We start from the raw sequence: 71,872 nt of genomic DNA, 5'->3' as shown, positions 1-71,872 counted from the left end.
GCTGTACCTTCAATTTGACTCCCTAGCCTGGGAACCTCCATATGCTGCGAGTGAGGCCCTAGAAAGAAAAAAAAAAAAAAAAAAAAAATTATAGTTTTATAACATACATTTTAGGTCCTATGTTTATAAAATTCATCAATTTCTATCAATTTTACCTTAAGAATTTTGAATAACCTTGTGAGATAATATCATGAGATATTGTAAAATCAATATTAAAGAGGAATTCCCTGGTGGCTCAGTGGGTTAAGGATCTAGTGTGGTAACTCCTATGGCTTGGGTCACTATTGTGGCACAAACCTGTGGCCCAATCTTTGGCCTGGGAATTTTTTTTCTTTTTATGGCTGCATCTGTGGCATATGGAAGTTCCTGGGCTAGGAGTTGAATCGGAGCTGCAGCTGCCAGCCTACACTGCAGTCACAGCAACACTAGATCTGAGCTGCCATCAGCAACCTACACCACAGCTTGTGACAACACTGGATCCTTAACTCACTGAGCAAGGCAGTGATCAAACCTGCATCCTTACAGACGCTATGTCAGGTCCTTTTTTTTAGGGCTGCATTCGCAGCATGTGAAAGTTCCCAGGCCAGGGGTTGAATCTGGCCTATACCACAGCCACAACAACACAGGATCTGAGCTGCATCTGTGACCTACACCACAGCTCAAAGCAACACTGGATCCTTAACCCACTGAGGGGGCCAGGGATCAAACCTGCATCCTCATGGATCACAGTCAAGATCCCTTCCACTAAGCTACAACAGGAACTCCACTATGTCAGGTTCTTAACCTGCTATACTATGCGAAGGGAACTCTAAGGCCCAGGAATTCATACACACACGCACACACACATACACACACACTATATATATAATTATATCTCTATATACAAAAAAATTAGTAAATTATATCTCTATATACAAAAAAAATCAGTATTAGAAATGCCCCACTCTATAATGTTCACAGTCTTTCAACAGTAATTTTGCTTTTGGTGATCCCCACTAATGAATTAAGGCAAAAATTCGAAGTTTTTTTTCATTTTTGAAAGAGTTTATTGAAATATAGTTGATTTACAATGTTGGGCTAATTCCTGTTGTAAAGCAAAGTGATTCAGTTATACATATACACCTGTCAAATTCTTTTTCTGATTATTTTCCCATATAGATTATCAAGAATATTGAGGAGAATTCCAGTGCTATACGGCTGGTCCCCACTGGCCAGTAGGTTCATACACCATGGTGTGCATAAAGTTTTTCTTTCTTCCTTCCTTCCTTTCTTTTTCTTTTTTTTTTTTTTTTTTTTTTTTTTTTTTTTTTTTTTTTTTTGTCTTTTTAGGGCTGCACCTGCAGCATATGGAGGTTCCCAGGCTAGGGGTCAAATCAGAGCTGAAGCTACCAGCCTACACCACAGTTCACAGCAACGCCAAATCCTTAACCCACTGAGCAAGGCTAAGGATCGAAACTGCATCCTCATGGATATTAGTTAGATTCATTTCCTCTGAGCCACGATGGGAACTACAAAATTATATTTACAAAGAATCCACAGTAATTTAGAAAACTGCTTACCTTGCTAAAGAAAAGTATAGGTAGAGGGAGTGGGATGGACTGGGAGTTGGGGGTTAGTAGATGCAAACTATTGCATTTAGAGCAAATAAGCAATGAGATCCTGCTCTATGGATGGAACATTGTATATGTGTGTGTGGGTGGGTGTGTGAGACTGGGTCACTTTGCTGTATGGTAGAAATTGACAGAACACTGTAAATCAACTATAATGGAAAAGATAAAAATCATTAAAAAATTAAAAAAAAAACTATTGCATTTGGACTGGATAGGCAATGAGATCCTCCTGTATAGCACAGGGAACTATATACAACCATAAGTGGTGGAACATGGTGGAAGATTATGTAAGAAAAAGAAAAAAATATATAAAACTGGGTCACTTTGGTGTATAGCAGAAACTGACAGAACATTGTAAATCAACTGTAATAAACATTTTTTAAAATACAGGGGTATAAACTTGCAGTAAGTTACAACTGTTGTTAGACATAGAAAAACAAACAAACAAAAACAAAACAAAAGATACGCATTAAAATCCAAACACCCATGGCCTTTTGGTTAATAAGAATTTTAATGACTATTTTTCCTACATTCTTTTCTTTCCAATTTTTCTTACTATTACATTTATTATATAGAAATTAAAAATAAATCCTATTTTTTAGTCTCTCTAGGTATCTATATTCTACTCATCTCACAGAGCTCAGTTTGATCCTCCTTCCTATACAAAAGCTTTTCCTGGGAGTTCCAGTCACAGCTCAGTGGTTAACGAATCTGAGCAGCATCCATGAGGACACGGGTTTGATCCCTGGCCTCGCTCAGTGGGTTAAGGATCCTGCATTGCGCTGAGCTGTGGTGTAGGTCCAGACACAGCTCAGATCCCGAGTTCCCCTGGCATAGGCTGGCTGCTACAGCTCCCATTAGACCCCTAGCCTGGAAACTTCCATATGCCAGGAGTGTGGCCCTAAAAAGACAAAAGGCAAAAGCTTCTCCTGACTACTTCCTCTCTCTTTTGCATCACTGTTAATACTACTAACAATGGAAAGTCAACTTTTTCTGACTTGCCACCATCAAGAGGGATCTTCTGCTTGGAGGAGGCTTGGGGTTTAAAGGGGTCTAGACTTTCCCTCTCCCTGCTCCTTGGAGATCATAGTCCTATGACCCAGGCACACTAATCAGACGAAATTAAGCATGGGATATGCTCTAAAATAGTCCATTTCAGGAGATGGAGGATAGAAGAGGTGAAACAAGTTTGTTCATGAATTGATGATTGTTGAAACAAAGAGATAGGAACGTAGCGGTTCATTACACTATCATTTATACTTTATTATTTGTTTGAAATTTTCCACAGTGTAATTTTTAAAAATAAGGTATCTAGGATTTACTCCAGTTTCTGAAACTGGCTAACTCTGCAACGTCAACAATTCATTTAATTAGGCATTAAAGACTACAAAGAAAGCAGTTAGTAAATTTTAAAACAGGAGATTAATCGAATCACTTGCGTTATTTAGGGATGTTTCAGTGGCAAGTGAAGGCAAATCTAACTCAAAATGGCTTAAGCAATTTATTGGATTCCATAAAAGAAAAGTTAAAAAAATACTTCTCTTTTCAGCTCATTAGTCTGAAACAATAAACGGCTATTTTTATCAGCAAAACAAGTTTATCTGGGAGTGGCAAAGAATTCCAATTTGGTACATGCAACTTTCGTAAACCACATGCAAGCCCAGGCAAAGCAAAGGAGAGGAAATTCTTTTAAAGAGAAGGGGAATTTGAGAGGAGGTATTACAAACAAAAGTCCATTGGAGGAAAACTGGAAGTTTGAAGTATAGTGGCTTTTCATTGGCTGAGTTGTGGCAGACTCTCATTGGCTGAGCTGTTGCCAGGCAAGGAGAATCTTTTTCTTCCTTCTGGCAGTGGTAAAGCAGTATCACTTCCTGCTGGAGATGCAAGGTCCATGTCTTTCTGTTGGGATCCAAATTGCATATGTACAATATCTCCCCATTCTGGCCTCCTGACTCCCTTTTGGTAGGGTTTTCCTTTTTAACGATCACAAGGTAGTGATTGATCTAAGGCTCAAACATTCCACTGCACTGGGACTCTATGTCTCTCTCCTTCGGCTCTGCCTACGGCCAAGTTTGCTTCATCCTCAGGCTTTATGAGGTGCTTCCTCACGTTCATACTTGCCCTGGTTCATGTCCAGCAAAAACAAGACAGTAGCTGTTAGAGTTCCTGTCATGGCGCAGTGGTTAACGAATCCTACTAGGAACCATGAGGTTGAGGGTTTGATCCCTGGCCTTGCTCAGCGGGTTAAGGATCTGACGTTGCCGTGAGCTGTGGTATAGGTTGCAGATGCGGCTCGGGTCCTGCGTTGCTGTGGTTCTGGCGTAGCTGGTGGCTACAGCTCCGTTTGGACCCCTAGCTTGGGAATCTCCATATGCTGCGAGAGCAGCCCAAGAAATGGCAAAAAGACAAAAAAAAAAAAAAAAAAAAAAAAAGACAGTAGCTGTTGCTCTTGCATCCCGCCCCCCACCGCCAACATGCATGCATTCACACAGACACACAGACACACACACACATTATATTACATTCATCTTTGTTTCCCACCATCATCCAACACAATCCTTTTGAGGCAGAATAATAACTCAGGTAGTCAGTGTAGGAGCATGGGCTTCGATGCATTCTTTGATATGGCCATTGATTAACATTTGTGGCTTAAGGTTCTAGGGAGTAACATCCCCACAGGGATGTTTACTACAGGGATTGTACCTACGCCCAGATGGGCATTAATCCCTAACTCCCTGTGACTCAGTTTATGGGAAGAAAAGGGCAAAGAAACCATGAGACTTATGGGACATTTCCACCCCTAAGACCCTATTGGACGAGGACTGATACAGGTAATTGGGCAAGGCCAACAGGAGAAAACCACATCTTTCTGGACCCAACGTTTGTACCCCCATCTTTTTTTTTTTTTTTTTTTTTTTGCCTTTTCTTGGGCCGCACTACGGCATGTGGAGATTCCCAGGCTAGGGGTTGAATCAGAGCTGTCGCTGCCAGGCTATGCCACAGCCACAGCAACGTGGGATCCGAGCTACGTCTGCGACCTACACCACAGCTCACAGCAACGCCAGATCCTTAACCCACTGAGCGAGGTCAGGGATCGAACTCGCCACCTCATGGTTCCTGGTTGGATTCGTTAACCACTGCGCCACGATGGGAACGCCTATCCCTTTTATTGGGATAAAAACCCCTATAAGACAATGGGGGGGGCTCTTCTCCCCCCTCCCAGCTGTTTTGGGAGCTATTTGCTTTCCTGTAATAAAGACTTTGCTTGCTCACTGCCTGTGTGTTCGTTCAGTTCATTCTTTGGCTGTGTGAACAACAACCAGGATTCTGGCAACATCTTTCCGGCATCACTTGCACTTGAAAGGGGTTCAACAGATGCTTCTAAACGCTTCATTGAATGGAAAACCTGTTGCCAGGGCACAGCTACAGAACCAGCCCAGCTGACTGGGGAAAGGAATTTTGCCACAACATAGAAATTTCATCAGACTTATCTGATGACTAAAGTCTGATAATCCCCTGGAGGATAATACTATTTGCCAGGCTTCTCTAGAGATTAACCTTTATTAATTAAAAAAAGAATGTTTTTGTCTTTTTAGGGCCGCACCCGCAGCATATGGAGGTTCCCAGGCTCGGGGTCCAATCGGAGCTGTAGCTGCCAGCCTACACCACAGCCACAGCAACTCGGGATCTGAGCCACGTCTGTGAACTACACCATAGCTCATAGCAATGCCAGATCCTTAATCCACTGAGTGAGATCAGGGATCAAACCCATGTCCTCATGGATGCTAGTTGGGTTTGTTAACCATTGAGCCCTGATGGGAACTCTTTTTTTTTTTTTTTTTTTAATCCACACAAAGTACAGGTCATTTATCTCCCTTCTAATCTTGGGCTCAGTCCATTGATGGCTTCTCCCCCCACGTTGAGCTGACAATTTACTCCAGGTTGCTGCTGATAATATGGTCAAGTTCAGCATAGAAGGTCCTCAGGTTCAGCACCATGGCCCTGAGCTCCTCATAGGCTGCCTCGTCTCGCTCGGGCACCAGGGCCCAGTGATCCACTACGTTGGTCTCCTTAGGGGCCTTGGCCGCAGCATCCCTGCTTTCTGAGAAGTACTTGGAAATGGTGTCTAGAAGGGCTTCTACTTTGGTCTTGACTTCATTTACCCCCTCCAGCACGTTTTCCTGGACTGCCACCCCAAAGTCATTTCCATCCTCAATTTTGGGGGTCAGGTGCTGGGTCCCTGTGCTCACCAGAATGCATTTTTCTTTGAGAGTCCAGACTTCTGGCTGAACCGGGGCAAGCCAGGCCAGGACCTTCTCATTCCCAGGGAGAAAGCCACACTTAGGGACTTCTTTCTTCTCCTGCTTCTCTGTTTCCATCTCATCATCCTTGGGTGGGGTCTGGGATGGGGAGGTCCAGAGGGGCCCCGAGAGAAGTGAGGTCAGTCACATTGAGGGAGTCCTCTTGCAAGAGCTGATTCAGGTACATGATTTTCTTTTTTCTTTATGGCTGGACCCAAGGCATATGGAAGTTCCTAGGATAGAGGGTCAAATTTGAGCTGTAGCTACTAGCCTATGCCAGAGCCACAGCAACGCGGGATCCGAGCTGTGTCTGCGACCTACACCACAGCTCATGACAATGCCAGACCCTTAATCCACTGAGAGAGCCTGGGGATCGAACCCCTGTTCTCACGGATGTTAGTTGGATTCGTTACTGCTAAGCCACACGGGGAACTCCAGGTGTATGATTTTCTAAGGCAAAAATCTGTAGAGGAATTCCTCCGCCTCCTGGAAAAGATTTTACCCGGAGCCATCCATCTGTTTGGGGGCTTCCTTGATCAGACACACCCCATGAGGCTTGGCCATGCTCTTCCAGTTGCTGCTAGATCTCTGGTCTCCAATTATATCTCAGCTGAAAAAAAGAAAAAAAATTATATTGGGGAAGCACCATGTATGTACCACTGACCCCAAACTTGTAATTCTATCTCAGACACCTGCACTAATTGAAGTTGAGTTCAGTTTTGCTCTTCCCTCTCTTCCCTGTTGCAATAGTATTACTGAATAAAATCTATGCCCAGGAGTTCCCGTTGTGGCGCAGTGGTTAACGAATCCGACTAGGAACCATGAGGTTGCGGGTTCGATCCCTGCCCTTGCTCAGTGGGTTGACGATCCGGCGTTGCCATGAGCTGTGGTGTAGGTTGCAGACGCGGCTCGGATCCCGCCTTGCTGTGGCTCTGGCATAGGCGGCTACAGCTCCGATTCGACCCCTAGCCTGGGAACCTCCATATGCCGCAGGAGCGGCCCAAGAAATAGCTAAAAAGACAAAATAAAGAAATAAATAAAAATTAAAAAAAAAAAATCTATGCCCAGCAGTTTAGCTAGTGTTCAGCTTTGCTTATCTTTCTTTCTCTTCCTTTCTCTCTCTCTTTCTTTCCTTCTTTTTTTCTTTCTTTCCTCTTTTTGAAGCCACACTCACGTGCATGGACGTTCCTAGGCGAGGGGTCGAATCAGAGCTGTAGCTGCTGGCCTAAGCCACAGCCACAGCAATGAAGGATGCAAGCCACAGCCTGAGACCTACACCGCAGCTTGCGGCAATGCTGGATTGTCGGGAGACATGTTTCTACCGTCTTTTCTTAGTCTCTCTGCTTCTGTTTTCTATGCTGAAAACACCATCTTGTCCTGATTTACTTTACCCTATATTCCTGCTGAAAGATAGTCGCAGTGCTGGTAAATAACTTAAGCTTAAGAACAAAGACCAAAAGGCATGTTATTCATGTGGTCAGCTGAACATGACATAATGCGTTGGTCTAGGCAAGCAGGACCTGGGCAGATGCGTTGGTCTAGGCACACAGGACCTGGGCAGATAGGCATGCCGTTTGCACAGCATAATATGTCCTGTTAAAATAAGAGAAAGAGGAGCCTCGAGGCCCCAGAGGGTTTATGAGGGGTCATTAGTGGGATATGCATCAGCAAGGAGAATGAGGTGCAAACCTAGGCACACTCAGGTTGCTACAGATAGGCACCCGTCTGTGGAAGCACAATGGTGATTCTCTAGATGCCATGCATAGACAGCTGATGCCAAGCTTCCCCAATGCTAATGATTGTTAAATGCCTAAAGGTCAGAGTAAAAGCTTAGCCAGCTACCAGCTATGTGACTTTTAAAATAATAAAAAAGCTATATCCTGCACCTGTAGCCCCCTCCTCACTTGACGTCATCTTATAGAGCACAATAACAACTTCGTGGTTTCTTGAGGCAATGCTCTTGGTCCCTGAGACCTTGGGTCCCCCGTTTCCCCCATTTGGTTAAGGTAAATGTCTCTGTGTCTTGTTTTATGTTCACCTTTTTTTTTTTGTCTTTTGTCTTTTTTGTTGTTGTTGTTGTTGCTATTTCTTGGGCCGCTCCCGCGGCATATGGAGGTTCCCAGGCTAGGGGTTGAATCGGAGCTGTAGCCACCGGCCTACGCCAGAGCCACAGCAACGCAGGATCCGAGCCGCGTCTGCAACCTACACCACAGCTCACGGCAACGCCGGATCGTTAACCCACTGAGCAAGGGCAGGGATCGAACCCGCAACCTCATGGTTCCTAGTCGGATTCGTTAACCACTGCGCCACGACGGGAACTCCTGTTCACCTTTTCTTAAGTTTCACAGCACCCCTTCTTCAGCCCTCACCTGCTGAGCTGGTCTGGGCACTGGATCTTTAACCCACTGAGTGAGGCCAGGGGTCAAACCTGCATCCTCATGGATAGTAGTCAGGTTTGTTACCGCTGAACCACAGCAGGAACTCCCCACCTTTGTTTAACTTTGATACCATCTACTGTTCAGGCACATATTCTCTGCCCTTTTCTTTTTTTTTTTTTTTTTTTTTTTTTTTTGTCTTTTTGCCATTTCTTGGGCCGCTCCCACGGCGTATGGAGGTTCCCAGGCTAGGGGTACAATCGGAGCTATAGCTGCCAGCCTACGCCAGAGCCACAGCAACGCCGGATCTGAGCCGCGTCTGCGACCTACACCACAGCTCACGGCAACGCTGGATCGTTAACCCAATGAGCAAGGGCAGGGATCGAACCCGCAACCTCATGGTTCCTAGTCGGATTGGTTAACCACTGCGCCACAACGGGAACTCCTTCTCTGCCCTTTTCTTACAGGATCTTTTTGATCCTCAAGTGTCCTTTTCTTTACTTCCTTTCTTTTTTTTTTATAGCTCAGCTTTTTATTATTGAATGTGTTATAGAAGTTTAGTCAAAAAGACCAAAGCCCATATCATCATCAGACTCCTCAGATTTTTCTTTCTTTACGTCTACTTATTTCTCCTCAACTGGGGCAGGACCTCCTGCTGAAGCAGCACCAGCTGCTGGGGCAGGTCCACCAGTCCCCACATGGCAGATGAAGCTCCCGATGTTGACATTGGCCAGAGCCTTTGCAAACAAGCCTGGCCAGAATGGCTCAACATTTACACCTGCTGCTTTTTTTTTTTTTTTTTTTTTTTTGTCTTTTTGTCATTTCTTGGGCCCCTTCTGTGGTATATGGAGGTTCCCAGGCTAGGTAGAGGTCGAATTGGAGCTGTAGCTGCTGGCCTACACCACAGCTCACGGCAACGCTGGATCCTTAACCCACTGAGCAAAGCCAGGGATGGAACCCACAACCTCATGGTTCCTAGTAGGATTCATTAACCACTGAGCCATGACGGAAACTCCTACACCTGCTGCATTAATGAGGGCATTGATCTTATCCTCCGTGACCATCACCTCATCGTTGTTATGCAGGATGGGGGCAGAGTAGAGGCAGGCGAGCTCCAAGACAGAGGCCATGGTGCAGACAAATGTTAGATGGGGGCTGCCGGGTTTGGTGCTAGTCGCCGGATGAAGTGAGGGCCTCACCCCAACTTGGCCTTAGCTTCCTTGGAAGGACCGAGCACATTAGCGGCAGCTGAGAAAAGGTCAAGTGTCCTTTTCTATTGTAAAATCAAAAGTTGTGGTTTCCCAATGTGTCTTAGGTACACTTCTGGAGCTTAAGTTGGGAAGTCAAAAGCTAACTATTTCTTTCTGTTTACATTCCTTTCTTTTTCTTTTTTTTTTTTTTTTTTTTTTTTTTTTTTTTTTTTTTTTTTTGCTTTTTAGGGCTAAACCCATGGCATATGGAGGTTCCCAGGCTAGCAGTCCAGTTGGAACTGTAGCTGCCGGCCTACACCACAGCCACAGCAATGCCAGATCCAAGCTGTGTCTGCAACCTACACCACAGCTCACGGCAATGCCGGATCCTTAACCCACTAAGCAAAGCCAGGGATCGAACCCGCAACCTCATGGTTCCTAGTCGGATTCATTCCCGCTGCACCACGACGGGAACTCCTACATTCCTATTTTAATAAATCCAATTCTTCCCAAGCCATTTAAGATGTCTCTGGATGATTAGCTGAGGATCGCATACTCAATAGAATAGAGAAGAAAACCACAAAGATTAATATTTCAAAATATTATCTTGCTGTAGCTATAGAATGATTGTGGCAAACAATATAAAGAGAAGCTCACAATGGATGGATGACATAAATCATTATGCATCAATTTCATGGAATTACTATGAGTCAGTAAATTACAGGAGTTCCCTCATGGCTCAGTGGGTCAAGGATCCAGCATTGAAATGTCATTGCTCTGGTTACACCAGTGGCACAGGGTCAATCCCTGGACTGGGAATTTCCCAAGCCTTGGGCTTGGCAAAAATAAACAAATAAATAAATTACAGAAATTACATAGATAACTAGAAACATGGTTGTGGTTTTACTATTATTGGTTTATTATAAAGGCTACAAGCAGGAGCAGCCAGATAGAAGAGATGCACAGGGTAAAGCATGGAGCGAGGGGCACAGAGCTTTCGACCTGCTCTGGAGGTGTTGCCCTCCCAACACCTTCATGTGTTCATCAGTCTCGAAGCTCTCAGAATCCTCTTGTTTCTGAGGGTTTTTTTTTGTCTTTTTTTTTTTTTTTTTTGTCTTTTTGCCATTTCTTGGGCTGCTCCTGCAGCATATGGAGGTTCCCAGGCTAGGGGTCTAATCGGAGCTGTAGCTGCCGGCCTACACCAGAACCACTTCAACAGGGAATCTGAACCGTGTCTGCAACCTGCACCACAGCTCACAGCAACGCTGGATCCTTAACCCACTGAGCAAGGCCAGGGATCAAACCCGCAACCTCATGGTTTCTAGTTGGATTTGTTAACCACTGAGCCACAACGGGAACTCCTGATGTTTCTGAGTTTTGCAGAGGAATCATTACACAGGCGTAGGTCTTCGCCCATGAGTAGGTAGAACTGGAAACACAGGGGCTTTTTATCATTGTTCAGTTCTTCCATCGCTGCTAGGAAATCAGCATGCAAGTGAGCTGATCTGTTGTCACCTTCTCTGGTCGGAGTGGTGGCCTTCCAAACAATGTTGCCCATTCACCTTGGAGCTGCCATCCCCAAGCCAAACAGCTCTCTGTCCATCAGTTGAAAGCTGTTTGTGGGACACTGTCCAAGGGATGAGAGAATCTGGCAGCTCCTCATAGAGTTTCAAAGCCAGTCCTAGGAGGAATGAGGCTCCCTGCCTATGGGAACATGATCCTTGCATTCCACAGATGGGATGATGCTGCGTAAACTATTGCTGCCATTTTATTATGGAACCTTCCTGGGTATTTCCTCACCAAGAGAGGATTTTTCTGACATCATCCAAGACATGGTAGGTATTTCAAGTTTCAAGAGTATTTTTCCTCCTTCAGTCATAAGAGCAGTTGTAACCAAGATCTCAGAGCAAGTTCCATAACTGCCCCTCGGATGAGAATCCTCTAGCCTAAAGACCTGGTAGTTAAGGCTGAGAAGGGCTCGCAAGCTTTTGCAATAAACTCCAGTCTTGCTCCACACAGTTTCTGCAAAGTGAACTTGTCCATGTCAGCACTTCGGTTTGTACTTTATGGTATTTGAGCTCAGGCAATCTTATTGATTACCTCTTAGCATGTCCCATTAATACTGCCGGAAGAGCAGGAGTCCTTGCTGGGGTGCAGTGGATTAAGAGTTCAACTGCAGTGGCTCAGGTTGCTGCAGAGGTATAGGTTTGATCCCTTGCCTGGTGCAGTGGGTTAAAGGATCTGACACTGCTATAGCTGTAGCATAGTTTGCAATTGTGGCTCAGATTCAATCCCTGACCTGGAAACTACCATATGCAGTGGGTGTGACCATTTTAAAAAAAATACTGGATTTCCCTTTGTGGTTCAGCTATAACAAACCCAACTAGTAACCATGAGGACGCAGGTTCGGTCTCTGGCCTTGCTCAGTGGATTAAGGATCTGGCTTTGCTCTGGCTGTGGCGTAGGCTGGTGGCTGCAGCTCTGATTCGGCCCTTAGCCTGGGAGCCTCTCTATGCTGCAGGTGCAGCCCTAAAATAAAAAACAAAAACTGCCTCAAGGATGGATTTACAAACTTTCTGTTTTCAGAAACCGCGTCCTAGTTGGGCAAAATAATTGTAATCAAAATCCCCATAATCATTTAGGTAAAAGATTCGATCACTTCAAACATACAAATTTTCATCTAAACTTTCACTATAAGACCAGTAATTCTTTATATTCCTATCTGGAGCTAGGGGAGGCGTTCCCCAACTAGACATGATATCCTCCCACAGGGCATTCATGTAAGGAGACACAATCTCTTTACACAAAGCCTGTTTCAACTTTAACACTTTTCATCCATTCCTCCTTCTTATTCTATCAATCTTTTGTTTCTATGTCCTCTCCATCTAACTGAAGCTGCACCAGGGCTTCTCTGATGAGTTTTGATACCACGGCTCTTGGGGCTTCCATGACAAGGAGATCATTCTCTTTCACTCCCTCGTCATTTGACCCCCTCAACTCAAAAAGGTTTGAGTCTCCAGTAAGGAGATGAGCCTAGGGACCTTGGCCTATTGTGAGTCATGTTTAAGGACAAAGTTCAACAGAGAACATTTTAAACATCTTGTTGCTTTTATTCAAAGATTCATAACTTGCGGAGCATCAGTCAAGCAAGAGATAGGAACCTCAAAGAACTATACAAGCAAGACATTTTACAGGCAGAAGGAGCAGGAAGAAGGAGGTGAGTGTGGGCATTTGCTGATTGGGTAAAGCCCTCACATGGAGAAAATCGAAGGACTGGGCTAGGTAACTCATGCTGAGCAGGCAAGAGCTCCAGGCTTGGGCTAGGTTCCCCTTTGCCAAGAGAGTGCACTGTGAAAACTTAATGAAGTTTCGGTTTGCAGACCTATGGTTCAGCAAGAGTGACTCCATCTTGGGCCTAATCTGTTTACTTTAACAGTCTTTATCTTGGTTGCACCAACCTATTCCAGGTCAGGTTTCTCACTGTAATCTTTGTCTTCCAGCTTCTTAAATTAAAAAAAAAAAAAAAAAAAAAAAAGTTCAAACTATTCAAAGAGTGGAATTTGGCCTATCCAGACTTCGGTAGGGATGTTTCAATCCCATCAATATCCAGTTTTATTTATCTCGTTTCTTTCTTTCTCTCTTTCTCTCCCTTTCTTCCTTCCTTCCTTTCTTTCTCTCTCTCCTTTCTTTCTCTCTCTTTCTTCCTTCCTTCCTTCCTTCCTTCCTTCCTTCCTTCCTTCCTTCCTTCCTTTCTTTCTTTCTTTCTTTCTTTCTTTCTTTCTTTCTTTCTTCTCTCTCTCTCTCTCTTTCTTTCTTTCTTTCTTTGTCTTTTCTAGGGCCGTACCTGTGGCATGTGGAGGTTCCCAGGCTAGGGGTCTAATCGGAGCCGTAGCTGCCAAGCCTTTGCCAGAGCCACAGCAATGTGGGATCCGAGCCGTGTCTGCAACCTACACCACAGCTCACGGCAACGCCAGATCCTTAACCCACTGAGCAAGGGGATCCTTAACCCACTGAGCAAGGCCAGGGATCGAGCCCGCAACCTCATGGTTACTAGTTGGATTCGTTAACCACTGAGCCCATGACGGGAACTCTTTATGATTCCTGGTTTATTCTAAAGGCTTCAACTCAGGAACAGGCAAATGGAAGAGACCTGTAGGGCAAGCTGTGGGGGTGGGAGCTTGGAGCTTCCAGGACTTTTCCAAGCACATCACCCTCCCAGCACCTTGATGTGTTCACCAATCCAGAAGTTCCAATAAATGGAAAGTTTTATATGATATATTTTTGTATGAAAATAGAGGGCAGGGCATAAAATAGAACTACAGGATGATTAAAAACGTAAAAATTAAATTTCCACATGGTGCATGAACTTGATCTCTCCCTCTTGATTCTAGATGGTAAGGTTGAAGTTAAGAAAGAAAGTGTGAGGCTCAGTGGATAAGGAATCCGACTAGGAACTATGAGGTTTTGGGTTCGATCCCTGGCCTTGCTCAGTGAGTTAAGGATCCGGTGTTGCTGTGAGCTGTGGTGTAGGTCGCAGACGCGGCTCGGATCCCACGTTGCTATGGCTCTGGCGTAGGCTGGTGGCTACAGCTCCGATTAGACCCCTAGCCTGGGAACCTCTATATGCCATGGGAGCAGCCCAAGAAATGGCAAAAAAGAAGAAGAAGAAGAAGAAGAAGAATAGGAAAGAAAGTGTGAAACAGTACCATGTATCCAGGGAAAGTATTTGGGGAGTTGGCTCTTCTTTACGACTGTTCCTGGACAGCACTCACCAAGTATAGAGATGGGTCACTGAAGAAATAATAGAGGAAATCAAAAAGAACCTGGAAACAAAGGAAAATGCAAACACAACAATTCAAAATCTGAAGTTCCCTTCGTGGCTCAGCAGTACCGAGCCCAACTAGGATCCATGAGGATGCGGGTTTGATCCCTGGCCTCACTTGGTGGGTTAAGGATCTGACCTTGCCGTAAGCTGTGGTGTAGGTTGCAGACACGGCTCAGATCCTGCATTGCTGCAACTGTGGTGTAGGCTGGTAGCTGTAGCTCCAATTCGACTCCTAGCCTGGGAACTTCCATGTGCCACTGGTGTGGCCCTAAAATGCAAACAACAACAAATAAAATCTATGGGACACAGCAAAAGCTGTTGCTTTTTTTTTTTTTTCTCCTTTGGCCATGCCCACAGCATGTAGAAGTTCCCAGGCCAGCAAGCTTGAACCCACGCCACAGCAGTGACAATGCAAATCCTTTGCTGCTAGGCCACCAGAGAGCACCCAAAAGCAGTTCTAAAAGGAAAGTTTATAGGGAGTTCCCATCGTGGCACAGTGGTTAAAGAATCTGACTAGCAACCATGAGGTTGCGGGTTTGATCCCTGGCCTTGCTCAGTGGGTTAAGGATCCGGCGTTGCTGTGAGCTGTGGTGTAGGTCACAGACACTGCTTGGATCTCATGTTGCTGTGGCTCTGGCGTAGGCCAGTGGCTACAGCTCTGATTCAACCTCTAGCCTGGGAACCTCCATGTGCCATGAGAGCAGCCCAAGAAATGGCAAAAAGACAAAAAAAAAAAGGAAAGTTTATAGCTAACCTCAGGAAACAAGAAAAGTCTCAAATAAACAACCTAACTTTCTACCTAAAGAAACTAGAAAAAGAAGAATAGGAGCTGCCGTTGTAGCCCAGTGGAAATGAATCCAAGTGGTATCCATGAGGATTCGAGTTCTTTCCCTAGCCTAACTCAGTGGGTTAAGGATCCAGTGTTGCTGCAAGCTACAGTGTAGATTGAAGATGAGGCTCAGATCCCACATTGCTGTGGTTGTGGTGTAGAATGGCAGCTGCAGCTCCAATCTGACCCCTAGCCTGGGAACTTCCATATGCCATGGGTGCAGCCCTAAAAAGCCAAAAAAAAAAAAAAAAAAAAAAAGTTAGTAGAAGGAGTGAAATCATAAAGATCAGGGCAGAAATAAATGAAATAACTGAAAAAAAAAACCCATAAAAAGAAGTTCCCACTGTGGAATCTGACCACAGAGGTTCAGGCTACCTCAGAGGCATGAGTTCAACCCCCAACCCAGTGTAGTGGGTTAAAGGGTATGGCAATGCTGCAGCTTCAGTGTAAGTTGCAGTTGTGGCTCTGATTCTCCCTGCCCTGTGAATTTCCTTATGACATGAATGCAGCCATTAAAAAAATTAATGAAACCAAGAGCTAGTTCTTTGAAAAGATAAACAAAACTGATAAACCTTTAGCCAGACTCATCCAGAAACAAAGAGAGAGGGTCCAAATTAATACATCAGAAATGAAAAAAGATGTCAAAACCAACACCACAGACATACAAAGGATCATAATAGAATTCTATGAACATTTTACACCAATAAAATAGACAACCTAGAAAAAATGGACAGATTTCTAGACATGTACAACCTCCCAAGATTGAATCAGAAAGAAATAGAAAATATGGACAGACCAAACCAGTAATGAAATTGAATCAGTAATTTAAAAACTTTAACAAATAAAAGTCCATGACCAGATGGCTTCATAGGTGAATTTCACCAAATGTTTAGAGAAGAGTTAACATCTATCCATCTCAAACTATCCCAAAAAATTGCAGAGGAAAAAATGTTTCTGAATTCATTCTACGAGGCCAGCATCACCTGATACCAAATCCAGACAAAGATATTGCAAAAAAAGAAAATTATACAGGTCAACATCACTGATGAACATAGATGCAAAATTCCTCAACAAAATATTAGCAAACTGAATTTAATAATACGTTAAAAGGATCATACACCATGATCAAGTGACATTTACCCCAGAAAGGCAAGGATGTTTCAATATCTGTTAATCAGTCAATGTGACAGATACCACATTAACAAATTGAAGAACAAAAATCCTAAAATCAGAGTTCATGTTATGGCTTAGCAGAAACAACTCTGACTAGCATCCATGAGGACAGAGATTTGATCCCTGACCTCGCTCAGTGGGGTAAGTATCTGGTGTTGCCACGAGCTGTGGTGTAGGTCACAGATGAGGCTGGGATCCTGTGTTGCTGTGGCTATGGTGTAGGCCAGCAACTATAACTCCAATTTGACCCCTAGTCTGGGAACCTCCATATGCCTTGGGCATGGCCCTAAAAAGACCAAAAAATAAAATAAAATAAAATCATCTAAATAGATGCAAAAAAAGCTTTTTAACAAAATTTCAGGAGTTCCTGTCATGGCTCAGTGGTTAATGAATTCGACTAGGAACCATGAGGTTGTGGGTTCAATCCCTGGCCTTGCTCAGTGGGTTAAGGATCCAGCATTGCCGTGAGCTGTGATGTAGGTCAAAGACACGGTTCAGATCCCATGTTACTGTGGCTCTGGCATAGGCTGGTGGCTACAGCTCTGATTAGATCCCTAGCCTGGGAACCTCCATATGCCATGGGAGCAGCCCTAGAAAAGGCAAAAAGACAAAGAAAAAAAATCAAAATCCATTTATGACTAAAAACTCTCGAGAAAGTGGGCATAGAGGGAATATACCTCAACATAATAAAGGCTATATATAACTAGTTCACAGCTAACATCATGGTCAGTGGTTAAAAGCTGAAATCACGTCCTCTAAGATCAGGAACAAGACAAGGATGCCCACCGTCACCACTTTTATTCAACACAGTATTGAAAGTCCTAACCACAGCCACTAGAGAAGAAAAAGAAATAAAAGGAATCCAAATTGGAAAGGAAAAAGTAAAACTGTCACTGTTTGCAGACGATGTGATACTATACATAGAAAATCCTAAAGACGCCACCAAAACTAATAGAAATCATCAGTGAATTTGGTAGAGTTGCAATATATAAAATTAATATGCAGAAATCTGTTGTGTTTCTATACACTAACAAAACAAATGATCAGAGTGAGACATTAAGAAAATAATCTTAAAATTACTTCACAAAGAATACCTAAAAATAAATCTAACTAAGAAGGTAAAATATCAGTAGCTAGAAAACTATAAGACACTGATAAAAGAAATTAAAGACAACACAAAGAGATGGAACATGCTCATGGATTGGAAGAATTAGTATTGTTAAAATGGTCATAACACACAAAGCAATCTACAGGTACAATGAAATCCCTATCAAAATACCAATGGCATTTTTCACAGAACTAGAATAATTCTATAATTTTTAGGAAAACAAAACAATCTTGAGAAAGAAGAATGAAGCTGGAGGTACCATGTGCTCTGATTTCAAACTACACCACAAAGCTGCAGGAATCAAAACAGTATGGTATGGGCACAGAAACAGACACATAGGTGAATGGAACAGAATAGAGAGCCCAGAAATGAACCCACATTTATCTGGGAAATTAATCTGTGGCAAAGGAGGCAAGAATATATTTTGGGGAGGAGACTTTCTTTTCAATAAATGGTATTGGGAAAGCTGGACTGGTACATGCAAGCTGGAGTGTGTTCTCACACCATGCCCCAAAATAAACTCCAAAGGGATTCGAGACCTAAATGTAAGACTTGAAACAAAAGTCCCAGAAAAAAATATAACCAGTACACTTATACAGGAGTCTTAGTAATTTCTTTTGGATATGTCTACTCAGGCAAGGGAAACAAAATCAAAAAAATTTTTAAATGGGCTATATCAAATTAAAAAGATTCTGCACATTGAAGGAAACTATCAACAAAATGAAGAGTCCACAGGAGTTCCCTTGTGGCACAGTGGATTAAGGATCCAGTGTTGTCACTATAGCATCCTGGGTTGCTGCTACAGTGAAGGTTTGATCCCTGGGAACTTCCACACGCTGCAGGTGCAGCCAAAAATCCCGCAAACAACTCAACTGAAAAGTGGGCATTGCCGGAGTTCCCATTGTATCTCAGTGGGTAACAAACGGGACCAGGATCCATGATGGATCCATCCTTGGCCTCACTCAGTGAGTTAAGGCTCCAGCATTGCTTCGAGGTATGGTGTAGGTCGCAGATGTGGCTAGGATCCCACACTGATATGGCTGTGGTGTAAGCCTGCAGCTGTGGCTCCGATTCGACCCCTAGCCTGGGAACCTCCATCTGCTGTGGGTGCGGCCCTAAAAAGACCAAAAAAAAAAAAAATCAAATAAATAATAATAATAATAAAAAGACAGCAAATATCAAGTGTTGGAGAGGGTGCGTAGAAATGAGAGCCCTCATGAATTGTTGGTGGGAATGTAAATTGGTGTAGTTACTATGGAAAACAGTAAGGAGCTTCCTCAAGAAATTAAAAATAGAACTACCATATGACCCGGCAATTCCACTCCTGGGTACTTTTCTGAAGAAAACAAAAACACTAATTTGAAAAGATATATGCACCCCTATGTTCACTGTAGCACTATTTATAATAGCCAAAATATGGACGCTACCTAAGGGTCCATCCACAGATGAATGGATAAAGAAGATGTGATACATATACAATGAAATTTTACTTCACCATAAAAAAGAATGAAATCTTGTCATTTGCAACAGCCTGGATAGATCTAAAGGGTATTAGGCTAAGTGAAATCAGTCAGACAGAGGAAGATAAATACTATATGATTTCACTTATATGTGAAATCCCCCAAAACAAGTGGACAAGCATGACAAAACAAAAGCAGAATCACAGATACAGAGAATAAATAGGTAGTTGCCAGATGGGAGGGGAGAGGGGGAGGGAAGAATTAGGCGAAAGAGATTAAGGTACATACTTTCGGTTGCAAAATAAATGAGTCATGGTGTGAAACGTACAGTGGGGGCAATCTGGTCAATAATTGTGTAATATCTGTGTATGGTGACGGATGGTAACTAGACATTGTAGTGATCGTTTTGAAATACATAGAAATATCAAATCATTATGTTGGGTAACAGGAACTAACATCGCATCATAGGTTAATTACACTTCCAAACCAAACAGGCAATCTCATAGAGAAAGATCAGATCTGTGGTTACCAGAGGTGGAGGAGTCGGATGGGAACTGGATTAAAGCAATTAATTGCATTAAAAGTTACAAACTCCCAGTTATACGTAAGTAGAGGGATATAATGTACAACACAATTAACACTGTTGTACGTTTTATGTGACCTTTATGTGACACTTTTTTTTTTTTGTCTTTTTGCTATTTCTTGGGCCGCTCCCACGGCATATGGAGGTTCCCAGGCTAGGGGTCTATTTGGAGCTGTAGCCACCGGCCTACGCCAGAGCCACGGCAACGCAGGATCCGAGCCGCATCTGCGACCTACACCACAGCTCACGGCAACGCCAGATCCTTAACCCACTGAGCAAGGCCAGGGATGGAACCCGCAACCTCATGGTTCCTAGTCGGATTCGTTAAACACTGCGCCACGATGGGAACTCCAATGTGACACTTGTTAAGAGAGTAAATCTTAAGCATTCTCCTCACAAGGGAGAAGCAATTTTTTTTTTTTGTCTTTCTGTCTTTTTTTTCTTTTCATTTATTTTTTATTTTTTGCTTTTTAGGCCTGCACCCATGGCATATGGAGGTTCCCAGGCTAGGGGTCCAGTTGGAGCTACAGCTGCCGGCCTAGGCCACAGCCACAGCCACAGCAACACCAGATCTGAGTCACATCTGCAACCTACGTCACAGCTCACGGCAACCCCGGATCCTTAACCCACTGAGCGAGGCCAGGGATGGAACCCACAACCTCATGGTTCCTAGTCGGATTCATTAACCACTGAGCCACGACAGGAACTCCCCTGTCTTTTTGTCTTTTTAGGGCCGGCACCCACAGCCCGTGGAGGTTCCCAGGCTAGGGGTCCAATTGGAGCTACAGCTGCCAGCCTACACCACAGGCACAGCAACACAGGATCCGAGCCATGGCTGCAAATTACACGAGAGCCCATGGCAACACCAGATCCTTAACTCACTGAGTCAGGCCAGGGATCAAACCTGCAACCTCATGGTTCCTCATCAGATTCATTTCCACTGCGCCATGATAGGAAGTCCTTGAGTCAGCCTTTTGAGACTGAGGGGAGGCCTGGGAGGCTAAAGGAAAAGCTTTTTCCTTCAAAACAAGGACACGGAGGCTTGTACATGGTTTCAACTCCTTCTCTGATGCTCCTTAATCTTGAGGAATAGGTGCGGAACAAGAAAGGTAATAAAGGCGTTCCCACTGCGACTCAGCAGAAACGAATCCGACTAGTACCCATAGGATGCGGGTTTGATCCCTGGCCTCGCTCAGAGGGTCAGGGATCCGGCGTTGGTGTGAGCTGGAGTGTAGGTCACAGACACTGCTTGGATCCTGTGTGGCTGTGGCTGTGGCGCAGGCCAGCAGCTGCAGCTCTGATGCGACCCCGAGCCTGGGAACCTCCATATGCCATGGGCGTGGCCCTAAGATAAAACAGCAGCAAAACTAACAAAGAAAAGAAATAAAGTTTTAGGTTGAGAGGTTAATCATAAACTTAGCAGAGTATCTCAGTTTTAGCCCCATTTCTGTTTTGCCTGCAACAGAACAAATGCCAAGTAGGCACAGAATACAGCTCAAAATTTGGAGGTGGGCCACTGTGTTCATGCCTCCATTGCCGGCCTGGAAGGCCAGCCACTGAAAGCCTACTATGTGCCAGGGCCAAAGGACGTAACCACAAGAAGACTGCGCATCAGGAAGTGCGGGTAGAGGGCTGTGGGAGCTGGAAGGGGGCTGCCAAGCCAGCCCGGGGGCTCAGGGGAGGTGAGAGAATGCCATGGCCTGAAAGATGAATAAGGTAGTAGCTGTGTGGGAAGGAACAAGAGGCTGAAATGGCACAGGTGAAGTCCAGCGCTGGGTGTGGAAGAGTGAGGATGGGAAAGGCCTCTTCCCTGTTGCTGGCTAAGCTGAATTATCAGATGGGTCTCTGTTTTGTGTCCATCTCAGCCTATTGAGAGTGATGCTATCTACCTGCTAGAGATGCCTGAGGGCCCTCACCTGGACCCCTGCTCAGTGTGGTGAGCCTTTTCTCTCCGCACTGGAGCTGATATTGTGGCTGGACCAGCTCTTGTGGTTATTTTTTTAGTTTTTTTTTGGTCTTTTTGTCTTTTTAGGGCCACAACCCGTGGCATATGGAGGTTCCCAGGCTAGGGATCCAATTGGAGCTATAGCCGCCGGCCTACACCAGAGCCACAGCCACGTGGGATCCGAGTCACGTCTGCAACCTACGCTACAGCTCTCGCAGTGCTGATTCCTTAACCCACTGAGTGAGGTCAGGGATCGAACCTGCGTCCTCGAGGATGCTAGTCAGGTTCGCTAACTGCTGAGCCATATCGGGAACGCCTCTTCTGGTTCTTATTATGATTACAAGATGCACCTCATGACAACTTTGAAAAACAAGGTTGATTACTCGCAAGCCCTGGAGGGTACACAGCATGCCCAGGGCCACACACCGAGGTCATAGATGAAGAGAAGAGACTACTAACCTGGGTTCTGCCTTTACTGGGGTCAAGGTGGGGTGCCTAGGGTTTCATGAGTTCACTTTCTGTCTCTCTCTTTTTATAATTTAAAAAGGTGTACTATATGTTTGTTATTAAGCAACCATCAATCCTCCTGAATAATCTTATTTTTTTTTAACTTGAGCAAAACCTTTAAATTACAAAAACCAAATATATCAACATAATACAATCATTATAATGCCAATGTAATTATTATAGTAAGCATAGATGAAGTACCTACTTATCCTAAATACTGTGCCAAGTGCTTTACATTTTCTCATTTAATCCTCAGAACTAAAGAAAAAGGCTTAGGGAAGCAAATGATTTGCCCAAGGTCACACAACTGATTGGTGGTAGAAGTGACATTCAAACCCAGTTCTGTTGTCAAATGGCTCAAACAAATCTCTACTTTTATAAGAATGCTCCCTTTTATTTTCAACAGACAGTTATCTTCATGCCTTTTCAGCTGCTCTATCCAACCTTAACAAACAATAGGCAAGAGTTCCCATTGTGGCTCAGCAGTTTAAAAACCCAACATAGTGTCCATGAGGATATGGGTTCGATCCCTTGCCTCCCTCAGTGGGTTAAGGATCCGCCATTGCTACAGGTTGTGGCATAGATCACAGATGTGGCTCAGATCCAACATTGCCATGGCTGTGGCATAGGCCTGTGGCTGCAGCTCCAATTCAACCCTTAGCCCAGGAATTTCCATAGGCTGCAGATGTGGACCTACCTCCTGAATAATCTTAAACCAGGGAAAGATGTTACTGAAAAGTTAGAATCTACAAAAAAAAATATTGATACATTTATTTTCATTGATTGTGGAAAATAAGTGTAGCACAGAAGACGAATACATGCTATTCTTTTTAACATAGAAAGCATCCTCATATCAATACAAAAATAGTGACAATAGGCATTCCCATTGTGGCTCAGTAGAAATGAATCTGACTAGCATCCATGAGGACGTAGGATTGATCCCTGGCCTTGCTCAGTGGGTTAAGGATCTGGCATTGCTGTGAGCTGTGGTGTAGGCCGGCAGCTGCAGCTCCAATTTGACCCCTAGCCTGGGAACATCCATATGCCTCGAGTGCAGCCCTAAAAAGAAAAAAAAAATAGTGACAATACAATACAGCTTTTATTTCCTTAGGATAAATTAGCAGGAGAAGATTTCTAAATCAAAAGAAATGTCAAGTTAAAAATATCAATATGTTTCCAAAATTATCCCCAGACATGTATGAATTTCTGTTTCACAACTTCATAATTATGGAATATTTGTTCTCTATTTCAAAAATTTCTTGCTACTTTTTTGGTTCCAAATATCATCTGGTTACTAGACAGACGTTACAGGGTACACATAGTATGTAGTAAATGAAACTACTAATTTCTACTTATTACTAATGAGATAATAAATTTCCAATTTTTTGCTAGTCATATTTATTCGTTGATGAATTTTGCATTAAATACTTATATTTTCTACTGAAGTATGAGTTAGCTCTTGGCAAATTAATTAATTTTGTCTTTTGTCTTTTTAGGGCTGCACCCGTGGCATATGGAGGTTCCCAGGCTAGGGGTTGAATCGGAGCTGCAGCTTCTGGCCTTCGCCACAGCCACAGCAACGCTGGATCCGAGCCACATCTATGACCTACACCACAGCTCATGGCAACGCCAGATCCCTAATCCACTGAGCGAGGCCAGGGATCGAACCCTCGTCCTCATGGATACTAGTCGGGTTCGTTAACCACTGAGCCACCATGGGAACTCCTCACTCTTGGCAAATTTAGAATCTTAATTTTTTATTGCATATAGATGATTTACAGTGTTGGGTTAATTTCCATTGTACACCAAAGTGATCCAATTATACACATATATACATCCTTTTTATATTCTTTTCCACTATGGTTTATCATAGGATATTGAATATAGTTCCCTGCACTATACAGGGCTTTGTTGTTTATCCATTCTATATATAATAGTTTGCCTCTGATTAACACCAAACTCCCACTCCACCCCTCCCCCATCCGCCTTCCCCCTTGTCAACCACAAGTCTCTTCTCTGTGAGTCTGTTTCTGCTTTGTAGGTAAGTTCATTTGTGCCATATTTTAGATTCTACATATGTGATATCATATGGTATTTGTCTTCCTCTTTCTGATTTACTTCACTTGGTATGAAAATTTCTAGTTGCATCCATGTTGCTGCAAATGGCATTATTTCATTCTCCTTTATGGCTGAGTGGCATTCAATTTTATATATGTGCCCCATCTTCTTTATCCATTCATCTGCCAATGGACATTTAGGTTGTTTCCATGTCTTGGCTATTGCGAATAGTACTGCAGTGAACATTGTAACGCATGCATCTTTTCTAATCATAGTTTTTTCCAGATACATGCCCAGGAGCGGGATTGCTGGATCATACAGCAACATCATTTTTATTTTTTTGAGGACTGTCCTACTGTTTTTCTTTGTGGCTGCATCCACTTACATTCCCACCAACAGTGTAGGAGGAGTCCCTTTTCTCCACACCCTCTCCAGAAATTTGTTATTTGTAGACTTTTTAATGATGGCCCTTTTGACCAGGAGAAGTAGTACCTCATTGTAGTTTTGATTTGCATTTCTATAATAATTAGCGATGTTGAACATATTTTCATGTGCCTATTGGCCATCTGTATGTCTTCTTTGGGGAAATGTCTATTTATTCCTTCTGCCCATTTTTGTTGTTGTTGCAGAATTGTATGAGCTGCTTGTATAGTTTGTAATTAAGCGTTTGTTGGTCAAAATATTTGCAAATATTTTCTCCCATTTCATGGGTTGTCTTTTCATTTTGTTTCCTTTGCTGTACAAAAGCTTGTAAGTTAATTAGGTTCTGTTGGTTTATTTTTGCTCTTCTTTCTTTCTTTTTTTTTTTTTTTTGTATTTTTACGGCTGTACCCATGGCATATGGAGGTTCCCAGCCTAGGGGTCAAATCGGAACTGCAGCTGCCGGCCTATCTGAACCTCATCTGAGACCTACATCACAGCTCATGGCAGTGCTCAGTGGGATCCTTAACCCACTGAGCGAGGCCAAGGATCAAACCGGCATCCTCATGGATATTAGTCAGATTCATTTCCACTGAGCCATGATGGGAACTCCCACTTTTATTTCTATTGCCTTGGAAGACATTGGTTTTATTGGTGAAATTAAAACATGGGAGTGGGAAGTAATAAGCAGAAAGGGAAAAAGCAGAAACACTGAGGACTTATCTAGGTCACCCAGAGCTTTCTAAAGGGAGAACTTCATGGGTGGGGTGGCCTAGCTCTTTATGTAGTTGTGGAGCTGGTGATGTGTTTATTCAATCAAAAGTTGAGTGTCAGGCATTTAAGTTACAGTCACACAAGCTAATGTCAGCCCCTTAAACTACAGACTCATTCAAAGTGTAGTGCAGGAGAAAGCCACGGTAGATATTTTGGGGAGGAAAAGATTTATCAGTATCAATACTCGTCATTGCAAAGATTATAAGGAAGATAAGGATGGCGTGAGGATAAGCGTGAGGATAAGCTCTTCAGGGGTGAGTTCAGGAACATGGCAGAACTGGTCTACTGATGTTGCTCCTATCTCTGAGCCCTCCCCTGGAACCACTGATCAATAGAGAGCCCCCCCGCCCAGTTGTAAGTCAGGGTCCAGACGCCCTCAGTCAAGAAGCTGCCACCACAGCACCCCTTTCTTCATAGGCAGGGAGGTGCTGGAATGTTGCTGCAGAAAAATCTCATGATGCTACAACCTGGCTTGCCAGGGGGAAAAAAAAAGAAAAAGAAAAAAAGGGCCACTATCTAATTTCCACATTATTTACGATCAGCACCCTAAGCTACAAAGGCATCTGTTGAGTACAGTTCTGGCTTTGGAGCTCTACCTTCAGGAAGGGGTTTATGAGTGTGGGCTGGAGCTTGAAAGCTAACCCATGGTATTTATCACGATGGAGCATGGATGTTGGTCTCGATTTCTTGCCTGGACAGAGCCAATCGAGCATCAATTCTGGCTTGGGGATTTGGGTTTTTTCCCCTCTCTCCCAGGATGACCAGGAGGCAGTGCGTGCCCTACAGGCAGCACCTTTTGCTTGGAGGGGCTGGTCCAAGATCAAGACCAGGGACAGGGAGTTAGCAAGTGCGTTTTGATGCCAACGCTGGGTTATGTCCTCTACTCTCTTTTGGTTTTCTTACCTGCTGACTTTATCGTGTGGTTTTCCATTGTTTTGGAAGTTGGCTAAAGAAGAAGGGTACATGGGAGTTCCCATCGTGGCGCAGTGGTTAATGAATCTGACTAGGAACCATGAGGTTGTGGGTTCGATCCCTGGCCTTGCTCAGTGGGTTAAGGATCCGGCGTTGCTGTGGCTGTGGTGTAGGCTGACGGCTACAGCTCTGGTTAGACCCCTAGCCTGGGAACCTCCATATGCCGTGGGAGCGGCCTTAGAAAAAGGAAAAAAGATAAAAAAAGAAAAAGAAAAAAAAGAGGGGTACGGTTTCTAGGGCCCTCTCAAGGAACCCAGCTTCTAATACGGCTGCAGTGAAAAGAGCTAAGTGTAGACAGACACCAAGGAGCGGAGGAGGGCCCTGGTTCTATTAGGTCTTCTGGGTCTAGTTAAGGATTTTGACTAGAATCTAAGGCCATGGGGAAGCCCACTCCTCCACTGCAGGAGTGTGGGGCGTGGGGAACGACTACACATCACCATACTTTCTCCTCTGACCCTTTTCCTAATAAGAAAAGTTCACGGATGAGAAAATGAGTGTTGGAGTTCTTCCCATCATGGCTCAACTAGTATCCATGAGAACGCCGGTTCGATCCCTGGTCCCGCTCACTGGGTTAAGGATCTGGCATTGCTGTGAGCTCCAGTGTAGGTCACAGATGCAGCTCAGATCCCATTTGCTGTGGCTGTGGTGTAGGCTGGCAGCTGCAGCTCTGATGCAACCCCTAGCCTGGGAACTTCCATATGCCGCAGGTACGGCCCTAAATGAAAAGAAAATGAGTGTTGAGTCAACTGGTAGAAAGCCTCTAAATGGGCCCCAGTTGTGTTGGCCTCCTGTGTTCATGTGCCTGCGTAATTCCCTCCACTTCAGCAGGGGAAGGGCCTACTGCCTTGCTTCTTAAGACAAGACCAAGCTGAGTTCCCATCATGGCTCAATGGTTAGCGAACCCAACTGGCATCCATGAGGATGTGGGTTCGATCCCTGGCCTCGCTCAGTAGTTTAAGGATCCGGCATTGCCGTGAGCTGTGCTACAGGTCGCAGATGCAGCTCGGATCCCAAGTTGCCGTGGCTGTGGTGTAGGTCAGTGGCTATAGCTCCAATTCGATCCCTAGCCTGGGAACTTCCATATGCCATGGGTGTAGCCCTCAAAAAAGAAGAAGAGAATAAGCTAGGAGTTCCTACTGTGGCAAAGTGGGTTAAAGATCAGGGTTGTCTCTGATGGGGCGCCCGTTCAATCCCCAGTCTGGCGCAGTGGGTTAAGGATCCAACATTGCTGCAGCTGTAGGTCACAGATATGGCTGGGATTTGATCCATGGCCTGGGAATGTCCATATGCCATGGGTGCAGCAGAAAATGAAAAAAAAAAACAAACAAAAAAAAAGGAAGACTAGAATGGGCAAAGGTGACAAGATAGGTGCGCTGGGATTGGATAGTGACCTGTCTTGCTCACTTTCTCTCTCTCCCGCGTGCTCTAATGAACAAGCTGCCCCATTGCAGGTTGACCTCTGAAGAGATTCACAAGGCAGGTAATGGAGGGAGGCCCTCAGTCCAACAGCCTGTGATGAAATGAGTCTTGCCAACAACCCTGTGAGTGAGGTTGGAAACAGATCCTTCTCCAGTTGAGCCTGGAGCAGACTGTGACCTTGGCCGACATCTGGCCAACACCTCGATGGCAACCTCCTCCTGAGAGACCCTAACTCAACCTTCAGAAACTGGCAGACAATAATGTCCTAAGTCGCTATATTTCTGGGTGATTCACTGCACCACAATAGATAACTCATACTAACTCTCAGATAAGGAGTCCCTAGGTCTCCTGGACTTTGCTTTTTACCAAAGCTGTTGGTCCATCCTGCAGCAGGGGACCACCACAAAATCTAGGTGGCGCTGCCATTAGTGAGTAAGGGCCACAGGGAATGTTCCCAATATAAAGTCCCCAACTTACAGTGGTCTGACTTATTTTTCAACTTTGGGTGGTGCAAAAATGATATGCATTCAGAGAAACCATATACTGATTTTTTTTTTTTTTTGGCCATACCTGTAGCATGCAGAAGTTTAGGAACCAAGGATGACACCTGCAGCACAGTAGCAACCTAAGCCACAGCAGTGAAAATGCTGGGTCCTTAACTCTCTGAGCCACCAGGGAGCTCCCATATACTGAATTCTGAATTGTGATCTTTTCCAGGGCTGGCAACACCTAGCACAACACTCTCTTGTGAGGCTGGGCAGCAGCAGCAGCCACAGCTCCCAGCTGGCCATGTGATCCTGAGACTAAACAACCCTTGTGACAACCATTCCATTTTTCACTTTCGTAGTCAGGATTCAGCGAATGAGGTGAGACATTCAACACTTTATTATAAAGTAGGCTTTGTTTTAGATGATTTTGCCTCGCTGTAGGCTAATGGAGGTGTTCTGAGCACGGTTAAGGTGAGCTAGGTTGGTTAGGTGTATCACATGTATTTTCAATTTATGGGAAGTATATCAGGTCCTAATCCCATCCTAAGTGGAGGAATATTTGTTATGACTGCCAAGACCCCAGCATCTACCTCCCTTAGGCAGCTGAAAGACTAAACAGACCATAGAGATCCACAACATCCAACCTTCCTGAATAAGGACCACGTGGGAAACCTAAAAAGTGACCAAATGAACAGGATGGGGAATTAGACAATTCTGTAACGACCCTCATTCAAAGATACGTACGCATAAACAAACAAGCATGAAAAAAACATCTCAACTAAAATGGAGGAAATTAACATAAAATACAAAAGATGGATGAAACTGGAGTTCCCTGGAAGCCTAGCGGGTTAAGGATTGGCATTGTTACTACAGTGGCTCGGGTTGCTGCTGCGGTGTGTGCCCAGTCTCTGGTCTGGGAACTTCCACATGCTGCAGGCACGGCCTAAATAAATAGGGTTGTTGGAGTTCCCATTATGGTTCAGCGGTAACAAACCCAACTAGGATCCATGACGATGCAAGTTCCATCCCTGGCTTCTCTCAGTGGGTTGAGGATCCGGCGTTGCCATGAGCTGTGGTGTAGGTCACAGACACAGCTCAGATCCCAAGTTGCTGTGGCTGTGGTGTAGGCTGGCAGCTGTAACCCTGATTGGATCCCTAGCCTGGGAACCGCCATATGCCGCGGGTGCGGCCCTAAGAAGGCAAAAATAATAAATACATACATACATACATACATAATAGCGTTGTTGCAGTATTCTCTTGACCATAATCAGAGGATCGGGGAGTATGAGGCACCCCAAAGGGTCTCCTGCAGCATCCCTTCTTGTCCCCATTGTGCAGTAGTCACCCAATTTCCCCTTGAGAGTCAATCACCCCAGCCAGTACTTTGCCTGCTGATTCAGTGCCCAAAAAGGCCAGATGGCAGCTTCAAGTTCCAATTTAATGCAATCTTTGCTGTGTCTCCTGGGGAAAACATTTTTCCCTTTGTAACTAAGACTTCTAGACCAGCAGATGCTAAAGCCGCAGAGATGGGAAGCTAAACTTTGGTGATTGGATCATTAGGGTTAATAGTGAGGACTTTCTTTCTTTCTTCTTTTTATTTATTTATTTATTTTGCTTTTTTATGCACCTGCAGTATATGGAAGTTCCCAGGCTAGGGGTCCAATCTGAGCTACAGTTGCCGGTCTATGCCACAGCCACAGCAACAGCAACGAGAGATCCAAGCCACGTCTGCGACCTACACCACAGCTCATGGCAACGCTGGATCTTTAACCCACGGAGTGAGGCCAGGAATCGAACTCGCAACCTCATGGATGCCAGTCAGGTTCATTTACTGCTGAGCCACAAAGGTAACTCCCTTACTTCCACTTTTATCCCCTGATTCTTGAACTTCTGAATCCAGGGTATGGGAGAAACATAATCCTGATTTAGAGCATTTACACAAACTGAAGGACACCGCCGCAGCCCTGCACGTCGTCACCAACTGGCACCGTAACTGAATCTTCAAAAAGCCACTCAACCATCTGTCAAAGCAGTTGCTTCAAGATGACAGGGGACAGGTCAGACCAGTGAGTTCCAAGAGCATGAACCCACTGCTGCATTTCATTTGATGCGAATGCCATGATGGTGGATGAGGCATTCTGTAAGGCCACAGATGGTAATTTTGGCAGAAGCGCCATGGGCAGTGAAGCCAAATCTATGTCCAGAGCAAGTGTCAGTCCCAGCAAGAACTTGCTGCTTCTTCGTTATGAAAGTGGTCCAGTGTCATCAACCGAACACCAGGTAGCTGGCTGATCCTTTCGGGGCAATGGTGCCACATTAGGGGCTTGGTCTTGGTCTCTGCTGCTGGCAGATTGGGCACACAGTGGGAGCTGTAGCCAGGGCAGTCTTGGTCAACCCAAGTTCATGTTTCTGAGCCCATGCATAGCCTCCATCACTGTCACCAGGGCCACTTTGTTCCCGAGTCCTCAGGAGTTGCTGGGGAAGGAAGCTACCTGAATGGCTACAGAATGGGTCATCAACCCACCTAATTATTAAAGCCTTTTCCTACCCTTTAGGGAGCATTCACGTGGAACCCAAATATCTCTGTATCCTGCCATTCAGAAAGCTCTACCCTCATCCCTCTCCTTCTGACCTTTTGATTTTCCAGCTGCGCTCCTTCCACTCCAACAACCCAGCTCAACTGTGACTCAGGGCACACCCTTTCTTCTGGCCATCTCTTCTTGGTGGCAAAGTGAAGAAACAGGTGCACTGCTCCAAGTGCTGTCCCCCGGGAGGTTCCCCTTCACCACCATCATTCAGGACGATCCCAGAGAGATGTTTTAGTGCCAAAGCTGATGCATGCATATCATGTAGAACCATCTATAAACCAAGCCTTAGCTTTTTTTTTTTTTTTTTTTTTTCTTTTCCTTTTTTAGGGCTGCACCCACGGCATATGGAGGTGCCCAGACTAGGGGTTGAAGCGGAGCTATAGCTGCCAGCCTACACCACAGCCACAGCAATGCCAGATCCAAGCCGTGTCTGCGACCTACACCACAGCGCATGGCAATGTCAGATTCTTAGCCCACTGAGCGAGGCCAGGGATCAAACCTGTGTCCTCACGGATGCTAGTCAGATTTGTTAACCGCTGCACCATGACAGGAACTCCCCTGAGCCTTTTCTTCTTCTGCCAATTCAGCACAGGGAATCCGCACAGAAGGAAGGGGTGTGGATTGAGACTATCACGTGGCAGGAACAGGGGCCTCAGGCAAGTCTGGGAACTGGTTATAGGATCTCAGGGCCAAAGAGGAGATTAACTTGCTCAAGCAGTTTCCAGGTTCCAGTAGCAAAAAAGCTTGGGGTCCCAGTTTCCCTGGAATCTGCCCACATGCCACATCCTAATGTTCAAATTCGCATTCCTTCCCAACCAATACCCTAACCTCTAACCAAAAAGAGGTTGGGGAGTCAAAGGGGGTTGTAATTCAATGCCAGAAGGACTCACAAGACTCAGGAACTAGTTATACTCATAGGTAACGTTTTTTTCCACAAAGATACCCAGCAAAGTGATAAGCGTTGATGGAGCCCAGGGGGACACAGCACAAGCCTTTCATATTGTCCCTGGCCCGAGGGTACACAGGAGTACAGGTGAGCTTCTTCCCAGCAGCAAAACACAGGGCAAGGGTGGAGCAGCATCCAGGGAAGCCTGTCCTAGTCTCGGACCAGAAGTGGCTGGTCACGTGGGAATAACCTGCTCATCGCTCTTTCCTCACGCTCTGTAGGAAGAGACGCAGGGTTTGGTTTTCTATAGCTCAGCCCTGCAATTACAAGACGTAGTGTTTCAGGGTCATCATAAAAGGCCATCGGGTCCCTTCTGGAGACCCCTGGCCATGAATTAAAACTTAAAAGCCCCAAATTCAGGAGTTCCCATCGTGGCTCTGTGGTTAACGAATCTGACTAGAAACTATGAGGTTGTGGGTTCGATCCCTGGCCTCGCTCAGTGGGTTAAGGATCTGGCGTTGCCGTGAGCTGTGGTGTAGGTCACAGATACAGCGTGGATCCCGCGTTGCTGTGGCTCTGGCGTAGGCTGGCGGCTACAGCTCCGATTCGACCCCTAGCCTGGGAACATTCATATGCTGTGGGAGCGGCCCAAGAAATGGCCAAAAGACAAAAAAAAAAAAAAAAAAGTCCCAAATGCATCATTGTAATGTTAAAGAAATGTTGTAATCCTTTGACGAAGTTAAGTAGGCTTTTAGGAATTTATTGTAAGAAAATAAGGATGTGTTTCAAAACGTAATGATTAGGGAGTTCCCTGCTGGCTCAGCAGGTAAGAATCCAGTGTTGTCACTGCAGTGGCTTGGGTCACTGCTATGGCACGGGTTCAATTCCTGGCCTAAGAACTCCCGAATGCCATGGGTGCAGCACCCCCCCTCAATTTTTTTTAATTGAAAAAAAATATATAACTATCAGGATGAATCACTAAAGTACCATTTAGAAAGTGACAAACTAGGCATTGCTCATGGGAAACAACTGGGCATATGGCAGATAACATACGGTACATTCATAAAATGGGATGCTCGGAGTTCCTGATGTGGCTCAGCCGGAATGAATCCAACTAATATCCATGAGGACATAGGTTCGATCCCCAGCCTCACTCAGGGGGTTAAGGATCTGGCATTGCTGTGAGCTGCGGTCACAGACATGGCTCGGATCCCGCGTTGCTGTGGCTGTGTCATAGGCTGGCAGCTACAGCTCAGATTTGACCCCTAGCCTGGGAACCTCTATATACGCAGGTGCAGCCCTAAAAAAGAGACAAAAAACAAATAAAATAAAATAAAATAAAATGGAATGCTCAGCAGATAAACATGCTATAGAAGAACATTTATTGACATGAAAAGGTGTTCAGGACATAGGGATGAGTGAAAAATGAAAGACCGTAAAATAACATAGCAATGACTCCGTTTTTGTAAAAAATAGATATGTATATATAGCAACAAAAAAGATTTGCAAGGATATATACTAAAGTGGTAACCGTGCTTATCCCTGGAAAGGGAGCCTGTGGGTGTTCATTTGTTCTTTGGTTACCTGTGTTTTCCTTTTTTCTATAAATCACATAAACGGCTTTTGTAAAGAGAAAATGTTCATCTATTTCAGCCCTTCATTCTGATTAAAACAAAACCAGTTGGAAAAAAAAAAAAAAAGGGCAAAAAAAAAAAAAAAACCCTTAGTTTTCAGAAACAGAAATGATTTCCAAGTTGCCACAGAGGCAACAATTTTGTTCTCTGTGGGAGCTGATGATAACCTTCACAATCACAGCCAAGGTCAGGTTCTTCCCCCAAGTCCGATTCAAAGGGAGAAGGATGCTTCCCGAGACCAAGAGGCTCACCTCCAGCCTGGGCCCCCCTCTTCTTGCTGAGTCACCAGCCTCAACATCTTCAGAGCCATGTCTCCTTGGTCGGAGGGAACCTAGAAGCAAGCAGTATTCGAGTTAGTGCTCCTGGTTCCATTTGGGGCCAGGTTCAGGGGCGGCAACCTGAGACTCTGCTCCCAAGAAAGGGGCCAGCTCTGTGACAGCAACCTGGGAGGACAGCTGCCCTTGGGTGCATCCCTTAAGAGAGCTTCCCGGAGTTCCCATTGTGGTGCAGTGGTTAACAAATCCGACTAGGAACCATGAGGTTGCGGGTTCGATCTCTGCCCTTGCTCAGTGGGTCCCTAGCCCCGGCGTTGCCGTGAGCTCTGGTGTAGGTTGCAGACTCGGCCCAGATCCCACATTGCTGTGGCTCTGGCGTAGGCCGGCGGCTACAGCTCTGATTAGACCCCTAGCCTGGGAACCTCCATATGCCACAGGTGCGGCCCTAGAAAAAGGCAAAAAGACAAAAAAAAAAAAAAAAGGAGAGCTTCCCTTCTGAGAAATGACCCTGAACTAGACAAAAGCTCTTCTGGGTCCCTACCCTGCTGGGCTCCAGGGGCTTAGAGAAGTGAGCATTTAGGAAAGCACCTTCTATTCCATTTTGGGCCGTTCTGTTGATTTCTTTCTTTCTTTATTTTTTTTCTTCTTTTTTTTACAGCCGAACCTGTGGCATAGAGAAGTTCCTGGGCTAGGTGTTAACTCAGAGCTATAGCTGCTGGCCTACACCACAGCCAAGGCAACACAGGATCGGAGCCACACCTGTGACTTTGTGGCAACGCCTGATCCTTAACCCATTGAGTAAGGCTAGGGATCAAACCTGCATCCTCACAGAGATCATGTTGGGTTCTGAAACCACTCAGCCACAGTGGGAACTCCCTGATTTCTTTCGTCCTTCCTTTTTCTTTCTTTCTTTCTTTTTTTTTTTTTTTTTTTTTTTTTTTGTCTTTTTAGGGATGCATCTGAGGCATATGGAGGTTCCGAGGCTACGGGTAGAATTGGAGCTGTAGCTGCCAGCCTAACGCCACAGCCACAGCAATGCCAGATCCTTAACCCATTGAGCGAGGCGCAGGGATCAAACTTGTGTCCTCATGGATGCTAGTCGGGTTCATTAACCACTGAGCCACAAAGGAAACTCCCCTGATTTCTTTCTTTCTTTCCTTCTTTTTTTTTTTTTTTTTTTTGGTCTTTTTGTCTTTTTAGGGCCTCACCCACGGCATATGGAGGTTCCCAGGCTAGGGGTCTAATCGAAGCTGCCAGCTTACGCCAGAGCCACAGCAATGCCAGATCCAAGCCGCATCTGCGGCCTACACCACAGCTCATGGCAACACTGGATCGTTAATCCACTGAGTGAGGCCAGGGATCAAATCTGAAACCTCTTGGTTCCTAGTGTACTTGTTAACCACTGAGCCACGACGGGAACTCCCTGATTTCTTATACAAGGGCCCTGTGCTTGTGTTACTAAGGACCCAGCTATTCAAGGAAGAGGGAAGGTTCTGAACATTTTAAACATTTTAAAGGATTCTCTGTGTGGGAAGAATCCCATTCTGAGAAGGGGTAGGAAACAGCCATGGGGGAGGCTACCAGCAAATCTGTAACCAAATACAAACAAGACCCTTTGTTTGGGTGGCACTCCCACTTTTACATTGTTAAAACAATGGTTTATATTGTTCAGCTTTTGTTTTTCTCTAAGACTTTTCTTTCTTTTTTAAGGCCATACCCGGGGCCATTGGAGGTTCCCAGGACAGGGGTCAAATTGGAGCTGTGACTGCCAGCCTCACCACAGCCACAGCAATGCCAGATTCAAGCTGCGTCTGAGACCCACACCACAACTCACAGCAACGCCAGATCCTTAACCCACTGAGCAAGGCCAGGGATCGAACCTGAAACCTCATGGTTCCTAGTCGGATTCGTTTCCGCTGTGCCATAACGGGAACTCCTTCTCTAAGATTTTTCAAAGGATTCCTTAACAAAAAAAAACTTCCCCTAATGGATGAAAAGGAGGGGGGTGGGGTGCGCACAAGGCTCAGTTTCTCTTCCACAAAGATGGTGGGTAGAGTTGAGGGCTCCAAGTTCTGAAATCCTTGGGCTCCACGACTCTCTCACCCTCCTGCCCGGCAAGATCCTCAGAGAGCACATGCACGGTGAGGTAGACCAAAATGACATTTCATCAACTAAAAGGGAAGTGGTTGGGGATGATTTAGTAAGACTCTCCATGAGCTATTTTAAGGCTGCCCCCAACTGACGTCTTGTTCTGTCTGTGACAAACCAAGAGGAAAGGGGCCTGACCTCCAAGCACCCCTGACAGTCCACGGCTAGCTCCTCCCAACCCCCGCAGGGACCCCTCCAGACAACAGCGCTGTGCATTAAGACTTCCTCCTGCCTCTTCCGAGTCAATAGCGCAGGTACTCAGAGCCTGGACAAAAACACCTTCTTTTGTCTTCTAGGGCTGCACTTGTGGCATATGGAGGTTCCCAGGCTGGGGGTCAAATCAGCCTCCAGCCTATACCACAGCCACAGCAATGCCAGATCCAAGACGCATCTTCGATCTACACCACAGCTCACAGCAATGCCAGATCCTTAACCCACCAAGCAAGGCCAGGGATCGAACCTGCATCCTCTTGGATACTAGTCAAATTCATTAACCACTGAGCCAGGATGGGAACTCCAGAAAGATTTATTTTTTAAATGAAGTGCTAATAGCAGAGTTTCATTAGAGACACCGCCACGCCAAACCCAACACACTTCTAAGACCAGCCCAGGCAGTGCACACACACACCACCAATGCCTGCAGCTCCCTGTCCCCCCCTGATCCCGGCCACTGCAGTAAGCCTAGAATAAATGCTGACTCTTACCATGTGCCCAGCTCTGAGAATCCAGTAGAAAGCCAGGTTCTTGTAGGACTTGACAAAAGCAGATGTTTCCGAAGACTTAGGGTCACTGTACAGCGGCTTCCATCTCAGCTGATTGAATTTGGGCAGCTCTGCCCACTTCAGTTTTCGTAACCAGGCCTCCTGACCTGGCCAGAGGGACAAAGAAGGGTGCGGCATTAAGAGCTGGGTGGAGCAGGAACAGAAATCTGGGTCCTATATCTTGGTGTGGAATTCCTAGGCTGGATGAGTTTCCTAGGATGAAACTCACGAATGCAAATTTCGGTGCAGTGGGTGTGGGCGGGGCCTGAGACCCTGTAATTTGCAGCTCGGAGTGAAAGGTAACACTGTGACCACTTTTTGCCTCTGACTCTCCCACTGCCCTACACTCTGCAGAAAGGAAATCTGGAGGCGGAGAGGCTGCCAGAAGGATGGAGAAGTCTCAAGGCAACGGACGGTCTCATGGATCACGTGGGTCAAACAAGGAAGAAACGCAGAACCTTTTCAAATGGCCCTCAGTGCCTTTGGCTTAAGAGTCGTAAAAACATCCAGTTCTGCTGATGCTGAGAAGCACTCGCACCTGCCAGACCACGTGCCTCGATTTGCCTGCCAGTTCTGAGAACCTGCCTGAGCCTCTCCCTGGCCCTCCTGAAACCTCCGACAGCCAATACGGCAGGGCCCCACAAGGACCATTTCACTTGCATCCTCAGGTTTACAGAGTCACCTGGGTCTAGTGCTGATTCACTTGCAGAGCCTACTAGCTCCGGTGACACTGCCAAAAACAATGAGTTTTTTGTTCCCTCAGGTCCATGGTGCCTTTGCCCAGTGGCCAGGGAAATGTCCTCTTTTTGACTTTGGGGTGTCCTTTTCTTTAATCATATTTAAGTCCTCAAAAGCTGGCCAGGCCAGGCTTCTCTGAGGGGGTCACTACCTTCAGCTCTGCCCTCTTCAGAGAGTGAAGGTCAAGGGGTGGCGGTAGCAGGAAATGGCCTTCCTCCTGCATTTCAAAGTCACCAGCCCCAAAGGGCCACTTCCCCTGGAGCTCAAGCCATGACACTGCCTTCCCGCACCCCTCCGAGTGGTTCCTACCCATGGTGTCCACGATGAGGTCGAGCTGTCCGTTATACACGGTCACGTTGACCCCGGCTTCTAGCAACTCGTCTACAATGCTGATGACCGGCTTCATGAAGTCCCCCTCCATGTTCAGAAACACATTGGTAGCCTGGCCTGCACAAGGGGAAGGAGACAGAGGCAGCAGCTTGGAACTTGCCAGAACAAGAGGCATCTTGCAGCCCAGGGCACCCAGCATCCACAAGGAACCACCGGGTAACACCTAAGGAAGACTGACATCCACCAACCCACCCAGAAATCTGTGCCTCGAGCTGGCTGTGTGCAAGGAAAGCACAGAGGGAGCTTGTGATCACAGCAGATTTGACAGCTTGTGAGGAAGGTTAATGAAACAGGGAGGTTCAGAAGATACGCTTTGGGCTGGTCCTCTCAGGGGACAAGTCTCTTTGGAGCCACCATTGGTTTTCCTCCTTTGCCAAGTAACATGAAGGCCAAGTTGTTTTTTTGTGGGTTTTTTTTTTTTTTTTTTTGGCTTTTTAGGGCCACATCTGCGGCATAGGGAGGTTCCCAGGCTAGGGATCTAATCAGAGCTACAGCTGCCAGCCTACACCAATGCCAGATCGAAGCCGCATCTGTAACCTACACCACAGCTCAGGGAATGATGGATCCTTAACCCACTGAGCGAGGATAGGGATCGAACCCGTGTCCTCATGGATGCTAGTCGGGTTTGTTAACCACTGAGCCACAAAGGAAACTCCACGAGGGCCAAGTCTTAAGTTCTGAATGAGTAGGGCTGCCTCGGTAATAAAAAGGTCAGCTCAAGACCAATTTGGAGCTGGTGTTGGTAAAGTCACACGGATGACCACCCCAGGTGAGAAAGGAATTGGTCTGCGAGGCATTCTTGCTGGATCCCTAACTGATACCACCACGATGCTGAAAAACAACAGCACTTGCCATTGTTGATTTTTTAAAAATCTTTTTTGTCTTTTTAGGGCCTTACCCACGGCATATGGAAGTTCCCAGACTAAGGGTCCAAATGAAGCTGTAGCCACCGGCCTTACGCCATAGCCACAGCAATACCAGAGCTGAGTTGTGTCTGCGACCTACACCACAGCTCACGGCAATACCCGATCCTTAACCCTCTGAGCGAGGCCAGGGATCAAACCCGCACCTTCATGCATACTAGCCAGGTTCATTACCACTGAGCCACGATGGGAGCTCCGAGTATGGCTTTTCTAATCTCAATGGTTTCTTATGGAAAACATCAAACTGATACAGCAGTAAAGAGCAGACAGAGTGTGATGACTCCCGTGGACCCGCTCCTGCCTTCAGCCACGAACAACTCATACCCAATGGTTTCATTTCTCTCCCCATCCACTTCCCTTACCAAGCCCTTATTATGAACCAATTTTCAGTTGTTCTTTCCTGTCTCTGTGTGTGTGTTTGCTCCTCTATCAGTCATGGGTAGTGATACTGTTCTACCCATAACCCACCATCGCCATCACCAAAACCCATCCTACAAATGAACTATTTCGAGTCTTTGATGTTTCACCTCTCTCGCCCCCCACCTCTACAAAAGGCACTTAATTAGGTCACACTAGTTACCTCCCCAGAAGCAGTCTTCAGGAATGATTTTGAGCTTCTTTCTGATGGGCCCATTCATGAGCTGACTCAAGGCATTCTGTTGTAGGTGTCTCACGTGGCGCTGGAAAAGACGAACTAAGACCAGCGGGTAAGCGGTGGGTTAAAGGACTGGAAATAAGACCAAGAGGAGCTCTTTTCTAAGCTGGGGATGCTATGCCTAAGAGGATGCCGTGCAAAAGGGGAGGCCTGCACCTGGAAAAGGAAAATCATCCACTCCCTGGCTCCCCGCCCTGGCTGGGGGGCAAAAGTCAGGAAGGTGACCAAAGGGGAGATGCTTTGTTAGTTTTGATTGCTGCATTTTATGTACTTGGGGGCCATGGAGATTATCTAGCACGGCCAAGGGCAATCAGCTGGGTGGAATCTAGTGGCCTCCAGCAGCTTCCATATGGAACGAGGATGCAAAGAAGTGGGCTCCGCTGGAAGACAACTCAATCCAGGCTTTAGATGATTGACACTCTAAATCAATGTGCCAGAGCGGGTTTTCCAACTTTAAAAACACTAAGGGCAAGAAGCCAGATGCAAAAGACTACCTAGGGCATAATTCCACTTCTATGAAATGTCCTGAAAAGGCAAATCTAGAGACACAGAAAGCAGATCAGTGGTTGCCTGGGGCTGGAAGTGGGAAGACCAATCGACTGCAGGCAGACATGTGGGTTCTCTCTGCAGTGATGAAAACCTTCTAAAACGCTCATGTGGGGATGAGTGTACAACTCCGTACGTAAACTAAAAGCCACGGAATGACACACTTAACATGGGCGAATGTTATGGCATATAAGCCATAAAGCCTTCTAAAACATCGGTTTCCTCTAGCATGGAGGCTGTGACAGGGTCTAGCAACTTCAAGGTCCACTCACCTAGGTGGCTCTGGGTGAATTCTAGACTCGACTCCACTGCAGACATGGGGGAGCTCTTCGTTAAGATGTTATAGAAGTTCACCCCATCTGTGTTCTGAAATACAGAAGCATGTTTGGCTGTTGGCTTTATTTATCCACTACCAGCGGGTACGCGGTGGGTTAAAGGACTGGAAAGATGCGAAACAGACAGGCATCTGGCTCTCCATCCTATCCAAGGACAGGCTGCACTCGACATTTGCTCGGACCAAGAGAAATGCAGCTCTGGGAGTTCTCAGTGTAGCTCAATGGGATGGGTGGTGTCTCTGCAGCACCAGGATGCAGGATTGATCCCTGCGCTGGCACAGTGGGTTAGGGCATCCGGTGTTGCTGCAGCTGTGGCGTAGGTTGCAGCTGCGGCCCGGATCTGATCCCTGGCCTAGGAACTCGATATGCTGAGGGCTGGCCAAAAAGGGGAAGGAAGGAAGGAAGAAAGGTAGGAAGGAAAGAAGATATGCAGCTTTGAAGGGTCAACGACCAGGGGTGTGGTGTCAGCCTGGTTTCCTGAGGGGTAGTGAGCAGCTCATCTGAGTGGAATTCCGATGCTGCAGGAGCAAACCAAGGGCCTGTGTGTTCATTTCTGGGGAGAACTGCGAGGGTCCTATACACTCAAGTCATCAGCCTGTGCATTTTGCCCCCCAACTGGGGCCAGAATGTTCCTTGGCAAGGATTTAAACAGTGGCCTCTGCAAGACATTTTCTTTCTTACAGAAGGCATACTTTTAATCGAGGGGCAGACAAGTCTTGCAGGATAGGGTGGCTTTCTCACCCTGTCCCTGCTCAGCCCCATCAGATTTCTCGTTTCTCTTCACATTATCTCCAGACTTGTGGGCAGTCTCAGGACAGACCCCAATCCTGACATCACCAACCAAGGTCCCTTTATTCCTGGGAGAAAGCCAAGCAGGTTGGCCCCGAGTGGGTCCCCTGTTACCTGTTCGACAACCATTTCGGCTTTCCCCCACAGGTCGGTGGCCTCTCTGTAGAGTCCCTTGTTGATGGCATCCAAGACTTGCTCTGCAACCTGAGACACCTCTGCCAGACCTTGGTCATCGAGAAGAGACTGGAAAGCAAACCAAGAACCAAACGGCCCACTTTGCTAGAGACACACATCTGGCACTGCTCCAGTCAGGGACAGGTAACAGAAAGGGGGGGGAGAGGAAGGAGAAAAGGGGAGCATCCATGCGAAAAGCACAGCTTTACAAGTGATGCTGAAGGAAATACAGCAAAATGTCATCTGAGTCTGGGTGATGGCTAGGTGGGTGTGGACCACGATGTTTCAACTATTCTGAGCATTTGAAAATGTATAATCAAAAGCTGGGGGGATTTTAGGAGTTCCCGTTGTGGCGCAGCGGAAATGAATCTGACTGGGAACTGTGAGGTTGCTGGTTCGATCCTTGGCCTTGCTCAGTGAATTAAGGATCCAGGGTTGCCGTGAGCTGTGGTACAGGTTGCAGACATGGCTCAGATCTGGCCTTGCTGTGGCTGTAGCCTAGGTTAGAGGCTCTAGCTGATTTGACTCCTAGCCTAGGAACCTCCATATGCTGCAGGTGCGACCCTAAAATCAAAAAAAAAAAAAAAAAAAAAAAAAAAAAGCTGGGAGATTTTAAAATGTGCATTTCTGGGGAGGGGGAGGGAGTGGGATAGATTGGGAATTTGGAGTTAATAGATGCAAACTATTGCCTTAGGAATGGATAAGCAATGAGATCCTGCTGTGTAGCACTGGAAACTGTATCTAGTCACTTATGATGCAGCATGATAATGTGAGAAAGTAGAATGTATACATGTATGTGTAACTGGGTCACCTTGCTGTACAGTAGAAAATTGACAGAACCCTGTAAACCAGCTATAACAGAAAAAAATAAAAATTATTAAAATCAATATCAACAAAAAATTTTAAAAAAATAAAATGTGCATTTCTTTTACGTGGAGAGATGGGATAACTGTGCTGATGTTTCTTTAAATTTGTCCCCAAGGTCAGCTTAGGGGCTTCAGTTTGCTATGGATTATTTGATATATCCTTAGGGAGCAGTGTCAACTGTAGGCAAACCCAGCTAGCACCGTCCTTCCTGGGGACAAAAGAGGTCAGCTGGGCTGTTTACCAGGGTGCAGAGTTGCATCTACTTACCATGCTGTACAGGTAAGGCCCCCAGGAGACCACCGAATCTAAAAGAAACCACATACATAGAAAATAAGTTGGTTGTGGCTCTGTCCTCCCAAAGAAAATCTTAATTCGATTTTCTCCCAAAGCAGGAGGCAGAAGTAAGAAGCCCACTGGTTGAAGTTTCCTGGTGGCCTACTGGTGAAGGATCCGGCGTTGCCACTAGTTCGATCCCTGTGCTGGGAACTTCTGCATGCCATGGGCCTGGCCAAAAAAGGAAACTCATGGCTTTGGGCTTGAAGCCCCCACACACTGCTTTTTGCTTTTTTTTGTTTTGGGCCACACCCACGGCATGTGGAGGTTCCCAGGCTAGGGGTCAAATCAGAGCTACAGCTGCTGGTCTACGCCACAGCCACAGCAACGTGGGATCTGAGCCGAGTCTGTGACCTACACCACAGCTCATGGCAACGCTGGATCCCTGACCCACTGAGTGAGGCCAGGGATCGAACCTGCATTCTCATTCCATTGAGACACAACAGGAATTCCTTTAAGGCCCTTTAACTCACCAGTGCCCATGCAGGGCTGATGTCTCAGTGGGAGGTCGGGCGAGGCTGTGGGGGCCTTTCTGTTGACTCAGGACTAATGGCACATTAATTTGGCCTGATACTGGCCCAGCAAGTGAGTCACGGCTGGTGATGGCACCACAGATAGGCTGTGCGTGTGCAGTGGAGGCTCTTATCTGCAGACTTCTAGACTTTTTGACAGCTTAAAATATTTCCCCGCCCCCACAGCTCTGCTCTGCATCCTGCCTGCTCCTCCAATTTGGGGACACTAGCTTCCGCCAAGGAGCTAATTAAGGAAGAAGATTAATGATTTCGCAACTCAAGTGTCTGCGGCTGTGCTGCCAATCAATTCAATCCAAAAATATTGAGAATTTACTAAGAGACTGAAGCCAATAAAAAGCTTTATAAAATAAAGTTGGGCTTGGTTTGAACAAGTTCACAATCACCATAACGCTAAGAAGGGTTAGTGCTGGAGTTCCCGTCGTGGGTCAGTGGTTAACGAATCCGACTAGGAACCATGACATTGTGGGTTCAATCCCTGCCCTTGCTCAGTGGGGTTAATGATCCGGCATTGCCGTGAGCTGTGGTGTAGGTCGCAGATGCGGCTCGGATCCCGAGTTGCTGTGGCTCTGGCGTAGGCCGGGGGCTACAGCTCCGATTCAACCCCGAGCTTGGGAACCTCCATATGCTGCGGGATCGGCCCAAGAAATGGCAAAAAGACAAAAAAAAAAAAAAAAAAGAAAGAAAGAAAGGTTAGTGCCATTGAGAGATGTCCCAACAAAGTATCAAGCACCATAAGCTTTTTTTTTTCATGGCCACACCTGCGGCACATGAAGTTTCTGGGCTAGGGGTTGAATTTTGGAGCTGTCAGCCTTTGCCACAACCAGTCTATGCCAGCAATGCCAGATCCAAGCCAAATCTGTGACCTATGCTGCACCTTGTGGCAATGTTGGATCCTTAACCCACTGAGCAAGGCCAGGGACCGAACCCGCAACCTCAGGGTTCCTAGTCAGATATGTTAACCCCTGCGCCACGATGGGAACTCTTTTTTTTTTTTTATTTTTATTTTTTGGCTGTCCTATGGCATATGGAGTTCCAGGCCAGGGATCAGATCCGAGCCGCAGTTGTGATGCAAGCTGCAGCGAGGTAATGGTTACGTTTGTGGATTGCTTGCGGCCTGGATATGAATCCTGGCTTTAGCTGCGTGACTTTAGGAAAACTGCTTAACTTTTCTGAGTCTCAGTTTTATCATCTCCAAAACTGGGATAGTAACAGCATCCCATGGATGCTATTGTAAAGCAGCTGTTAAATGAAATGAGCACATCCTGTTATGCAGTTGGGATGAGCCCTAGAAGGAAGCGTGAGACTGTCACTCAGAGTGAGGCACGTGGCAGGCAACCTGCTGGCCCCTCACACCAAGGTCTCTGCAACACTGGGAAGTCCTAGGAGGTACATCCAGGAAGGAACACCAAAGAGCAGCTCTTCTCACCATAGAGACTCTGCTCTCTGTTCTGTTCTTTCAGTCTTGCCCTGAAGATGCTGAGAATGAGGGAAAGAAATAACCATCCCAGGAGTTCCCATCGTGGCGCAGTGGTTAACGAATCCGACTAGGAACCATGAGGTTGCGGGTTCGGTCCCTGCCCTTGCTCAGTGGGTTAATGATCCGGCGTTGCCGTGAGCTATGGTGTAGGTTGCAGACGCGGCTCGGATCCAGCATTGCTGTCGCTCTGGAGTAGGCTGGCGGCTACAGCTCCGAATAGACCCCTAGCCTGGGAACCTCCATATGCCGAGGGAGTGGCCCAAAGAAAGAGCAAAAAAAAAAAAAAAAAGAAATAACCATCCCAAATGCCATCGGAATAACTTGAATCCAATAGGGACATGGCTCTGGAACAAACCAAATCTCCATCTTTTAGGGTGAAAATAGTACCTCTTCTAAATCATTTTTTTTTTAAATGAGGCATAAGCACACCTCACAAACCATAAACATACATTTAGAAAAGGTGATTAACATATACACTCATGGGAGTTCCCGTTGTGGTGCAGAGGTCACGAATCTGACTAGGAACCAAGAGGTTTCGGGTTTGATCCCTGACCTTGCTCAGTGGGTTAAGGGTCTGGCGTTGCCGTGAGCTGTGGTGTAGGTCACAGATGTGGCTCAGATCCCACGTTGCTGTAGCTGTCTCGTAGGCCAGCAGCTGCAGCTCTGATTCAGTCCCTAGCCTGGGAACTTCCATATGCCATGGATTTGGCCCTAAAAAGCAAAAAAAAAAAAATGCAGTCATGTAACAACTACCCCAATGCAAGTATAGACCACAGAAAGCCTAGAAAGTTCCTTTGGCCCCCTTCTCCTCCCCCCTCAAGAGGCAACTTCTCTTCTAAAGGCTTCTGAAACAGTTTGGTTTCACCTGTGAACAGTCATGTTTTGTTAGGTAAGAGCAGTCTTTTTTCTTTTTTCTTTTTTTTTTTTTTTGCCACACCCGCAGCATGTGGAAGTTCCCTGGCCAGGGATTGAACCCAAGCCACAGCAACAACCCAAGCTGCTGCAGTGATTTTGCTGGATCCTTAACCCACTGCACTGCAAGGGAGCTCCCTAGAGCAGTAATTCTGTTTTTTGTTTTTTTTTTTTTCTTTTTTTGGCCATCCTGTGGCATATGGAGTTCCAGGGCCAGGGCTCAGATCCCAGCCACAGTTGTGACCTACACTGCAGCTGCAGCAACGCTGGTGCCTTTAACCCACTGCACCAGGCCAGGGTTCGAACCTGCATCATGGTGCTGCACCACAGCGGGAACTCCCAGAGTAGGGATTCTTAACCAGGGGTGATTTTGTCTGCCAGAGGACACTTAGTCATGTCTGGAGATATTATTGTCCCACTGGCATCTAGATAAAGGGTAGAGAGGCTAACATCCTACATTGCATAGGACACCCCCCACAGCAAAGAATCACGCGACTCAAAATGTCACAGGGCTGAGATGCTGACATCCTCGCTAGAGTTAACCCCACCACGTGATTGTTTCCGATGCCTGAAGCCACATCCTGGCTGTCTGGCAATACAAGAAGCTTTAACCTAAACTCCCAACAGGGACACTGAGGTTATGAAACTGCAAGCCTCAGAGTTTTAGAACCAGATGGTAACCCTGTCCAGTAGCTGGGAACTTCACCCCAAATGTTGATGGAGGGGACAAGATGACAAACACCCGGGTTTGATTCCTGCCTGGGCCACTCATCCTGTGCATCAGAGAGCAAATGCCATCACTTCTCTGAGTCTCTGAAATGTCTTTAGCGATAAAATTCAATGCTTTGGTTGAGAGAATTAAGTACAAGAATTCGGTCCAACCTGTAGCACCCCATGGTAAATGCTTTGTAAATGAGTTCTCACCCCCAAATTCTTTGGAAGCTCCTGGGGCAAATGCTTCCTGTGCTGACCTCGCCAAGGACCCAGAAAATTCCACTGCCTTCTTCTTCGATCTGGACAACACAATCAAAAGCCCCAGCGAGGGGTGGGGAAAGGGAATTTTGAAATGTTTGAGTTTTCATTGTGGCTTAGCAGGTTAAGAACCCAACATTGGCATTCCCGTCGAGGCTCAGCAGTAACAAACCCGACTAGTATCCACGAGGACTTGGGTTGGATCCCTGGCCTCGCTCAGCGGATTAAGGATCCAGCACTGCCATGAGCTGTGGTGTAGGTCGCAGACTCGGCTTGGATCTTGCATTGCTGTGGCTGTGGTGTAGGCCGGCAGCTATAGCACCGATTCAAACCCTAGCCTGGGAACGTCCATATGCTGCAGGTGCAGACTTAAAAAGAAAAAATTACAAAAAATAAAAAAACAAAATGTCTGAAAATATCCTACTTACCAAGGGGAGAGATCCAGGAGTCACCTAAAGCAACGCCGGCAAAGTTGCACTGGATGGTCCCTTGCTGAATGGCCTGAAAGAAGAAGAGCCAAGAAACATCCTTGTCAAGGGGGCCCAGGAGCCTCTATCCCTTTCTTGGCATGAAGGGTGCAAGCCTTTATCCACTGCCTTTCCTGAGCACAGAATACTCTGCCTACCTGGGGTAGTCTGGGCACCCAAAGGCATCAGACACCCAGAAGAGGGAGGCGTAACTCTTGCCATTTGCAAAATGAGTAGGACCTGTTTGAGTTTTTCTGCACTGTGTTCACAAGGGTGTTGGCAGGATGTGTGGGATCTGGTATGGCCCCTATCTTCCTTGCAAGGGACGCGGGTCCCCTTCCCCCTTGACGCCTGTGATTTCTCACAAGAAGCCCTGGGGACACTCTGGGTGAATGGTCACTGCCCAAGTGGCCATCATCAAAGAGCAGGGAGACCTCCTGGGGAGGTCCTCTCGGGTGGGATGGATGCCTCAGGACTGCAAGCTCATGCCCCCCTACTCCTTTTATTTATTTATTTATTTATTTTCTACTTATTTTTGTCTTATTCGGGCTGCACCTGCAGCATATGGAAGTTCCAGGGGGCTCGAATTGGAGTTGTAGGTGCCGGCCTACGCCACAGCCACAGCAATGTGGGATCCCAGCCGCATCTGCGACCTACACCACAGCTCATGGCAACGCCGGATCCTTAACCCACTGAGCGAGGCCAGGGATCAAACCTGTGTCCTCATGGATACTAGTCAGATTCGTCTCCACTAAGACATGGAGGGAACTCCTCCTTTTATTTATTTAAAAGGAATACATCTGCCCAGAAGCAGAACACTGGAAACAATCTAAATCAGTAGGATGGGCTAAAAGAATTATGGTTATTTTCATGCTGTATGATGCAACTTAAAAAAAGATTAAGAAGGTTTAGCTGATTTACTTCTATAAAGTGGAACACTTCCTCTTTTTTTTTTTTTTGTCTTTTTCTAGGGCCGCATCCACGGCATATAGAGGTTCCCAGGCTAGGGGTCGAATCGGAGCTGTAGCCACCGGCCTACACCACAGCCACAGCAACTCGGCATCTGAGCCGTGTCTGCAACCTATACCAGCTCACCGCAATGCCAGATCCTTAACCCACTGAGCAAGGCCAGGGGTCGAACCTGCAACCTCATGGATCCTAGTCGGATTTGTTAACCACTGAGCTACGACAGGAACTCCAAAGAACATTTCCTCTTCATCTGGGACTACTGATGTAACAAATTAAGTTCCTTTTGGGAAAGCCAGATAGGCATTCTCCTGCGTCGCAGCAGGTTAGCGACCTAACGTTGTCACTTTAGTAGACTGATTTGCTGCTATGGCTCAGTTTCCATCCCTGGGCCAGCAACTTCCATGTGTCGTGGGTCCAGCCAAAAAGAAAATGGAAAAAAGCAAATAAATGCCCAAATCTTCCCCTCTTATTACCCATGTTCAAAGCTGGTATATTCATTATTTTCTTATTTTAGATCTCTGATGTGGTGATCTCTTTCTTCATTTGTGCTTGCCGTATTTTCTTTTTTCTTAGATTTTTTTCCTAATTTTTGAATTTTTTTATTGTTATTTCCCCAATACAATTTTTTAACAGACAGATGTAGTTTCTAATTTCCTGTTATGTACATATACTGCTTCTTATCAAAGCTTCCATTTTAAAAAGAATTAGTAAAGTTTAAAAAAACATAGCTTAGGAGTTCCCGTCATGGCTCAGTGGTTAACGAATCCGACTAGGAACCATGAGGTTGCGGGTTCGATCCCTGGCCTTGCTCAGTGGGTTAAAGATCCGGTGCTGCCGAGAGCTGTGGTATAGGTCGTAGACGTGGCTCGGATCCCGCGTTGCTGTGGCTGTGGCATAGGCTGGTGGCTACAGCTCTGATTCGACCCCTAGCCTGGGAACCTCCATATGCCATGGGAGCGGCCCAAGAAAAGGCAAAAAGACCAAAAAAAAAAAAAAAAAAGTATATATATATATATATATATATATATATATATATATATATAGCTTATATTATGTAACATGGAGAAGACAGGCAATGTTTTATAACTATCAATGGAGTCTAACTTTTAAAAATTATGAATCATGGAGTTCCCGTCGTGGCGCAGTGGTTAATGAATCCGACTAGGAAGCATGAGGTTGCGGGTTCGATCCCTGGCCTTGCTCAGTGGGTTAATGATCCGGTGTTGCTGTGAGCTGTGGTGTAGGTTGCAGACGTGGCTCAGATCCCACGTTGCTGTGGCTCTGGCGTAGGCTGGCGGCTACAGCTCCGATTGGACCCCTAGCCTAGGAATCTCCACATGCTGCAGGAGCGACCCAAGAAATGGCAAAAAGACAAAAAAAAAAAAAAAAAAAAAAAAATTATGAATCACTATATACACATAAACCTGTAACTTACATAATAGTGTACATTTATAATTCAATTTTTAACAAACCTCATATAAGCTCACTATAAAACAATGAATCACAGAAGGAGACAGGAGAAAATGTGAAAAAACTTTTTACCTCTGCCCAACTACACCTTCACACTCACTAGTGAACCACAGTTAACGTGGTGTATGTCCTTCTAACTCCTTTTTTTGTGTTCACAGGCAAATATACACATACAAATAGGTATGTATACACAGATCTACCCATTCTTTCTGATGGCTGCAAAGTGTCCATACACATTCAAGTAACCCTCTACGAATAGCCACTGAGCTTGTTTTCCATTGATGGACATGATAAGCAATGATGAACTAAATATCCTCTGACACAAACGCATGTATAAGTATTCCCACAGATTCCTGGAAGTGAAGTTACTGGGTCAAAGGACACACAGACTTTTTTTTTTTTTTCTTTTTTTTTTTTGCTATTTAGGGCTGTAACCATGGCACGTGGAGCTTCCCAGGCTAGGGGTCAAATCAGAGCTATAGCTGCCGGCCTACACCACAGCCATACCAATGTGGGATCTGAGCCATGTCTGCAACCTACACCACAGCTCATGGCAACACCAGAACCATAACCCACTGATCGAGGCCAGGGATCAAACCTGCATCCTCATGGATGCTTAGTCAGATTCGTTAACCATTGAGCCATGACAGGAACTCCAAAGGGCACATACACTTTAAAAGATGATAGTACAGCCAAATTGCCCTTTTAAAATGATTTACCAATTTTCATTCCCATCAAAGATGCATGAGAGCATTTATTTCTCTGACTTCTTACCAAAACTGGGTGTTATTGATCTTTTAAATATTTGCAAATCTCATAGATTTGGCTAACAAAGGTTGAAGACTGTTCACTTGTCTGTTTGCATTTCTTCTATAAACTGCCCATGTTTTTTGTCAATTTTCTATTAGTGTATTAGCCTTATTTAATAGATTACTAATATGAATGTTTTTTTCTATTATAGATTTGTATGTGAATGTACATCTATTATTTTCTTTCTTTCTCCCTTTTTTCTTCCTTCCTTTCTTTCTTATTGTCATCTTTTTAGGGCCACACCTGTGGCACATGTGCCATATGGAGGTTCCCAGGCTAGGAGTTGAAATGGAGCTACAGCTGCCAGCCTGCACCACAGCCACAGCAATGCGCGATCCAAGCCCCATCTGCGACCTACACCACAGGTCATGGCAACGCTGGATCCTTAACCCACTGAGCGAGGTCAGGGATCGAACCCGCATCCTCATAGATATTAGTCAGGTTCATTTCCACTGAGCCACAGCGGGAACTTCCCATGTTCACCTTTTATTTATTTATTTATTTATTTTTGTCTTTCTCTCTTTTTAGGGCCGCACGCACAACATATGGAGGTTCCCAGGCTAGGGGTCCAATTGGAGCTGTAGCCGCCAGCCTATGCCACAGCAATGCAGGATCAGAGCCGTGCCTGCGACCTACACCACAGCTCATGGCAATGCCGTATCCTTAACCCGCTGGGCCTGAGCGAGGCCAGGGATCAAACCTGCATCCTCATGGATGCCAGTCAGATTCGTTAACCGCTGAGCCATGACGGGAACTCCTACCTTTTAAATTTGTTTGCGGAATTCTAAGAAGTTTTCAATTTCACTGTGGCCTAAAAATGTCCAAGTTATCCTTTTCGGTTTTTGGCTTTTTCATCTTATGAAGGAAAGCTTTTCCTACCCAAGATTAGACAACTTTTTTTCTATATGTTCAGGTTCTCTTATAGTTTTGATCTTTATGTTAAATTTTTTAAATCTATTGAGGACAGCTATTTTATGGAAGGCAAGAATCTAACTTTACTATTGTCCAAAGTGATAGCCATTTGTCTCCAAACCACTTATTGAATAGTCTATTGTTTTCTCAATGATTTGCAATGTCATCTTATTTATATATGATCATTTGTGAGATATATATGTGAGTTACATAAGACACATAGATGTATATACACACATATACATAAGTGTATATAAAATACGTTTCTAGATTCTTCAGCCTGCTGCATTTATCTGCACTTGCTTGTGGCCACACCAATACTGCATTGCTTTACTGGCTGTAGCTGTATAGCTTATCTGATATCTGATGGGACAACCTTCATTGATCTTCTCAAAACTTTTCATGGTTATTAATGACAGAGTTACCCTGACTCTGTATGTACCAGGTCCTGCCCAAAGCATATTCCATTATCAGCTGAGTATAACAAGGGGTATAGTCAGTTTCTGGCTGAAACCGAAACGAAGTCATTGTCCCCATTACCTTGTGAAGTTCTAGAGCAATGCCCGCAGCCATTTTTCCTCCATAGGACTCTGAGAAAATGTAGAATGGAATCGTCTAGGAAGAAGAGGAATTTACAGAGAATTAAATACCCTGAATGCCTTTTAACTCATGCGAATTGATGTCAAATTTTTAGTGCACTAAATGGCCAGGCGAAACAAATCTGCTTCTGCTGGGCTTTCCTCCAATCCCCTATATCAGATTATTATGTTTGACCAAAATACTGGCTCCAGGGTCATGCTTTCAAGCCAAAACCACCTTTCTAGATGACTGAAATGAAAACCCACAACCTGATGCTGGATGCAAAAAGGCTTTCTCTGGAACCATCTGGGCACGGAGCCCTGGGGGAATTTAAGTGCCCTCTGATGGATGCAGTGCTGCAACTGTTAGCCCCTGGCTGAGCTGTTCCCAGCTTACCTGGAATTCTTTGTGGCGATCAAAGAAGGTCTTCAGGAGCACCATCATGTCTGATGCCACCGTGGCCAGGTCTTTGGCGTAGGCATTACTCCTGTTCACGTAACTGAACCCAGTGCCCACAGGGTTATCCACAAACAGAAGACTGGCTGCCTGAAGCTACACGCCATAGAGGAAAGTCAAATGTTGGAATCAGCCAGGCACTCATCAAGTTTTCTTTTTTCTTTTTTTCTTTTTTGGGCTGCAGTCAAGGCATATGGAAGTTCCCAGGCCAGGGATCGAATCTGAGCCAGAGTTGTGACCTATGCCACAGCTGTGGCAATGCCAGATCATTAACCCACGGTGCCACAGTGAGAACTCCTTTTTATTTTTGGTGCCCATGGCATGTGGTGGAAGTTCCCAGGCCAGGGATCAAGCTCTCGAAAACACTCAAGCTACTGCAGTGACAATGCTGGATCCTTAACCTGCTGTGTCATAAGAGAATTCCCACACCAATAATCTTTTGATCATCTTATATGAGCTAAAAACAGTAACAACAACAACATTTGTGAGAATATCAGTATGGTTATGATTCTGTCTCTAAAACAGACTTTTAGAAATTTGGAATGGGGGAGTTCCCTGGTGGGTCAGCATTAAGGAGTAATGGTTAAGGATTCAGCATTGTCACTGCTGTGGCTCAGGTTGCTGCTGTGGTGCTGATTCAATCCCTGGCCCAGGGAACTTCTGCATCCCGTGGGTGCCACCAAAAAAAAAAAAAAAAAAAAAAAAAAATTGGAACAGGAACACAGAGTACTATGGCAAAGAAAAGGATGACCCATGAGGTTGCAGGTTCAATCCCTGGCCTCACGCAGTGGGTTGGGGATTCGCTGTTGCTGTGAGCTGTGGTGTAGGTCGTAGACGCGGCTTGGATCCCATGTTGCTTTGGCTGTGGCATAGGCCAGTGGCTACAGCTCCAATCGGACCCCTAGCCTGGGAACCTCCATATGCCACGGGTGCAGCCCTAGAAAAGATACTCTTAGGTATATATAGCCCCTAAAATTGAAAATAGGGGCCCAGGAGTTCCCGTTGTGGCTGGCCCAAGAGGGGTTAGGTAAGAATGATGGGGCGGGGTGACAACTAGACGGACAACTAGAGAGACATCGAAAGGGCAGAGGACAGGAGTTCCCTTGTGGCACAGCGGGTTAAGGATCCAGTGTAGTCACGGCAGTGGCTGGGGTCGCTGCTGTGGCACAGATTCAATGCCTGCTCGGAAACTTCCACATGCTGCGGGTACGGCCAAACAAAAGGGAAAGGGGGGCCTGGGGAGAGGACAAGGGGTGTGACGTCTCGATGAAGTCAAGAACCGAGGTAAGAGAGTAGGAGAGAGAGGAGAGGACTGGAGGCTCTGGCCAGAGGGTGGGACCTGGTGTCTCGGATTGCAGGAATGGCTAATACATGGGTAATATTCAGGTCAAGGGTATCTGCTACAGTAGACAGAAGTTCCTGCAGGCAAGTGGCGCCAAAGGTCACTGAGTCAGGGAGGTGACTGTCCCAAGAAACAGAAGAGGCTAGCTAGAGAGGAAGCCCGCGTGGACAAGTGCCCAAGGCCCCGGGACCCAGAGGCAGAGAGGGTGGAGCGGCTCAACTTGGGACCCCACCCAGAGTGGGGCAGAGCCGGGTGGGGCTCCCTCTCTGGAAGGGCCACGTGGCAATCAGAGTGAGGGGCCTTCCTCACTGTACCCAAGTAGTTCTCCGTGGTTTGAGATCACTGTCAAGGGGCCCGATTTCCTCAAAGTTCCCGAATCCAGTGCTGGAACCACCCGGACCGCCCTGTGGAAGGAAAAACAGAGAAAACGTTACTCAAACCTTGGTCATCACAATGGTGACCACATGGGAGTTCCTGTCGTGGCGCATTGGTTAACGAATCCGACTAGGAACCATGAGGTGGTGGGTTTGATCCCTGGCCTTGCTCAGTGGGTTAAGGATCCGACATTGCTGTGAGCTGTAGTGTAGGTCGCAGATGTGGCTCAGATCCCGCATTGCGTGGCTCTGGCATAGGCCGGCAGCTACAGCTCTGATTAGACCCACAGCCTGGGAACCTCCATATGCCACGGGAGCAGCCCTAGAAAAGGCAAAAAGACAAAAAAAAAAAAAAGATGACCACATTCACTCCAAATGATTTATGATTTAGTGATGGCCAGGTGGGCCAACCTTACATGCAAGACACAATTGATCCAGTGAACCAGGTCCATCTGTACTAACTAAGCCCCCCTCCCAGGGACTCGAAAGTCTTTCTGAGAAAAGGAACCAGCCTGGGCTGAGAGTCCCCAGAGGGAACTATCCTAACTCTATTCTCTGAGCTTGAGCCTTGGCCTAATACAGGGCTCGCTGGCTTCCAACGCCTCTCATTTCAGAGATGAGAAGTAAGGCGCTGGAGTAGACAGGGCAATTAGGGGCTCTGCCAGGACTGGACCCAGGGCCTTGTAACTCTCAGCTACCCTCTCCTCAGTGTCTCTGAGGATATCTAAGGACCCTGACTGAGGGGCAGTTGGAGCAAGCTGGTCCCCCAGTGAGAATGAACAAATCCCAGGGCACGAAGCACTTCAATATTTCAGGTGTCCAGGACCAGGGGCGAGGCAGGATTCTGAATGTAAGGTCGGTGCTAGGGGCCTGGGTAGTGAAAGGCAGAGATTCTGCGGATTCTAAGGGCTAAGAGAGGGGAGGGGGCCTTTCAGAAAATGGTCAGGGGAAAGGATGGTGAGGCTTTTCTGGACCAGTTGAGCCAGGATACTGCCTCCCTCTGCAAGATGGGCAGGAAAGGGACATACACAAAGACGGAAGGGAATGGCTCAGGCAAAATAGAACTCAGAAAAAATTTTTTTAAATTAAAAAAAAATTTTTTTAGAAAGGTAAATTTGGGAGTTCCCACTGTAAAGCAGCAGGTTAAGAACCTGACTGGTATCCATGAGGTTGTAGGTTCAATCTCTGAGTGGGTTAAAGGATTAACCATCAACTATGGTATAGGTTGCAGACATGGCTTGGATCTGGCATTGTTGTGGCTGTGGCGTAAGCCGGCAGCTGCCAGCTCTGATTTGACCTCTAGCCTGGGAACTTCCGTATGCCATAGGCCCTAAAAAGGAAAGAAAAAAGTAAAAAGATAGGTTAAGTTTGGAGTTCCCTGGTGGCCTAATGGCTAAGGATCTGGCATTGTCACTGCAGTGGCTCAGGTTGCTTCTGAGGCGTAGGTTGGATCCCTGCCCTGGAACTTCCACATGCCGTGGGTGCAATCAAAAAAAAAAAAAAAAGGAAAAAAAAAAAAAAAAGAAGACGACAACATAGAGTCAGGGCTCAGGGGTAGCTAGAGGACCTCAACAAGGAAAGACTATGAAACTATTTAATGTTTTGCATCTACACTAAGCTGACTATTATAAAACTGGGAGGCTATAAATCCCTCTAATTACATGTACTCTGTATCTTATGATTTCCTAACACAGTAGTAAAGAGTCACAAACCAGAGGGAGCTGTTCATTGCAGTGTATTAATTACAGCAAAAGGATGCAATTCCAGTGTCTCCCATTAGGGGAATGAACTAGTAAATCAGGACATGTCTACAAGATGGAATGTGACACTGCCATTTGGAGTCACAAACTATGAGAATCTATGAGGCAACAGTGAAAAATGCTTATCATGTAACAGACAATAAATTAGGAGCAAGTGTCACCGCCATTAACAAAATGAAAAGACGAGCTACTGAATGGGAGAAAATATTTGCAAGTTATATGACCGATAAAGGATTAATATCCAACATGTATAAACAACTTATGCAACTCGACATCAAAAAAACAGGATTTCCCTTTTGGTTAAGGATCCAGTGTTGTCACTGCAGTGGCTCGGGTCACTGCTGTTGCGTGGGATCAATCCCTGGCCTGGAAACTTCCACATGCCTTGAGCATACAGCCAGCCCCCCGTCCCTCCAAAAAACAAGATCCAAAAATGGGCGGTAGAACTCAACGGATATTTTTCCAAAGAGAAAATGCAGATGGCCAGCAGGCACATGGAAAGATGCTCAACACTGCTAATCAACAGGGAAACAAATCAAAACTACAATGAAGTATCACCTCACATCTGTCAGAATGGCTATCATCAAAAGGAACACAAATGACAAATGTTGGAGAGGATGTAGAGAAAAGGGAATCCCCCTACACTGTTGGTGGGAATGTAAATTGGTGCAGCCACTATGGAAAACAGTATGGAGGTTCCTCAGAAAACTAAAAATAGAACTACCATATGGCCCAGCAATACCAGTCCTGAGTATCTATAAAGACACTAATTTTGAAAAGACACAAGCACCCCAAAGTTCGGAGCAGTATCGTTAACAATCGCCTAGATATGGAAGCAACCTAAGTGTCCATGAACAGATGAATGGATGAAGAAGACGTAGTAATACACGTACACACAGTGGAATACTACTCACACAGTGGAATACTACTCAGTCATAAAAAAGAAATTTTGCCACTTGCAGCACCATGGATGGACTTGGAGAGTATTATGCTAAAGTGAAATAAGTCAGACAGAGAAAGACACATACACTATGATGTTACTTGCATGTGGAATCTAAAAAAATAAAACAAACTAGTAAACAAAACAAAAAAGAAACAGATATATAGACATAGAGAACTAGTGGTTACCAGTGGGGAGAAGAGAGTGGAGAGGGGCAAAATAGGTGAGGTGATTAAGAAGCACAAACTACTATGTATAAAATAAGCTACAAGACTATATTGTACAACACAGGGAATATAGCCAATGTTTTATAGAACTATAAATGGAGTATAATCCTTAAAATTGTGAATCACTGTATTATACATTTGTAACCTATATAATACTGCACATCAACTACAATTTAAAAAGAGTGGGGGGGTTCCCATCATGGCTCAGCAGAAATGAATCTGAGTAGTATCCATGGGGATGCAAGTTTTGATCCCTGTAAGTCACAGACACAGCTCGGATCTGGTGTGCTGTGGTGTAGGCCGGCAGCTACAGCTCTGATTTGACCCCTAGCCTGGGAACTTCCATATGCCGAGGGTGCAACCCTAAAAAAAAAAAAAAAAGAAAGAAAGAAAGAAAAAAGGAAAGAAAAGAGCAATGTTCTCAAGTAAAAGCTAGGCCCCCTTTTTCTGGTGGACTAAATGGGCTGAGATAGGACCAAAGTGAAAGGAGGGAAGCTGGAATCTAGGAGCGTGGTCTAGGGAGAAATCCCATTTTCCTCTTCTATTCTATTTGAGAACATTCTATTCTTCTTTTGTCTAGAACTTTTGGATGGGCTTCTGTCATGGCCTGGGGCTATCCAATGACTCTGAAATATGGCAAAGGTGTCAGAGGACCAAGTGAAATGCTTAAAATGACTTGAAGGCATACCTACAGTGCATGCGACATCACTCAGAGCTATTCCACGCAGATGGCATGACCTTGGTTCTCAAAGACCTGCCCTGAGAAGTCAATGCTCGTGTTCTCAGCAGGCTGCTAACATAGATCCCCTTTTAATCTGAATTAATGATTCCATCTTTAATTATACCCTTTTCCTCCTCCCTTGGGCCTCTGGGGAGATCAACAGCAGTTGATAACCATCAAATAGCATCTCATAGTAACCAAAGGTCACAAACTGAATGGCCTCCAGGGGCCACAAGTGGTGCGGGCAGAGGGTCCCCTCCTCCAGGAGCTCCCACCTCTGTAAGGGCCCCTCCCCTGCCACTCAGCTCTGGGATCGCAGGTTCAGGCCCCAAGATGTTACATCTCCTGATTTTCTGGAAAAAGGAAGGAAATGTTTTGATTGTAAAGTACTGGCAACTCATTCAAATAAAACAACCACGCTGCTCCGCAATCGACTGAAAGGAAGGTTTGCAACTTCTGAAATTCAGTGGTTTTCAAGCTGTGTTCCTGGAAGCTCAGAACCTGCCCAAGGAACAGCATATGACAAAGGGGAGGCTGAACGGGTGAGACTTGGCACCCTGCCCCCACCCCAGCCCCAGGGCACTTACTTCTTCTGCTTTAGCTGGTCTGTAAGCTTTCACTTGGGGGTGGAAAAAGTTCTGCTGATTAATAAAAAGTTTGAAAACCACCGGAATCCCCCATGTTAGAAAACAAAGCCCAGAGAAGGGAAGTGTCTTGTTGCAGCTGTAAGTGGCAGGAAGGCGCCAAGGACCCAGCTCTCCCTGGTAACCCTGCCACATCTTCATCTCCAGCCACTGAGGAGGGACAGAAGTTCCCTCGGGGACACAGCGGGGCTCTTCATCTGAGCCGTATCTGCACCCTCAGGCTGAGCCTCTCCCCAGCCTTGAAGGAAATACTTGCGATAATCCTAAGAGATAAAGGCCCCTCCCTGCAAACTGCTCCTCTCACTCTATCTCGCCAGAAAGTCTGCATCCACTGGCCTGGGAGGCAAAACTGGGGGCACCAACAATGCCTTTTTTTTTTTTTTTTTTTTAAGAGCCTCACCCACGGCACATGGAAGTTCCCAGGCTAGGGGTCCCATCAGAGCTACAGCTGCTGGCCTACGCCAGAGCCACAGCAACAGAGGGATCTGAGCCACATCTGCGACCTACACCACAGCTCACAGCAACACCGAATCCCCAACCCACTGAGCGAGGCCAGGAATCGAACCCACATCCTCATGGATACTAGTCAGATTTGTTTCCACTGCGCCACAATGGGAATTCCCAATAATGACATTTTTGGAGAAAGTGACATTTACACCTCATGCAGGTGAGTACCAGGGTGCCCTATTTAGGAGGTGAACAACCTGGAGCCCCAGCCGGGCCATGCATAGAGTTTCCAGAAGCTGAAGCAAGACCTCGTTCCTCAACCCCTCCCTAGACCTTGGTCTCCCAGGAGGGTGTGGGCCACTTGGGGACAGATATTTTAGGAATGCAAGGAAGGCTCTTCTGCCTGCCCCCACATGCTGTTCAACCAGTTTTCCTGTCTTCCATTCTGCCACCAGAATTCAAGGTTAAATTGCAAACACACTTTAGGGAGAAGCATAGGGCCCAACACTTAATGCAGATACAAAAAAGCTGAGTCCTTTCAAAAGATCAGGTTTTCTGGGGGCAAGGAGTTCGGTATTTCAGTCTTTCTTTGGAAGAGTCCATAAACTTTTTATTTTTTATTTTTATTTTTTGTCTTTTTAGGGTTTGTTACCTGCAGCACATGGAGGTTCCCAGGCTAGGGGTCCATTTGGAGCTATAGCCACCAGCCTACGCCACAGCCACAGCCACAGCCACTCAGGATCCAAGCCACATGTGTGATCTACATCACAGCTAATGGCAACACTGGATCCTTAACCCACTGAGCGAGGACAGCGATTGAACCTACGTCCTCATGGATGCTAGTCAGATTCGTTTCCGCTGAGCCACGATGGGAACTCCTTCATAAACTTTTTTTTTTTTTTTTTTTTTTTTTGTCTTTTTGCCTTTTTCTAGAGCCGCACCTGCAGCATATGGAGGTTCCCAGGCTAGGGGTCGAATCAGAGCTGTAGCCACCGGCCTACACCAGAGCCACAGCAACATGGGATCCGAGCCATATATGCGATCTACACTACAGCCCACGGCAACGCCGGATCGTTAACCCACTAAGCAAGGGCAGAGATTGAACCTGCAACCTCATGGTTCCTAGTCGGATTCGTTAACCACTGTACCACAACGGGAACTCCTCCTTCATAAACTTTCTATCAGTCTATAGTCAAATGTGTCTTCAGGAGCTTCCAGTTAAGGTTCCTGCCACTGCCTGGCCTGGGTTCAGTAGAAAAATACCCCTGCAAAAGGCTAGAACTTCCCACTCTCTGATTTGGCTTCCTTGGCCTTTGCCTGCCTCAGAAGGATGCCAAATCCCCAAGCCTAGGAGATTCCTAGCAGGCTGCACCAGATCAGTTCCTTTTTTTTTTTTTTTTTTTTTTGTCTTTTGTACTTTTTAGGGCTGCACCTGCAGACATATGGAGGTTCCCCGGCTAGGGGTCCAATTGGAGCTACAGCTGCCAGCCACAGCCACAGCCACAGCCACGCCAGATCCGAGCCACGTCTGTGACTTACACCACAGCTCATGGCAACGCTGGATCCTTAACCCACTGAGTGAGACCAGGGATCGAACCTGCAACCTCATGGTTCCAAGTCGGATTCATTTCTACTGTGCCACGATGGGAACTCCCAGATCAGTTCTTTTTTTTTTTTGTCTTTTTGTTGTTGTTGTTATTGTTGCTATTTCTTGGCCGCTCCCGCGGCATATGGAGGTTCCCAGGCTAGGGGTTGAATCGGAGCTGTAGCCACCGGCCTACGCCAGAGCCACAGCAACGCGGGATCCGAGCCGCGTCTGCAACCTACACCACAGCTCACGGCAACGCCGGATCGTTAACCCACTGAGCAAGGGCAGGGACCGAACCCGAAACCTCATGGTTCCTAGTCGGATTCGTTAACCACTGCGCCACGACGGGAACTCCCCAGATCAGTTCTTTACTGCTTAGCTGTGAGCCTTTAAGAGCAAGCAAAGCTGTGGAAACCTGGCCTCAGCCTCAGGCCAGGCAGTGAAACCTCTTTTACCTGAAGCCACATGACCAGGGGCAGTTCTGTGAAGTTCTTGCAGGGGTTGGTGGCATAATAGAGCCACCAGAACATGTGGGCATCTTTCCGGACAGTCACATAATCCCATGCTTCCTTGCCTTCCTCTGTGGACCAGTTGAGGACTGCTCCTGAAACAGAAGAACAATTTGATTTTCCTGAAGAATGTCTATGATCAGGTAAATTCCAAGCCCATTCCTAGTCTAGGGATGATCTGGTTTATATTTCAGGCAATTTACTTGTTTTCATACAAACCTCAGCAGTGAAAAAACAAACCAAACACAGGGTAGTGGCACAGGGGGTTTGGATTCTGATGTAGGATCCTGAGATCCCGGGATGGAACCTGGGCTGCAGCAGTGAGTCCTAACCACTAGACCATTAGGGAACTTCCATGTAACATTTGGATTCTTAATAGTGAGCATGAAATATGTTTATAATACTGTTTTATTTGTCTTTTTAGGACCACACCTGTGGCATATCGAGGTTCCCAGGCTAGGGGTCCAATTGGAGCTGTTGCTGCCGGCCTACGCCAGAGCCACAGCAATGCAGGATCCGGGCCAAGTCTGCAACCTACACCACAGCTCACGGCAACGTTGGATCCTTAACCCACTAAGTGAGGCCAGGGGTCAAACCTGCAACCTCATGATTCCCAGTTCCGCTGCGCCACAACAGGAACTCCCTGTTTTTAAAAAGAGAGAGACTTACATTTTGCGGGGGGGGGGGGGGGGGAGTAAAAAAAAAATCTCAAAATGCAGCAAGCTGATTTTTGTTTCTATTTAATATAGGATTAAAGAGGAAGCACAAATTAGTTGGGCCAAGACTATTCGGTATGTTATGCTGGTGTAACTGTTAGCTTTTTTGAACGGAAAAAAAAAAAAAAAAAGAATTGTAGGAGTTCCTGTCACGGCCCAGGGGTAATGAATCCAACTAGGATCCTTGAGGACATGGGTTTCACCCCTGGCATCGCTCAGTAGGTTAAGGATCCGGCATTGCAGTGAGCTATTATGTAGGTTGCAGATGCGGCTCAGATCCAGCATTACTGTGGCTGTGGTGTAGGCTGGCAGCTGCAACTCCGATTTGACCTATAGCCCAGGAACTTCCAAATGCCACAGGTGCAGCCCTGAAAAGCCAAAAAAAAAAAAAAAAAAAAAAAGAAGAAGAAGGAAAAAAAAAAAGAAAAAAGAAATGTTGGTTTACTCTTAACACTATAAACCAAAATAAATTCCAAGTGGATCGAGTATTTTAATTTTACAATTCTGATGTGAAAAATAATACGAAAATACAGTTGAATGTTTTTCTGACCTCTGCATGGGGAAATGATTTAAGCATACCCCAGAGATTGGAAAGTAAAACATCAAGAGTTCAGAACAGAAACTTGTTACATTTCTGAGCAACAAAAAAGCCAAAAGAGCAAAGATCGGCAACAAATATGAAAAAGGGTAGCTCGTTAATCATTAAATCAATTAGAAATGTAAGATCTTGGAGTTCCCACTCTGGCGCAATGAAATCAGCAGCATCTTGGGATCGACGGGACACAGGTTCAATTCCCAGTCCTGCAGAGTGGGTTAAGGAACCAACGTTGCTGCAGCTGTGGCTTTGTGACTGAGGCTCAGACCTGATCCCTGGCTCTGGAACTCCATATGCTGCAGGGAGGCCAAAAAAGAAAAAGAAAGGAAAAAAAATCAAGCTCTTAATAATGAAATGGATAATTGCTGTGAGAAAGTAATTTATGAAAAAGTAAATACATGCAGACTATTGCCTTTGGAATGGATTAGCAATGAGATCCTGCTGTGTAGCACTCGGAACTATATCTAGTCACTTATGATGGAGCATGATAATGTGACAAAAAAGAATATATATATATATATAAAACTGGGTCAGCATGCTGTACAGTAGAAAAAAATAATATATTGGGGAAATAAAAAAAAGAAAAGAAAATACACTTCAAAAAAAAAGAAAAAGGAAATATGAATGCCTGATAAATATGTGAAAGAATGTTTAACATCACTAATAAACACAGAAGTTAAAATTAAAACAATAATGAGATCACTAAAAAAATCTTTGCTTATTTGACAATGCAGGGGTCCCGTGTCCACAAGGAGACAGGAGACGAGCCCTCAGCACTGTCAGCATAATTTCCTGGGAAGGCAATTTGGCAGAAAATTTATCAAAAGCCATATCTAGATTATTTCATCCCACAACTCCAATTTTCCTTAGCTAACTTTTCTAGCACCTGTAAAGCATACATCAGAAAAGAGTAGGTGGGAGTTCCCGTCATGGCGCAGCAGAAATGAATCCGACTAGGAACCATGAGGTTGCAGGTTCCATCCCTGGCCTCGCTCAGTGGGTTAAGGATCCAGCGTTGCCATAAACTGTGGTGTAGGTCACAGACGCAGCTTGGATCTGGCATTGCTGTGGCTGTGGTGTAGGCCTGCAGCAACAGCTCCGATTGGACCCCTAGCCTGGGAACCTCCAAATGTTGCAGGTGTGGCCCTAAAAAAAAAAAAGGACAAAAGACAAAAAACAAACAACAAAAAAAGAGTAGGTGGGACACATTTTTTTCTTTTTTTTTTCTTTTTGGCCACACCTGCAACATATGGACGTTCCAGGGCCAAGGATCAAACCCAAGCCATAGCAGAGACCTGAGCTACTGCAGTGACAATGCCAGACCCTTAACTCACTGCTCCACAAGAGAGCTGTTAAACACATTTTTCTATTTCACTTCTGCTGACTTAACAACTTCCAAGTATCTTTTTTCTCAAAGACTACTCTGTGGGAAAAAAGGCTGATGTCAAAACGTGATGAGAGAGGAACCCTTGGGGACCGGAGTTTTTCTGTCTCTACTTCCTCCTTTTTTGAATTTCATGTTCCCGTGGCAAGCAAAAGGACAAAAACTGGTCCCAAAAAGGAGAGAAGGGAGTAGATGAGGAGACAATACTATTTTGTAACTTGATAAGGATGGACAACCAGAAAGTGGTTGGATGAACAAAACAGAATAGTTAGAATATTTATTACAGATGTGGCTATAAGGTGCTACATACAAGTAACACAAGATTACAGTTCCCTTGATAATGACAAATAAGGCTTGGTCCCTTTTGACCTAACCCCGAGCACTTCTCCCTTTCCTGCCAGTGATCACTGTTAAAATATGGGGGGCGACCTAGTTGCCATTTCCCTGACACAAGCTGAAGGGTCACGAGATCCCCGTTTTACAGAAGGGAAAGCAAGTTAAGCAACTTGCCTAAGATCACAAGGCAAGTTTATGGCCAGAAGGAATTCTCAGTTCTTGATTCAGGCCAGGAGTCATTTTGCTTGCAAAAAAGACTTAAAATCAATGTGCAAGTCATCCTATTTAACACGAATTTGTTTTTGCCAGAAAGAACTGCGGTGAGGGGAGCTATTATCCTGTCTGTTCTGATCAAACAGAGGAAGAAAGTTTAATCTCAGTGAAATGCCCCACTCGTGGTAGGACTTTTCAGGGCCGTTTGGACCATGTGTTTCAGTTCAGTTCAAAGTAAAAAGACCTTATAACCTCATTTATCAGTCAGTCACGACAGGAAAAGGGAGATGGCCTTAAGAGCATGGAAATCGCATTGATCAGCAGCTTCTCCTAATCTTTGAGAAACTGCTTCTACATAGGTGCGGGGGAAAAAAGGAAGCACAGACCACCTAGGGCCAGAAAATAAAGTAGAAAAAGAACTTTGAATGAAAGAAAAAAAAAAAAAGAGTGAAGTTCAAAAGCAAAATAATTATGCAAAGCAGAAACAAGGGGAAAGGAATATGCTTTAAAAAGCACAAATCCACTAAAAGATTCTCATCCCTGGATAGAGGAGGCACCAGCCGCTGATGGACCTTTTGTCCGAACCTACCGGTGCTCAGGCCCAGAAGCAGCAGTAGCAACGGCACGGGACAGCTCCGCTGCGCCAGCTCCATGGCGAATACCGGGCGTCAGCATCAACTACAAGGCTGGACCCTGCGCCCCACCACGTGATCGTGGAGGGCGGGACAAGGCTGGGCGGGGCCTGGGCGGGTGGGCAGGGGCGGGGTCTGGTCTAGGGGCGGGGCTTATGCGGTGACTTGGGCCAGGAGAGTCCCACGTGCCCTCTGCCAAGCGGGCCCACAGGGATCCGTGCAGCGGCGCCGCCTGGATGTTCTTTTTACCTTACCCGTCTTTCTTTGCCGTTTTGAGGACAAGCAGAAAAGAAGAGGTGTTTAATGCATTGATTTGACCTGGGTTGTGTAACAGGAGTGAGACGCTACAGAAAAATTATCAGGAGGACCGTCCTTCCTGCCCCGCCCATCTCTTCCCTCCTCAACAAAAGACCTGGCATTTCAAACTGCTGCATCTGCCCCAAATCAAGTTAAGCCTGATCAACTGGTCATTGGTAACTGGGGGATTCCATTTTCCCAGATTTATTTTTTAAATTGTTTTTCCTATAACATTACATATATTACGGTCATTTTGGAAAATTGGGAAAATTTTAGATCCTACATAACCATTGTCGGCATTTGGGATTATTTTTTGTCTCTAATGTTTTACATCATCATTTGAAATACAATAATAAAATGTTTTATTCTGTTTTTTTTTTCTCGATAAATTGTTATTGGCCTAATTCTGTGTTGTTAACATTACCTTCACAGCCGTCATTTAAAAGTGGGAATTACAGGTTTGGGAAGGAGAAGGGAGGGAAAGGATGGTAGAGATATTTTCATGTGTGTGTGTGTGTGTGTCTAAAGGTCATTTTTATCTTAGGGTGTCCTGAGTAACTTAACCTCAGCTAGGAAGCAAGCAGGGCTGTATGAGGGACAGATTACTTCTAAATACTCTGTTTCAAAAGTGCACAGGACAGAAAAACAAAGGACAGGTGACATCTCTGCCTTTCCCATCCCCCTCCCTAGCCCTCTGCCCCTGCCATCAAAAACAGAGGTTTTTATCTGCAGCCTTGTGAAATGACAGAGCCCTGGGAATGAAGGGGGACGGTGCTGAGATTTGGGCCAGAAAAAAGAAATATGCAACCAGGTTCTCTTAAGCTTTAATGTGGGGTGCTCCTTGAATGCTTACAATCCTATAATGCTGGTATTGGTGATAGCCTCTGGAAAAAACATTTGAGAGATACACTGTATATAAAAGGTACACCCTTAGGCAAACAGAAGTAACTTCGTAACAAACATTAATCTACACTTTTGGTATCTAAAGATTCAAAGTCTTGCGTTGCCAGGGTCTCACATACACATAACTAGTCCATAGTTAGACTTCTAGAGCTTCACTTTTTCACAGCAAAATAACACTATAATACCTATATTTTTTCAGATGGTATTTTTCATACTGGAATTATTTCTCTAAGGTAAAATAGAAGTGATACTATTACATTAACAGGAGTGATACTATTACATTAAAAGCTGCCAAGGTTATTACAGTCTGCCCTTGCTCACTATTCTACATCTGTGATTTGCACATCTGTGAATTCAACCAACAGTAGATCAAAAATATTTGGAAAAAGGGGGGGGGGGGGGGGGGGGGGGGGGGGGGGGGGGGGGGGGGGGTAGGAAAAATATAGAAAAAAAAAAAAAAAAAAAAAAAAAAAAAAAAAAATTCTAGAAAGTTACTAAAAGCAGAACTGGAATTTGCTGCATTCAGGCAGCTATGTACATAGCATTTACATTGCACAGGCATACCTCGGAGATATGGTTTGGTTCCAGACCACCACAATAAAGGGAATATCACAATAAAGAGAGCCACCCAGGTGTTGGGGTTTCCCAGTGCAATAAAAGTTATGCCTACACTATATTATAGTCTATTAAGTGTGCAATAGCATTATGTCTAAAAAAGGCATATGCCTTGGAGTTCCCATCGTGGCTCAGTGGTTAGTGAATCCGACTAGGAACCATGAGGTTGCAGGTTCAATCCCTGGCCTTGCTCAGTGGGTTAAGGATCTGGCGTTGGCCATGAGCTGTGGTGCAGGTTTCAGATGCGGCTTGGATCCCACGTTGCTGTGGCTCTGGCGTAGGCCAGTGGCTTCAGCTCTGGTTCAACCCCTAGCCTGGGAACCTCCATATGCCACGGGAGTGGCCCCAAAATGGCAAAAAGACAAAAAAAAAAAAAAAAAGTACATGCCTTTGAGTTCTTGCTGTGGTGCAGTGGGTTAATGATCTGTCTTGTCTCTAAGGCATTGCTGCTTTGATCGCTAGCCTGGAATAGTGGGTTAAGGATCTGGCATTGCTACAGCTGTGGCGTAGGTTGCAGATGTGGCTCAGATTCCATCCCCAGCCTAGGAACTTTCAAATGCTGCAGTTATGGTCAAAAACAGGAAAAAAAAAAAAAAAGCACCAACCTTAACTAAAAAAAATTTGGGGGCGTTTCCATGGTGGCTCAGTGGGTTAGTATCTGACTAGCATCAATGAGGATGTGGGTTCGATCCCTGGCCTTGCTCATTGGGTTAACTGGTGGGGGTTGGGAGGAGCTGTGCACTGTGGTATAGATTGCAGATATGGCTCGGATCCTGAGTTCCTGCGGCTGTGGTGTAGGCCGGCAGTTGCAACTCTGATTCGACCCCTAGCCTAGGAACTTCCATATGCCATGGGTACGGCCCTAAAAAGACAAAAAAAAAAAAAAAAAAAAAAAAAAAAAGTCCTTGGAATTCTCTTGTGGCACAGTGGGTTAAGGATCTGCCATTGTCACTGCAGCAGTTCAGGTTGCAGATGTGGTGTGGGTTTGATCCTGGCCTGGGAACTTGCACATGCTGTGGGCATGGCCCAAACCCAAACCCAAACCAAAAAACTTTATTGCTTAAAATAATGCTAATCACTGGAGTTCCCTCATGGCTCAGTGGATTAAGGACCTGGAGTTGTCACTGCTGTGGCACAGGTTTGATCCCTAGCTGGAAAACTTTCACACGCTGTACCCACCGCCAAAAAAAAAAAAAATGCTGTCATCTGAGCCTCCAGTGAGTCATAATCTTTTTGCAACTGTAATGTCAAAGATCACTGACCACCATAGCAAATAAAATAATAATGGAAAAGTTTGAACAATTGCCAAATGGTGAAGAATTACCAAAATGGGATGCAGAGATACAAAGTGAGAAAATGCTTTCGGAAAAATGGTACCAATAGACTTGCTTGAAACAGGGTTGCCACAAACCTTCAATTTGCGAGAGGCAATACCTGCAAAGCACAGTAAGTTGAAGCATATCTGGATTTACAACTATTTACTATTTACTGTCAGATTCGTTTTCACTGAGCCATTACACAATTTTATGTGAGAGAATTGATCATCCCTGGGATTTTGGTATTGGGGGGGCATTCTGGAACCAATCCCCCACAGACACCAAGGGATGACTGGTTACAACATGATAAATATTATTATTTTAAAATCTTGGGATGGGGAGTTCCCATTGTGGCTCAGCAGGTTAAGAATCTGACTAGTATCCATGAGGATGTGGAGTTGATCCTTGGCCTCTCTCAGGGGGTTAAAGGATCCAGCATTGCTGCAAGTTGTGGCTTAGACTGAAGATGCAGCTCAGATCCTGCATTGCTGTGGCTGTGGCTGTGGTATAGGCTGTTGGCTGCAGCTCCAATTCGACCCCTAGCCTGGGAATTTCCATATGTCATGGGTACAGCCCTAAGAAGAAAAAAATAAAAATAAAAAATAAATAAAGTCATGGGATGGGCTTATTTAGTAGAAAGGATGGAGGGGAGGAAATTGTCTAATAAAACACAGGAGTGAGAATCAACTAGAGGAATTCCCTGGGAGCCTAGATGTTAAGAATGTGGCCTTGTCACTGCAGTGGCTTGGGTCACTGCTGTGGTGAGGGTTCGATCCCTGACCTGGGAACATCTACATGCCAGGGTCTTGGCCAAAAATTAAAAACAAAAACAAAAATGACAATAACTAGAAAATATAGTTGATAAAAGGTGGAGATGAAAGGGGAGAAAAGTTGGTGAAGTAGTGGTAATGTGTATTTTGATAGGTGTGTTAATAAACAAAATTCAACTGGGTAAATTTTTAAGATCTTATTGGCTTTATTTTTTTTTTAATTTTTTTTTTCTCTTTTTGCCTTTTCTAGGGCTGCTCCCACGGCATATGGAGGTTCCTAGGCTAGGGGTCTAATCGGAGCCGTAGCCTCTGGCCTATGCCAGAGCCACAGCAATGCTGGATCCGAGTCGAATCTGCAACCTACACTACAGCTCACGGCAACACCGGATCCTTAACCCACTGAGCGAGGCCAGGGATCGAACCCTCAACCTCATGCTTCCTAGTCGGATTCGTTGACCACTGAGCCATGACCGGAACTCCTTACTGGCTTTATTCAATGTTTCATGAATCAGGCATCATCCAAGATAGCAGATAGAAAGGCGCTTCAAGGAGCTGCACAAAATCAAAGACTCTTACAGGTAGAAGGGAGCAGAATGAGGAAGTTCTACTATGCAAAAACATAGGGTGGTTACTGCCAGGTTACTTGTCTTTGGGGGATGACAAGGATCTATCAGGCAAATTAATTAACTAGTGCTGGTTAGGCAATTCCTGAATGACTGGTTTAAAATTCCATTTCTGGGAGAGCCAAAATTGTAATTGTCTCAGTTTAGTGATGTGGGGCTTAGCATGAGTGACTCCATTTGGGGCCTGGTGTCTTGTTTTTATTAGGAGTTTGGATTACACAGATGTATACATATGTCAAAACTCAGTGTATGTACACTTAAGATTTGTACATTTCATAATAGGCAAATTTTGCTTGAAAAGGAAAAAAACTAGGAATTCCCGTCATGGCTCAGTGGAAACAAATCTGAATAGTATCCATGAGGATACAGGTTCGATCCCTGGCCTATGCTCATCATAATTGTTTTGAGGTTTTGTTTTGTTTTGCTTTGTCTTTTTTTTAGGGCTGCACCCATGGCATATGGAGGTTCCCAGGCTAGGGGTCTAATCAGAGTCACAGCTGCCGGCCTATGCCACAGCCACAGTAACGCCAGATCTGAGCCGCATCTGCAAACTACACCACAGCTCTCAGCAATGTCGGATCCTTAACCCACTGATCGAGGCCAGGGATCGAGCTCACAACCTCATGGTTCCTAGTCGGACTTGCTTCCACTGCACCACGACAGGAACTCCCATAATTGTTTTTATTTTTACTTTTATTTATTTATTTATTTTGTCCTTTTGCCTTTTCTAGAGCCGCACCCACGGCATATGGAGGTTCCCAGGCTAGGGGTCGAATCAGAGCTGTAGCCACCAGCCTATGCCACAGCAACACGGGGATCTCATTGCATCGCCGGATCCTTCACCCACTGAATGAGGCCAGGGATCGAACTCACAACCTCATAGTTCCTAGTCGAATTCGTTTCCACTGCACCATGACGGGAACTCCCATAACTGTTTTTAAATAACCGTGTGTGGTTATTTATTTTAATTTTATTTTCCTTGCTGAACTGTGACCTCCACGTGGTTGAGGATCAAGGCTGTCCTGGGTAGTTGACTAAACAGACCCTGACCACAGAGCAGTATTTGAGAGTATCAGATGAGCCATGTGGCTTTGTGGAAACCACTCTACCATGATCTCAGAGAGCCAAATAGTCAGCATTTTGCCTTTTTTCCAAGTTTGGGATAAATTATTCTTTAATTGTGTGCAGAGTCCCAGAGGCCTCGGCATATTTAGGAAGCTACAAGTAACAGGGGAGTTGGTGGAGGATAAAGTATGAGGGCACTTAGGTAGAAATGCATGAGAACACAGGGTCCCGGAGTTCCCTTCATGGCTCAGTGGTTACCTAAACCGACGAGGAGCCATGAGGATGCAGGTTCGATCCCTGGCCTCGCTCAGTGGGATAAGGATCCACTGTTGCCGTGAGCTGTGGTGTAGGTTGCAGACGCGGCTCGGATCCCGCGTTGCTGTGGCTGAATCCAGGGAAGAGGTTTGGGCCTGCAGTCACATGACCAATCTGTGGCTCAGGCAATTTTGTTACACTTTGGAGCAACAGAAGTGTCTTTTCTCTTCTTTAGTGCTAGTTTCTTGAAGGAACAGAGCTAATTGCCACAGTGAGTAATTGCCAAAACTCCTGGGATGCTTGCTGTCAGGGATTCATAACAAAGCCTCCAAGCCAAGGAGGAGGCAAGACATAAATGTGCTCCACAAAGCAGAGCGAAGGAAGGAAGATACCTGAGAAGAAAGGAAGTTCCCAGGTCAGGGATGGAATTGGAGCTACAGGTGCTGGCCTACGCCACAGGCACAGCAATGCCAGATCCTCAGAGCCATGTCTGAGACCTATACCACAGCTCACAGCAACACTGGATCCTTAACCGACTGACCGAGGCCAGGGACTGAACCCCCATCCTCATGGATACTAGTCAGGTCCTGACAGGAACTCTCCCACCCCCCTTTTTTTTTTTAGCATAAACATGTTTGAAATGAATGAAAGAATAAAAAATCTTGACAAAGGAATAGAAGATGCCAAGAAGAACCAAAGGAAATTCTAGAACTGAGAAATATAATTACCAAAATAAGAGGGGAGGGGACAGAGGAAATAATCAGTGATCTGAAAGACCAAACATGAGTTCCCGTCATGGCGCAGTGGTTAACGAAACCGACTAGGAACCATGAGGTTGCGGGTTCGATTCCTGGCCTTGCTCAGTGGGTTAAGGATCCAGTGTTGCTGTGAGCCCTGCTGTGGGTTGCAGACGCAGCTTGGATCCCACATTGCTGTGGCTATGGCGTAGGCCGGCAGCTACAGTACCAATTGGACCCCTGGCCTGGGAACCTCCATATGCCACAGGTGCAGCCCTAGAAAAGACAAAAAGACAAAATAAATAAAAATAATAACAAAAGACCAAACAATAGGGAGTTCCCATTTTAGCTCAGAGGGTTAAGGACCCAATGTGAGGATGTGGGTTTGATCCTGGCCTGGCTCAGTGGATTAAGGATCCAGCACTGCAGTAAGCATAAGTCAAAGATGTGGCTTGGATCCAGTGTTGCCGTGGCTGTGGTATAGGCTGGCACAGGTGCAGCTGTAAAAAGGAAATAAAAATAAAACATGAAAGACCAAACAGTAGAACATACCTAGCCTGAACAACTGAGAGAAAATCAAGCTTAAAAGGAAAAAAAAAAGAGCCTCGAGGATCTGTGGGACTATTAGAGATCTAACATTTATAGCCACTGGAATCTTAGAAAGAGAGGCTGAAATAGTACCCAAAGAAATAATGGCTGAAAATGTCCCAAATCTGACAAGAAGCATAAACTTACAGATTCCAGAAGCTGAGTGATTTCCAATAGGATAAACCTAAAGAATTCCATACTGGGACACATCATAATTAAATTTTGAAAACCAAAGACAAAACATCTTGAAAGCAGAGAAAATATGACCACTTATCTATGAGGTAGAAAAAATTCCAAAGATCAGAATTTTCACCAGAAACCACAGAGGACATGCTCAAGGTTCCCATACCAGGGGGAATGGTGGTGCTTTGCCTGTCTCCAGGAAGGAAACAAGAATAGCCAGGTAGGAGTTCCCTGGTGGCCTAACTTGTAAAGGACCCAGGATTGTCACTGCTATGGCACGAGTTTGCATACCAAGGGCACAGCCTGAAAAAAAAAAGGAGTTCCTGTCGTGGCTCAGTGGTTAACGAATCTGACTAGGAACCATGAGGTTGTGGGTTTGATCCCTGGCCTCGATCAGTGTGGGTTAAGGATCTGGCGTTGCCGTGAGCTGTGGTATGGGTTGCAGATGTGGCTCAG

The 71,872-nt window shown here is 45.6% G+C and overlaps 1 protein-coding gene and 2 pseudogenes across 1 annotated transcript; all 3 read right to left on the bottom strand.

Annotated features, from left to right (window-relative positions):
* LOC100526243 lies at window positions 5,501-6,475 on the bottom strand (annotated as a pseudogene).
* On the bottom strand, window positions 8,844-9,416 carry LOC100525005 (annotated as a pseudogene).
* On the bottom strand, window positions 32,871-64,167 carry SCPEP1 (serine carboxypeptidase 1). Its single transcript, XM_005656968.3, has 13 exons — window positions 64,022-64,167; window positions 60,135-60,283; window positions 53,293-53,382; window positions 51,577-51,732; window positions 51,142-51,216; window positions 46,402-46,474; window positions 42,014-42,051; window positions 40,820-40,948; window positions 39,854-39,947; window positions 38,961-39,074; window positions 37,377-37,514; window positions 36,273-36,436; window positions 32,871-33,476 (listed from the first exon to the last, which is right to left on the bottom strand). Exons 1-13 carry the CDS (start codon window positions 64,083-64,085, stop codon window positions 33,393-33,395), a joined length of 1,368 nt encoding a protein of 455 aa, XP_005657025.1. The 5' UTR covers window positions 64,086-64,167; the 3' UTR covers window positions 32,871-33,392.

Source organism: Sus scrofa, chromosome 12 (genome assembly GCF_000003025.6).
Source record: "Sus scrofa isolate TJ Tabasco breed Duroc chromosome 12, Sscrofa11.1, whole genome shotgun sequence".
In the NCBI taxonomy this organism is placed as follows: Eukaryota; Metazoa; Chordata; class Mammalia; order Artiodactyla; family Suidae; genus Sus; species Sus scrofa.
The sequence above is the reverse complement of the archived record's forward strand: the minus strand, read 5'-3'. Positions and strand labels throughout refer to the sequence as shown.

Coding starts and splice junctions, on each gene's coding strand:
- SCPEP1 (XM_005656968.3), bottom strand. CDS start 64,085: ATGGAGCTGGCGCAGCGGAGCTGTCCCGTGCCGTTGCTACTGCTGCTT. Junction 42,052..46,401: donor CTCCTGGATCTCTCCCCTTG/GTAAGTAGGATA, acceptor GGTTTCTTTTAG/ATTCGGTGGTCTCCTGGGGG. Junction 40,949..42,013: donor GGCCTTACCTGTACAGCATG/GTAAGTAGATGC, acceptor TTTGCTTTCCAG/TCTCTTCTCGATGACCAAGG.